This window comes from Chiloscyllium punctatum, chromosome 26, assembly GCF_047496795.1.
Source record: "Chiloscyllium punctatum isolate Juve2018m chromosome 26, sChiPun1.3, whole genome shotgun sequence".
In the NCBI taxonomy this organism is placed as follows: Eukaryota; Metazoa; Chordata; class Chondrichthyes; order Orectolobiformes; family Hemiscylliidae; genus Chiloscyllium; species Chiloscyllium punctatum.
In genome coordinates, this window is record NC_092764.1 from 26,212,068 (window position 1) to 26,284,156 (window position 72,089).

A 72,089-nucleotide genomic window follows, 5' to 3' on the forward strand; every position below is an offset into this window, starting at 1 on the left:
TTATTTTTCAATAGTTCTTTGGGTAACCAAGATGAGATTCTTCTTTGCAAATGCTGGGATAAAATGTTTGCATGTTTGAAACACATAGACTTGAAATTGCTCATATTTTCCACAAAGTTAAAAATCACACAGCGTCAAAAATCACTGTCATACAGCTGTCTGATGAAGGAGCAGTGGTCCAAAAGCTAGTACTTCTAATTAAATCTTTTGGACTATAACCTGGTGTTGTGTGATTTTTAACTTTGTGCAGCCCAGTCCAACACTGGCACCTCCACATCATATCTTCCACAACAGTGCTGGACTCCTTCATGCTTCTGAACACTGAACACAGACTTTTCTTGAATGCCTGTCAATCCATCAAACATTTCTGTGTACATACCCATCAGCAATTTTCTCTATGCCACTCTGAGTCTTCATCTACAAGGATGCAATAAGAACTCACGTGGAACCTCGCTCTCTGGCAAACTGACATCTGCACTCTGCTTTCCTTCTGCCCTGGCTGTGGACACATAAATCCAGAATTCCACCAAGCAGAGATCTCACCTCTCAGCTATTCTCTATTACATGTGCAGTGTCAGTGCCTGAGACGATGGTCGGGAGATTCAGAGTGAGTGATATCAATTGTTTGCCACTGATCTGTTTTTCTTCTCTACTTCTCTTGCTCTTGAGCCAGGGCCTGGTCAGGTTGCCATCTTGGCTATTGGAAAAGAGGAAAGCACAAGGATGAGATTGTGGTAATAGCAAGAGGTTCGTTTTTCAACTGTCAGTAGCTTGTACACCAGAAGAGATTTTGGAGTGAATGAGGAGTGAGATGTGAGAAGGAGGATCAGATGTGATCATGCCATCAGCTCTGCAACTGCCCTCAGCCTCAGCCTCCCTCATGGGTCACTCTAAAGCTGTTAGGCTCATCTTCTCCAACAGGATGAGAACATACTACTGACCCCATGTTGGAAAGGTTCAGCTGCCAATGGTTGTGCACCACCTTATCCTTCAGATGTGAAGGAAGTGTATCAGTGAGTGTGGCGTGACCTGTTCAGATGATGCTTCAGCTATTGCTGAATGGTTTGCAATGCTTTGCACCCTGTGAGATGTGGGCATGAGGCTTGCAATACATGCTGAATGTGTGATGGCGAGCTGAAATTATGAATGTCAGATTTGAGTGGTGGTTTATAGAGACTGTTGGGAGGTGAGTGAAAGGAGTGTGGTGAGTTGAGCAATGAATATGGCTGGTGGTTCATTTTTGGCACTTGAAAATGCATCCATAAACCCTGCCCATTCTCTAAATTTAATTTCTTCTTCCTAAATTTTATCCAGCTCTTTGGATGAGGGTGGGGTCTGGGGGGAATGGCTCCAGCTCCCTCTCTCCTCCAGCCCTGTCCATGCACCCACTGTTCCCCAATCACTTCCAGCTCCTGCACCAGCCCAGAATTGAACCCCTCAGGATGTCTTTAAGTCCTGCAGACTTGCTTTGTGAAAGCAAAGTTATGCAGATGCTGGGCACTGAAACAAAAACAGAAAACGCTGGAGAAACTCAGCAGGTTTGGCAATATCTCTGAAGAGCTGAAAATGTGTTGCTGGAAAAGCGCAGCAGGTCAGGCAGCATCCAAGTAGCAGGAGAATCGACGTTTCGGGCATGACCCCTTCTTCAGGAAGCTGCCTGACCTGCTGCGTTTTTCCAGCAACACATTTTCAGCTCTGATCTCCAGCATCTGCATCAAAGATGTGCAGGTCAGGTGAATTGGCCATGCTAAATTGCCCATAGTGTTAGGTAAGGGGTAGATGTAGATGTAGGGGTATGGGTGGGTTACGCTTCGGCGGGGCGGTGTGGACTTGTTGGGCTGAAGGGCCTGTTTCCACACTGTAAGTAATCTAATCTAATCTAATCATCTGCAGTCCTCACTTTCTCCTAGAATATCTCTGAAGAGACAAACAGAAATAATAATTTGATTTCAATATGACTCTTTAAAGCTCTGTGTAGTGTGTACCTTTATGGGGCATGCAGCCATTGAACAGTGCTTTGAACGCTGGGTTTCACTGTGATTTGCAGGCAATGCAAATGTTTGTCGGTGCTTGTATTGGAAGCAACGCATGCATTATCATAATCATCATCCCATAGCCTGTTGTGGAGGCTACTCGACTTCGCTCCCAGGGTATTCCTACAGAGTTTTGTAATCCCAGCAAAATTCAGCAGAACTTGATTAAATATTTTACACTGCATTCTACAGTGCAAGACCTCGCCTGGGTTGCTACGAGTGGGTTTGAAGATCAATAGGAATCAAATAATCACGGTGAGGAGGTAAGGCTTTAGCTTTGAGGACAGCAGTTGATTCAAGAGTCAGAAGTCATACGCCACCAGGTTATAGTCCAACACGTTTATCTGAAGCAACAAGTTTCGGAGCGCAGCTAATTGTCAGGTTTTTACTCCAGTCAAACACATCATGTTTGCTGAGTGGCACGTATATATTTCTCAAAGCGCCTTTTCCCACTCAGTCTGAAGAAGTCGCCCTGTATTTCTCTGTCCGAGCGAACGGTTACTCTGATTTACAGCACCCACAGTTTTGTTTTTCGTTTTTTAAAAAACAATCTTTTTACTCAGGTCTGATCTGGCAATCGAGGTTCGGGAGGAGAATGCTGACTCGCTCCCACCACTGCTCACATATTCTGGCTCAGTCACAGTCAGAAACGCTCCATGTGATAATCCCACTGTCAGCAGTTTCGAATCGGGACATTTCACCAAACATCCTGCTGGCAGTCATTCCAACATTTGACCATGTAACATTTATACCTGCTGTGCTTTTCCAGCACCACACTGTTCAACAACTACCCATTCTCAGGGGCACCCATAAACTACTGGTGCGTGTGTCTCACCCCTACCCGGCTCTGTCAGGGGAAGGGGCTTGAGAGCTCGCTGGAGTGCTGGCGTTGACTTGTGTTCTGAGATGTTGGCTGTGATATGGAAGGGAGGAGCGTTGTGTCCATGTGGGGGAGGGCGGAACACACCCCTCCCAGTCCCCTATAAGAAAGGACACCGTCTCCTTACTCGCGGCTGTGTTCATTTCACTCCCAGAAACTTCCAACATTGTCAGCTTTGCCCAGAATGAGCCCTCCTGGAGACCGCACCGTGCTTGTGCTGGGGGGAGCCGGAACGGTGGGCTCGGGAACTGTGAAGGTATTGCTGGAGAGAGGTAGGTGCCCCAATGTCCGGGTGCTGAGGCGTAGCAGCATTTTAACTTAGACACGTATCTCACCGGCCACCCATCTGCAGTCTTTCCATTCGCACACTATCGCTACCCTCTGTCAGAGCTGCTTATAGTGGCAGGATCAAGGTGAACTGCAGCTGACTTTTCCCGAGAGCAGCGCAACGTGAGAATGACACTCCCTCGCGTAACTGGACAGCGGAGAAGGGAGCCACTCGGCCCATCGCGAAGTTGCCAGCTTTCTGAAAGAGCTGTCCAATGATTGTATTGCTGTTCGTGTTAAACCGGGGGGCCTTTCTTACGGGTGGTTTTAAGGAGCAAGAGAAGTTGTTGATATCCTGGCCCCTCAATCAGCATCACCAAAACAGGGCACCATATCACTGTAGGATCCTGCTCACTTTGGTTTGCCCGACTCCGATATTGCAACAGTGACTAATAGTGACTAACTACAACAGTGACTAACATCAAGTCCTTGTTTGGCTGTACCTTTCCGTTTGCCAGGAAATGGAAGCGAAAGGTGACGAATGCAACTTTTTCTTTCCCCTGTGGGTTTCCAACTCACATCGGAAAGAGTCTGACTCCACCAGCACTCTCAGAAAGTGTATTCAGATAACCGAGTAAAACAAGGTTCATTTCAGTTCTGAAGTAAGGCCACTGGACTGGAAACGATATCTCTGTTTCTCTCTCCACAGACACTTCCAGACCTGCTCAGTCTCTCCAGCACTCTCTGTCCCTATATCCTCAGGTTCTTTCTCCAATTGCCGTACATCTGGGTCTCCCGGCCAATCCTCCTGTCAATGTCGATTGCTTTTTATCCCTATATTTAATCGATCCTTCATAATGTCAAACGTTTTATTATCAAACCCCTTAACCTTTCCTCTTCTAAGGGTACAAAGCCAGTGTGTTCGGTCCCTCCGCTCTTGGTATCAGGATTAAATTTCTTCCACATGGTCTCTAAGGTTTTGATATCCCTCCGTTGTTGGAATGCCGCTTCAGGTTGTTTCAGTGTTTTTATTGACCTCGAAGGCAATTTATATTCAACACTGAAAGAGAGAGGCAGGATTTTAGTTAGCGCAGGCCAACCTGTGCTCGAAGAGGACTAAAGAAAACAGTAAACGCTGCCTGGTAACAGTGGTCTTTTTTTTTCAAAAAGGGCAAATTCCCAACGCTTTTTAAAGATTAGATTAGATTACTTACAGATTAGATTAGATTACTTACAGTGTGGAAACAGGCCCTTCGGCCCAACAAGTCCACACCGCCCCGCCGAAGCGCAACCCACCCATATCCCTACATTTACCCCTTACCTAACACTACGGGCAATTTAGCATGGCCAATTCACCTGACCTGCACATCTTTAGACTGTGGGAGGAAACCGGAGCACCCGGAGGAAACCCACGTAGACACGGGGAGAACGTGCAAACTCCACACAGTCAGTCGCCTGAGGCGGGAATTGAACCCAAGTCTCTGGCGCTATATTTTCTTTTTGCTCTACATGTGCAGCTGAATCCTGTTGTGATCCTGAATCACCGCACACAGCGCTCCGAGGCAATGGTTCCAGCACTTTGTTTAATAATCTCCTTTTCAGGTGTTAACCTGAAGTTTCAGTTTGATGGGATGAGCAAATCAACTAAAGAGGCCACACATCTAATTGGAGGAATGTAAGAGTAATAACTTTACGTGGAAGAAAGTAACGGGGAAATCTAATTTATTTGGGCCATTCAAATATCTCTTACTATTACTTGGCCAGTTCCGCTCCTTCGTTGTTTTGTGCAGCTTTTCACGAACAATCGTTGTTTAATAGATGAAAGGTATTTTGCTATAGTCTTCAGTTCAGTTCCAGTCGTTACAAAGTCAAGTCTGCCGCAGTTTGTGAAACCAGTTACTCAGGTGAAGGTGAATACCCCTTCGTGAACGACCAATTCCTGTACTTTCCTTAAGAAGGGCTTTTGTCGAAACGACGATTTTCCTGCTCCCCGGGTGCTGTCTGACCTGCAGTGCTTTTCCAGCACCACTCTAATCCCAATTCCTGTACTGTCAGGCAATCCACAAAAAACGTCTTTCAACCTATAAACCAGAAACCGAAACGGAGATTCCGAAGAAGGGTGATATTAGGGTCGAAACTTAACTGTTTCTATCCCCACTGATGCTGCCAGATTTGCTGGGTTTATCCATGCTTTGGACTTTTCGCTCTTTATTGTTTATTACTTGTGGGTTGGTGTGAGGTAAGTGAGTTGGCTAGTTTGTGATTACAGAGCAGAACCAACAGCATAGGTTCAAATCCTGCACTAGCTGAGGAAGAACTCTCCTTCTCAACCTCTCTCCTAACTTCAGGTGTGATGGCCCTTAGGTTAAAGCACCACCATTTGTCCCTGAGAGAGCAGCCCTCGGGGACTATGGCAGCTTTACAACTATATGTTGAATAAAATATTAGGGGCACCAAATTAAAGGAAATCAGTAACAGGTCACAGTCAATTAGATGTGTAAAACTTGATATCCATTATAGGTGGATTCCAAAAGGCAATGTCTTTGAGAGGGATGAAGACATTAAGAGATTATAACTGTTCCTTTATTAAACTCCTGTGCATTATTTTTTAAATACAGATTTATTTGTTTGGGCCTGTGCCACATTCTTTCATTGGTCCGTTAGTTACTCATAGTACGACAATTTAACCATTTGTTCCTTTACGAACCAATAGTAATCCAGACTGATGTAAAATCTAAAATACTGGAACTGAGGGGCAGCACACTGGAAATGTGGTGAAGCCATTCATTGCAGGCAACTTTGAAACCCAGCCTGTAGTAAGGCCTGCAATACCTTCAGGCAGTGAGTCATTAATGCCAGCTGAAGTGTCTGATATATCATAAGAGATGAAAGAGAGGTTTACCTGACCAATCAGAAAATTGCATTCTATGAGATAGACCATGGAAACTTCATTGGGAATCAGCCTTCAATTCCCTACATTATGTTCAGATCAGAGTGGTGCTTGAAAAGCACAGCAGGTCAGGCAGCATCTGAGGTGCAGGAAAATCGACATTTCGGGCAAAATCCCTTCATCAGGAGCCCTTCATCATTCCTGATGAAGGGCTTTTGCCCAAAACGTCGATTTTCCTGCTCCTCGGATGCTGCCTGACCTGCTGTGCTTTTCCAGCACCACTGATCTAAACTCTGGTTTCCAGCATCTGCAGTCCTCACTTTTGCTCTAAATTGTGTGCCAAGTGCCTTTCCAATGCTTCCTCTTAATAAAAGGTTAAAAGTCAGTTTACATTAACATTTTCCTGGTTATTCTTATATCAGCCATTTAATCTACATCAGTTGTTGATGAGATAGTTGTATGACTGATTGGCAATCTTGAACCTGACATTATGGGGAGAGATTATAATAATTGACATTAATTATTTTTAAAAAATCAGTTCTGCATGCAGTCAGCTTTCACCCCTTCAAGATTATTTACATAACCAACTGGATTTCCTGGTGAGATCATTATACCAGCTTCATTTTGGGAATAGCAAAGTTAATGTCTGTACACACAACACTGAGTTCCTGCCACTGTCTTTACAACCACTGTTATCACACAGCTCTCATTCCTCACCCACTATCATTGACATCTGTTGCTGTATGAGCAATTTTGAGCTTGGTGTCGAGTACTAACTGAGATTCAATTTCCTCCAGCATGATACCAGCAACACCACAATCACACTGCACAGCCAGTGCTCATCCTCATTTATCAGCTTTTCTGGCTGCCCAATTGAACTCAATTCAGTGATGTAACTGGTTCAACCCTGAACTGGAATTTTTATCACAATCCATTCATTTCATCAATCAGACTTGCCACTTCTACCAATGGAAAGTTGATTATATGTCTTCACTCCTGCCAGATTGACAACATTCCCCATCCTTTCATTTCATAAGTTGATTTTTCACATACACTACTGATCTCATGATATCTCCTCCCTTATAATATTTAACTATTCTAGAAATCTGAAATCCAGTTCTGTCCTGCAAAAGGCCATAATTCCATCATCTCTAATTAATGGAATACTCCAATGTCTCACTGTTAAGATTGACAACATTGATTAAATGTATTCTTGGAGGGTCAATGACATGACGATCCAATTACTTGACACTTGCCCTCAGATTGCAAATGTTACATTTCCTCTCTAACAATTGGGCCCTCAATTGTTCAGGGCTTTTGCTTGTGGTTTTGCGCCAGAGGTCACGAGGTCAGAAGGTCTGAGAATTGAAGGTGAATGGGATGCAAAGAACGGAAATGTAGCTCCATCTTCCAGTGTGGCTATTGCTGGACAATCCTATGCTCTGAATGTATTGAATTTATTTTGTAAATTTGTTCCTGCTGTTGGATCTGTTAAGCATTGCTCCTTACTTGCACAAGTAAACTCAAACTTCAGAGAGAAAGCCAGTTAGTATTTTGCAAACTCCCTTGTGCACATTAGTTTTCAGCTCTGTTCACACACAGACTAAATACTCATTTCATTTCAAATATCCCCCACTTTCAGCAGAGTGTTAACATCCATAAAGAACTCTGTTTCTCAGATTTCTACATACCAGCAATTGGGCGGTAGCAGAAAATAAAAGGGGAAATGCAATTGGGGATTTGTTAAAGCTCCCAAAGGCAAGCCTGAAAGTGGCAGTAGCTGTTGTAGAATGGACAATGTTTTGTCCAGCAGTTGTAGTGACAGAAAATCTGCTGTATCCTTGAGATCAAATGTTGCAGATGTGTTCGGAAATGGAGCAGGATCTGTGCTGCTATTGATGCTGGGAAAATAACTCCATTCCACAAAGGCCACTACTTTTACAAAGCTGCAATATACTGAAATAAAAGTGACTGCCTCAGTAGAAGTTGTGAACAGCAAGGCACCAGAGTAAATAAACTGTTGATGATCTAACCTGCGTAAGTTCTAAATGCAGCAGTGGTAATTGCCAGGTGAGTTCTCTTGACATTGCAAAGATGTGTCTCCCAAGTCACTTGCAGTAGCAACTGAGCTGTCAATCCCCATTTCTGGGAGACTTTCAGACAAGGCAGGAATTTGGAAACCCTGTGCTGCACAGACACAAAGCTGCATTTTGAGAATCTGTTTTAGGATGAGTTGGAAGGCAGGGTAGATATCGACCATAGAATGACAGGGTTTGGAGTGCCTGTCACTTTCTCATTATCATGTCATTTCACCAGCGGTGAAGCAGGTACAGAACAGCCTTGTCATCCAGAAGCTAATTAAGGGCCTCTTCCCATCACTGCTGATTCTTTACCTGCAGTGGCAGGTTATTCTCTGCACATGAAGACTGACAGGTTAGCCCTGGCAGTGGTGAAGTGGTACTTCTATTAGGGCAATTTTTTGGAACATGGAGGGCCAATCCAGCAGCAATGGCTCACCAAACTTCACCAGAGCCTGCCTGTCTGCCTCCAGCACTCCCAAAGCTTAATTACCTGTTTGCAAATGTGCCTTACTTCCATGGTGTGCTCTTGATTCTGGTGCAGTCCCAGCAGTGGCCACCCTTGGTGGCACTACTCAAAAACTGATGATTTTCTGAAATTTTATTGAAATTGCTGAGCAGCTGACTCTCCTGATTTCGGGCAGTTTCTTGTTGGGGGTGGGGGTGGGAGGCGGTGTTATTACATGTTCTTTCAAAGAATATAAGTTTCTGTGGAAAACTGTTGGAGCCTTATAGGATATGTCTGGGCATCCTGCAAATGTCTGTGTTAGTGAATCCCGCAGCTTATGGGTCAATTGCTGGGGTTCCTGCAGCAACGAAAAGCTTGATTTAATAAGTATCTTAAAGGAAGAAAATAGAATTCCAAAACTTGGGGCCTCAGCAACTGAAAACATGTCTGCCAGTTGTAGAGAAATTATGACTGGGAATGCACAAAACGCCAAAATGAGAGAAGTGCAGATATCTTGGAAGGTTGTGGGTTTGGAGGGAGAGGTAAGGCCTCAAAGTGAGTTGAAAGTAAGGGTCCAAATTTTGAAATTGAGACATCACTTGACCAAAGGTCAGTGAGCAGAGGGTGATCAGGAAATGGCACTTAATGTCAGTTAAGATACATACAGCAGTCATTTGAATGATATCTGATTCATTGAAAGTAGAATTTGGGAGTACAGCCAGGACTGCATTGTTTCCCCAGGATTTTAGGTTTGGAAAGGCACAGATAAGGATTTCTGATGCAGAGACAGGGACAGGCTTGTAAAAGACAGGCTTAATGATAATGTGAACATGAGGTTTGAATTTCATCTTGGGATCAAATATGATAACAAGGTGTCGGTTTCAGTTTCCAAAATTGTTAAACTTTGGACCTCTCTGATTTGAAATTTCTGAACTACTGAAGTTTGTCAAATTGTGTCAAATTGAAATTATACCAACTAGTAGTCAAGAAGATAAACTAGTCTTTACATTGGCCTTACAATGATACTGATAAATTGCTTTGTATCGAATTCTGTGAGGCCCACCCAATGTGAGTGATACTTTTTTAGTCTAAAGTTACAGATGGCTTTCACACAGAACCTTAGGATTGTCTATTTTGAGTTCTGATCTCCTATTTCTTAAATACATTACTTTTTGTCAAAAGAATTTCCCTCTGGGTTTACACCAATGCTAAACTTTGAAGGAGTGCTGTGAAGCAGACAATTTAGTAATATCAGAATTGTGAACATATCTTCATCACACAGACAGTAGTAGTTCTGAAAGAAGGACCTTCACCTTATTTTAAGGGGCAAAAAAGATTAGGCAATAAAGCCTAGTCTTATTAGTGACATGAATATCTTAGGAATGAATTAGACTAAAGCTGTATGTCTTGAGTTATCTAATCCAAGTGGTTACTGTTTCTTTGTCAGAATATCTTAACACAATTCACCTACATAGACACTCTAGAGTTAGACAGTTACCTTTCTGTCAAAAAAGTGGTAGATTAACTGTGGTCCATTTTGGAAAAATGAATGTTTACAATCCAAATAACATTCCCAGTCATCATCCGCTTTAAATAATTTAAAACAGAGCTTAAGTGGTATTATCAACTAACGCGCCGGCACCTAACCTCTCTCCAGTCAGCCCTGCCTCAGCTTGAGGGCCACACTCTTTCAGAATTGCAAAGACCCACTCTGTACTACATCCTCAGGAGAATTCATACTCTCAACAAACAGTATTTCAATTCCATCTCAAACATCAAAAACTGTAAGTACAACAAACTTTTATCCACCCACCTCCATAACCAGCGCTCCTCAAACATTCCAGAAGATTCCCCTGGCCTCAGAAACGCCATTAGCCATGCGGCTGATGCAGCTACCACCCCCACGCTGAGTGATGATGTCACTACCGCCCCCATCATGACCACTCCCACAGCCACTTCCAGCCCTAACATCATCGCTGATGCCACACGCTCAGTGACTTCCGCCACCCCTATTGCCATGATCACCACCACTTCCGCCCCTACCAGCGCCACTCACCTGCATTCTGCTGACACGCCCCCCACAGACCCCACTGTCACTATCCCCACCCCCCAGAACCCCGAGGGGAACACTACCCCTGCTCGTGCCTCCACCCCCATTCCCCCCACCATCACACCCACTCCAGGTACTGGCTCCGACCCCACTCCCAGCTCCACACCCACACCAGATCCCAGCTCCCGGCCCTGCCGAGTTTTCACCATCCCTCCAGACATCCCACTCACTGAGGACGAACGATCAGTCCTCAGCAAAGGACTCACCTTCATCCCCCTCCGTCCACGCATCAATGAATTTAATACACACCGTGACATCGAACACTTCTTCCGTTGCCTCCGCCTCCGAGCTTACTTTCACAATCAGGACTCCTGCCCACCTTGCGAGGACCCCTTCGCCCACCTCCAACACACTGCATCCACCTGGACACCCCGCGCTGGCCTATTACCTGCCCTCGACCTCTTCATTTCCAACTGTCGACCCCCCCTCCCCCACTCCAACCTCTCACCCTAACAACGCACAGCCCTCCAATCCCTCTGCTCCAATCCCAACCTTACCATTAAGCCAGCGGATAAAGGGGGTGCAGTGGTAGTCTGGCGCACTGACCTGTACACCGCTGAAGCCAAATGCCAACTCGAGTACACCTCTTCCTACTGCCCCCTCGACCATGACCCCACCCCCTATCACCAAACCATCATCTCCCAGACCATACAGAACCTCATCACCTCAGGGGTTCTCCCACCCACAGCTTCCAACCTCATAGTCCGGGACCCCGCACTGCCCGGTTCTACCTCCTTCCCAAGATCCACAAGCCTGACCACCCTGGCCAACCCATTGTCTCAGCATGCTCCTGCCCCACTGAACTCATCTACCTACCTCGACACTGTCCTATCCCCCCAGTCCAGAAACTCCCCACATAAGTTCGAGACACCACCCACGCCCTCCACCTCCTCCAAGACTTCCGTTTCCCCGGCCCCCAACGCCTCATCTTCACCATAGATATCCAATCCCTCTACACCTCCATCCGCCATGACCAGGGCCTCCAAGCCCTCCGTTTTTTCCTCTCCAGACATCCCCAACAGTACCCTTCCACCGACACTCTCATTCGTTTGGCCGAACTGGTCCTCACCCTTAACAATTTCTCCTTTGAATCCTCCCACTTCCTCCAGACCAAAGGGGTAGCCATGGGCACACGTATGGGCCCCAGCTATGCCTGTCTCTTTGTTGGCTATGTAGAACAGTTGATCTTCTGTAATTACACCGGCACCACTCCCACCTCTTCCTCCGCTACATTGATGACTGCATTGGCGCCACCTCGTGCTCCTGCGAGGAGGTTGAGCAATTCATCAACTTCACCAACACATTCCACCCTGACCTTAAATTTACCTGGACCATCTCTGACACCTCGCTCCCCTTCCTGGACCTCTCCATCTCCATTAGTGATGACCGACTTGACACTGACATTTTTTACAAACCCACCGACTCCCACAGCTACCTGGATTACACCTCTTCCCACCCTATCTCTTGCAAAAATGCCATCCCGCATTCCCAATTCCTCCGCCTCCGCCGTATCTGCTCCCAGGAGGACCAGTTCCACCATAGAACACACCAGATGGCCTCCTTCTTTAGAGACCGCAATTTCCCTTCCCACATGGTTAAAGATGCCCTCCAACGCATCTTGTCCATATCCCGCACCTCCGCCCTCAGACCCCACCCCTCCAACCGTAACAAGGACAGAACGCCCCTAGTGCTCACCTTCCACCCTACAAACATTCGCATAAACCAAATCATCTGCCGACATTTCTGCCACCTCCAAAAAGACCAGGGATACATTTCCCTCTCCACCCCTTTCCGCCTTCTGCAAAGACCGTTCCCTCCGTGACTACCTGGTCAGGTCCACGCCCCCCTATGACCCACCCTTCCATTCTGGCACTTTCCCCTGCCACCGCCGGAACTGTAAAACCTGTGCCCACACCTCCTCCCTCACCTCTATCCAAGGCCCTAAAGGAGCCTTCCACATCCATCAAAGTTTTACCTGCACATCCACTAATATCATTTATTGTATCCGTTGCTCCCGATGCGGTCTCCTCTACATTGGGGAGACTGGGTGGCTCCTAGCAGAGTGCTTTAGGGAACATCTCCGGGACACCCACACCAATCAACCAAACCGCCCCGTGGCCCAACATTTCAACTCCCCCTCCCACTCTGCCACGGACATGGAGGTCCTGGGCCTCCTTCACCGCCGCTCCCTCACCACCAGACGCCTGGAGGAAGAACGACTCACCTTCCGCCTCGGAACACTTCAACCCCAGGGCATCAATGTGGACTTCAACAGCTTCCTCATTTCCCCTTCTCCCACCTCATCCTAGTTTCAAACTTCCAGCTCAGCACTGTCCCCTTGACTTGTCCGACCTGCCTAGCTCCTTTTCCACCTATCCACTCCACTCTCTCCTCCCTGACCTATCACCTTCATCTCCTCCCCCACTCACCCATTGTACTCTAATGCTACTCTCTCCCCACCCCCACCCTCCTCTACCTTATCTCTCCATGCTTCAGGCTCACTGCCTTTATTCCTGATGAAGGGCTTTTGCCCGAAACATCGATTTCGCTGCTCGTTGGATGCTACCTGAACTGCTGTGCTCTTCCAGCACGACTAATCCAGAATTTGGTTTCCAGCATCTGCAGTTATTGCTTTTACCTCTGTGAGAAATAGCTGCCATGTTAGAAAAGAGAAACTTAGAAAATATCAGCAGTGGTTCTGTCAGGAAGTGACTCCTCTAACATTAATGTAGATTAAAATTCTTCTCAGTTAGAGAACGTGATCTTAGAGCTATTGTCAATTCTGAAAGTTAATATAAACCAGAATTTTCTGCAATGTTGCCAACACATCCCAATCAGCTTCCAGGCCTAAGCATAATGCTACTCTTTACAAAACCCCTGAGAACCACATCACTTACATTAGCCTTAGAGGCACTTTTTCAGATTGAGACACAATAGATAACTCCTTGTATGCTGTTGGCCAGAGGATTAAAGATGCAATGTTTCTTGGCAACACATTGAATTAAAATCAATTTATTTAAATATTCTTTTCAGGGAATTAAATACTAAGTAAACTTAGTATAACCTTGCACTTCCTCAAGCTAAATGCAGTTGCTAGGGGAACCTGTATTGGTTCCAGCTATTCCTGCCTTTGTGTGGCATACTTAGAACATTCTTTTTTCTAGACTTACCTGGGACCCCTCCAATACTACTTTTTCTGGAACATTACAGATTAAAGTGGTGACTAAACTGGAAAAACCATCAACTTTTCTTCCAATTTTGCCGTACTTTCATGTGGTCCATCTCTGACTCCTCCCTTCCCTTCCTCAATTTTTTTAATGTTGATTTCTGGAGATAGACTGTCAACCAATGTCTTTTATAAAGTCACTGAATTTCTCAGCTGTCATGACTACTCTTCCTTCCATCCTGTTTCCTGTAAGGATGTTATTTCAATCTCTCAGTTTCTCCATTTCCACCACATCTGTCCTGACAATGCCTCCTTGTAGTATTTCTGAAGTAGCTTCATTTTTCCTCATTTGAGGATTCCTTGTTATTATGGTTGACATTGTATTTGAACAGGTCTATCCAATTTTCCAGACTTCTGCTTTGTCTTTTCCCTTCTTCCCAGAATCATACTTGGGTTTCTACAGATTTCAACTTCTACTCCACCATGTTTCACATCAATGGATTATTTTCTGACAAGTCCAGATTGATGCCACCACATGACATACTTTTCCAACCGCTTCCCACATTCTGAAAGGACCATTTCCTATGAGAGACTTGTCTGCTCATCAATCATCTCTAGAACACTGTCCTTTTACACATCTTTCCATGCACGTGCAAGAGATACAAATCCTGTCCTTTTACCGTTTCCTTCCAGGATGAAACAGTGACTTAGAAGTAGTAGCAATGGATCTTCTACTTCCATCTGAGTAAATAAAGAGACTTGATCCAAAAGCCAGAATCTCCAACTGTGTAACATTCTCTTCTTATTAGTGTTACATGTCTCATGTGATAACTAACAGAAGTCTTGGGGTGGAGCTTAAAACACAAGTCTTCTGATTACAATGAAACAGACATTTTACTGAGATAAGCTGAAATATATCCAGATAAGATTTGCCGGTTAATTATCCATTTGAAACTAAAACTTGTGCCAGCTATATCAGAGGATATCAAATATCAATATTGTGCAAGTTTAACATAAAGGGAGTTCCCAATATTTCAGTGAGTAACTGATATAATTGGTGTGATACTGAGTCATTTTAATAGCAATATCTCTAGTCATTTCTCAAACCTGAGTTAATTGATTACAATTATTCTGAGCATTTCTGGATGTGGGAAAGAATAAATTGGTTGGTGTTCTCATATATGACTGCAATTTATTTGCACCCTACATTTGCTACAAGTTCTTAGAAACTGCTGATGTATGGTTGCCATTTTATGGATAGAGTTGAAAAGTGTGGCGCTCGTAAAGCAGAGCAGGTCAGGCAGTATCTGAGGAGCAGGAGAGTTGACATTTCAGGCATAAGCCCTTCATCAGGATTTTGGAGGGAGAAAGGGGCTGAGAGATAAACAGGTGGGTGTAGGTGGGGCTGGGTGGAAGGTAGCAGTGAAAGTGATAGGAAGATGGACAGGTCAAGAGGATGATGTCAAGTTGGAGGGTTGGATCTGGGATGAGGTGTGGGGAGAGGAGATTTGATAACTGGTAAAGTGAATGTTGATGCTGTGTGGTTGAAGGATCCCAAGGCGGAAGATGAGGTGTTCTTCCCCCAGTAGTCGGGTGGCTTGGATTTGGTGGTGGAGGAGGCCCAGGATTTGTATGTCCTTGGGGGAGTGGGATGGTCAGCCACAGGGTGGTGGGGATTTTGGGTAAATGTGTCCCAGAGATGTTCCTTAAAACCTTCCCAATGCAGAGGAGATCACATTGCAAACAACAGACACAGTAGATGAAGTGGGTGGATGTGCGGGCAAGTCTCTGCCGGATGTGAAAAGATCCTTTGGGGCCTTAGATGGAGGTGAGAGGGAAGGTGTGGGCACAGGTTTTACACCTTTTGCGGTGTCAAAGGAAGGTACTGGCAGTGGAAGGTGGGTTGGTGATGGGTGGGGACCGACCGATCATGGAGGGAATGGTCTCTGTGGAATGCAGATAGGGGTGGGGAGGGAAATATATTCCTGGTGGTCAGGTCTGACTGTAGGTGACAGAAATGGCGGAGGATAATGTGCTGTACCTGGAGATCAATGAGGTAGAAGATGAGGACCGGGAGTGGGGGGTTCTATCCCTGTTGCGGCTAGAGGGGTGGGGTTCAAGGGCGGATGTGCGGGAAGTGGAGGAGATGCACTGGAGAGCATTGTTGATCACGTGGGAGGGGAAATTTCAGCCCTTGAAATAGGAGGTGATCTAGGATGTTCAGGAGTGGAATTATTCCTCCTGGGAGCAGATACGACAGAGGTGGAGGAATTGGGAATAAGGGATTGCATTTTTACATGAGGATGTGGGAGGAGGTGTAGTCCTGATAGTTGTGGAAGTCGATGGTTTTGAAATCGATATCTGTGTTGAGTCGGTCGCTGGAGAGGTCCAGGAAGGGGATGAAGGTGTCAGAGATAGTCCATGTGAACTTAAGGTCAGGTTGGAAGGTGCTTGTGAAGTTGATGAACTGTTCAACCTCTTTGTGGGTGCACGTGATGGCGCCAATACAGTCCTAGTTCGACTGGATCTCTGCCTTTTTTTTTGGCAGCTACAGTTCTGGAACAGCACATGAAAACAGATCAACTTATTGTACAGGGAAGTGGTAAATACCAAATTTCTCACAGTTTGAATGAAATCAGGATCTTCACCTGCAACTGTTAGTGGCAGGGAGCTGTTCTGAAATTCCTTGTCTTCAGTGAGGTAGCATCCGGGAAGTGTTGTAAGTGATGTGGAACCGGCATCTTTGTAGTATTTGGGACGGGGCCTCTGCCAGGTCAGCCTGGTGGTTATAAGACCTCTCTAATTGCACATCTACCTCTGCAGCAACATACCATGAATTTTAAGGTTGTGGAATCAGGAAAGGGTGCCGCCTTCCTCCAATGGTTCAATACCTTACGATGATTTTATTTTCTGAACATAACTATTTGTGTACCATACTCTGTTCATGAAAGGCAGTTCATGAATAGAGAGGAAAAATAACTCCACTGAACTTGCCAAATTTCAATCATTTCACTGCTGTATTAGAAAAAGTCAAAAATCAAACCACAGCAGGTAATAGTCCAACAGGTTTATTTGAAACTGCAAAAATTCGGAGTGGCGCTATGGCCCAGTGTTGTGTGATTGTTGACTTTGTCCATCTCAGTCCAACACCGGCATCTTCACATCATCTGTATTAGAAAGGGTCTGGGTGGGTTAATGAATCATCCAATCTTGGATTCTAAGTTTTTAAATACAAAAATCTTAGAACATCATTCACAGACACTTCAAGACTCATTAGTACTTAACGATACATTGTCAAATGTCTGGTGAACTCAAAAGGATTCTGTGGTTATAAATTAGTTTTTAATTTAAAAATAATGAAAATTGAAATGAAAATCCATTGTTTATTCTGATGAAAGAAAGATCGATCTTTTCAATATCTAAATATAGTTCTCCTTAAACCCTGAAGAGTTGCTTGTCATTTTAATGAGATGGAAAATTGGGCGATGTGAGCACTCGAAATATCACTTGCTATATAATTAATAATGGGCCAATGAACAGAACTCAATCTAGTTTGCATCCCCCTTGGATCCATAGTGACAGACAATCCATGCCCTAATGCAGAACTTGGCATGTACATGAAGAAAGCAGATCAACTCAGGATTTGCACATGGGATAACGTCAAGCTGATCAAACTGATGATATCTAAGGTCTGTGTTCTCAGCATATTGCTGTACAGCTGTAAAACAGGGATGACATAACAGCTTTCAAGAAAAGAGACTCAACAAATTTTGATCTTTGCTATTCAAAGTGCTTTGTGGATATATATTCTAGCATGGCAAAATCACAAATATGGCAGCCAAGTTCATAAGCAGAACTATCGATATTGTTAGCACTCAGCAAGTAGAGATGATTTCAATGGCTTGGACATTCTCCTGTTTGGTTTCATATCCAAGGAGTTTTTCAATGGTGAGGTATCTGGAGTCAGATGGCTATTAAGATGCTAAAAGCTCCACTTCATAGAGTCTTACAACTGTGAGAAGTAGCCCAAAACATCAAATATTGCATCTGGGAGTCACTAGCTGACTTCTGTTGTCTGCACTGCATCACCATCGTCATCAGTGGCTTGGCATTAGAAATAAAGATGACAACCCACAACAAGACTTGGTAGCTTGATGTGTGGCATACAAGCATTAGTGTCTTCAGGCATCAGTAAAGTTATTTCATATGAAGACACCCCACATCTGAAATGGATTTCTTTGCTCTGTATTCATCATCCTTCAAAGTTGGAAGGGTGACGAAAGTCATTCCCGTCAACACCTTGAGATTTGGAGATGCCGGTGTTGGAGTGGGGTGTACAAAGTTAAAAATCACACAACATCAGGTGATAGTCCAACAGGTTTAATTGGAAGCACTAGCTTTCAGATCGCTGCTCCAACCACCTGATGAAGGAGAGGTGCTCGGAAAGCTAGTGTGCTTCCAATTAAATCTGTTGGACTATAACCTGGTGTTGTAAGACCTTGAGAACACTCTTTAATTAATAAGATTACATTTCACTTAAATCCATTACCATTGCACAAGAATAATTAGAATAATGTTACAATATTTGAGCTGTTACGTTGATTGGACCCTGTGCCATAAATACGTAATGCAGAATTTTCATGTCTCTATTTGAAAAGTGCTTGTCAATTTGGAATCTTTGAAATAATGCACAGAAGTGTTTGCAGCTGCATTCTGTTTACAAAGTGTTTCACTGACTTAAAGACAAGGTATTTGTACTTTTCAGTGGCTCCCCTTCCCAAGAGTATCATGTAAAATTATTTCACATTGAGACAAAGGTCGCATAATTATCAGTCACATCGGTAAAGTTGTTTAAACTCTGGCTTTCAAGATGCCTTTCTGTTTGAAGTTGAGCCGAAGACTCCCAGGCCAGGTGTTGATTAATGTTTGGTTGTAATTATCAACCGTTTCACTGAAAACATCCAGTCAGTCTAAATCTATTATCAACAGGATCAATCAAGGAATGCAATGTTTATGCAATGTTTTTCAAGAGACTTTGATTACAGGTCATTGTGTGAAGTTTTGAACTTCCATTCTTCCAAACAACATTGATTTATTAGAGGCTTCAAAAAAGAATGGCAAAGTTGATTTCATTACATAAATTCTGAGATTATGACATAATAGGTATGGGCACTCATTTTGTGTGTCTGAAATTTTCTCCATTATTAAGCAGAGGCTTTGATGTATTGAAAATTGCTGGATCACACCTTTGTTAAATAAGTAAATAGAAGAGTTAAGGTAGACATATTCATCATTCATGTTTATTGACATAGGATTATTTCAGGCCAGTGTATCAGACTCATGTGATTATTTATGTCCAAATACTATAAAAGGAAAGTCTTCTGTCACGAATGTTCAACTAAGACCTTTTCTGATCTTTCAGGCAGATAGAAGAGTTCCTAAGGCAGTATTTGAAGAAATTCAATGAGTTCCCCAAGCCAAAATTCCTTCCTCAGCCAAGACCATAAAAGGGCAATCAACATGTCATTGATCTTATTCATGTGCACAGGGCACCGAAACAAGCCTTTTGGCTGATTTTTGCGCTATATTCGAGTCTCTTCTCATCTATCTTCATCTATATCCATCTTCATAAACCTCTACTCCCTTCTCTTTCTTTTACTTTTCTGGGTCCCTAAATGCATACATAATATTCACTTCAACCAGTTCCTGTGGTACTGTCTGTGAAGAAAGGTTTCCGAAAGAATCTAACAGGGAATTCAAATGATAGCCTCAATGTTCTTCTCCACAAGAAGAAACATCCTTTCTGTCTTCACTCTCTCAAAACTTTTCATAAGGTGGTGCATGTATGGAATGAGCTGCCAGAGGAAATGGTGGAGACTGGTACAATTACAACAGTTGAAAGACATTTAGACTGGTGCATGAATAGGAAAGGTTTAGAGGGATATCAGCCAAACACAGGCAAATAGGACTAGTTCAGTTTAGGATAACTGGATGGTAAGGATGAGTTGGACTGAAGGGTCTGTTTCTATCCCGCATGACGCTAACTGAACGAGTCAAATTCCCTTAGGTTAACTAGTAAAGAGTTAGGTTTTATTTCCAAAACCAATTCAAGATGTAAAAAGTATTAACACAATGTTTAAAATGTATAATTATATCAAACTACCCATTATTGCAAAAACAAAACACATAATGACCCCAAGCAAATAAAAACAAAATTCTGCAGCGTGTTAGATCTTAAAACTTTGCCAAGTTCCAAGAAAAGTCAAGAAAGTGAATTATTCATGGTTTGTATAAAGGTTTGTTTTTGGCTGAAGAGATGTTTTCCATATAGTAGCTGATGGTACCGGAGTTTGTTACTGGAGTAGTAATTCTGCAATTGTCGTTGTGGTAATTCTCTCATTCTCTTGGTGAAAGTAGATTTGATTCAGAATTGTCCCTTAAGAAGTCTCAGGTTACAACAATGGAGGTTGTGAGTGCCTTCAAATCAAAAGATCATCTTTGGGAGAAGTTTCAAAAAAAAGAGGAGAATAAAGCTGACTTCCTTCTGTCCTGTGCTAGTCCTTCTCTTCAACAGTTAATGAAAAATCTAGTACCGTCCTGAGAAGTGGGTTACATGACAACTCTTGAAGCTTTGCGGACTCTGCATTTCTGAAAAGTAATTTGTATTCTTCACAAATGCAATATTTTAATGTATCTTGTTTTAAAAACTTTTTAAAAATTCCATGATATATCCAGTACAAATAATAAATTATAAATATTTTAGCCAACATTTCTTCATAACAGTTGACTACATATTCTCTAATCCCATTCAATAGACCATTATGGGGCACCTTACCAAAGGCCTTTTGCAAATCCAGGTAAACCACATTTACGGCATAACCATCAGGTAATCTAGCTGTTACCTCTTTGAGAAAATTAAATAAATTTGGTTGACAAGATTTTCCCTTTTGAAATCCATGCTAATTATTCATCATTATTATATTTTCTTGCCACATTATCTATTCTGTCCTTTGCATGGTTCTGTTATTTGTCTGCTATTGATATTAAGTTGATGGCCTATAATTCCTTGGACATATTCTGTTGTCTTAAAGATCGGAATTTTGTTAACAATCGACAAATCTACTAACACTACAACTATTAGAGTTATTAAATACGTGTAGCAATGTCTTTGTTACTCTGTTCCAAGATTCTTTTGAAATTTATCTGTGCTATCCATCTGGATCAGAGGCTTTATATTCTTTGAGTATGTTTATTCAATGCATCCATTTTAAAATAAAAATAACCATGCTTGTTTTATACACATCTCATCATTCGGTGTCATTCTATTTACAGTACCTCCATACTGACCACTGAATGAAATGATGATTTAACATTTCTGTCATCTCTCTATATTTACCTCTGGCATTATCTTGTCTTTCCTATTCCTCAGTCGTGATAAGACAGCGGTGTGATCATAATGTCGATAAATTAGTAATGCAAAGGGCCAGATTTAATGCTGTGGTCACATGTTCAAATCTCTTAATCACAGTTTGTGGAATTTAAGTAATAACCAAAACAACTGTGCATTCTGTAAATCAGAAACAAAAACAGAAGTTGCTGGGAAAGCTGAGTAGGGCTGGCAGCATCTGTGAAGAGGAATCAAAGTTAACATTTTGGGTCCCAGCCCGGATTCTGAGGAAGGGTCACCAGATCCAAAACTCCTGATTTCTCTTCACAGGTGCTGCCAGACTTGCTGAGGTTTTCCAACAACGTCTGTTTTTGTTGTGGAATTTAAATGCCATTAATAAATCTAGGATTTAAGAAAAGCTAATATCAGTAATGGTGGCCATGAAACTATCATAAATGTTTGCTAAAAATAAATTGGTTTATTAATGCCCTTTTGAGGGAAGGAAATCTGCCAGTCATCCCCAGTCTGGCTTACAAGTGACTCCAAATCCATCACAATATGGTTAACACAATAACACCACAAGACTCTTAACTGTCCTCTGAAATGACTTGGCAAGCTACTCAGTTCAAGGACAGTCAGGGATGGACAATAAATTCTGGCATTGCTAAGGGCACCCACATTCCACAAAAGTGATTTTACAAAGTTCCTAATTTTCCTTTTCTCATCCTTGCCTTCCTAATAAATACCAAGCGATATTCTTGCTCTTCACACTCTCCTCTGTCTGTGTACTGAATGTACATTTAATTAATTTATATTTGTATTAATTTATTTTTCTTGGAGGCTCACCAGTATTTAATTTATTCTTTCACTTAGCTAAATATATTTTTCCTAAAATCTGAACGTGATTAGATTAGACTACTTACAGTGTGGAAACAGGCCCTTCGGCCCAACAAGTCCACACCGCCCTGCCGAAGCGCAACCCACCCATACCCCTAACCTACACTACGGGCAATTTAGGATGGCCAATTCACCTGACCTGCACATCTTTGGACTGTGGGAGGAAACCAGAGCACCCGGAGGAAACCCACGCAGACACGGGGAGAACGTGCAAACTCCACACAGTCAGTCGCCTGAGGCAGGAATTGAACCCGGGTCTCTGGCGCTGTGAGGCAGCAGTGCTAACCACTGTGCCACCGTGCCACCCCACTGATCTGCAGTGTTTCCCAGTGATAGTCTACTTATTGTTTGTCAGGATTGGCACTCATTCTATTTTGGAGTAGAGTGGTGCTGGAAAAGCACAGCAGTTCAGGTAGCGTCCGAAGAGCAGGAAAATCCGACGTTTTAGGCAAAAACCAATTTTGCCTGAAACGTCGGATTTTCCTGCTCCTCGGACGCTGCCTGAACTGCTGTGCTTTTCCAGCACCACTCTACTCCAAAATCTGGTTTCCAGCATCTGCAGTCATTGTTTTTACCCATTCTATTTTATCAGTTTCTATTCTCATTTGCTACTTCAGAGATCTTCTGATTTTTTGATTTCATAATAACAACGTGGACATTGTGTTGTGAAGCTCTTTGAACACCTTGAAGATGTAATAAGGTTCTGTATGAAAGCATGTTCATGTCTCCTGAAAATGGATTTTTTTTAATATGTTGTGCCTAAATGCATGACATAATAAAGTCTTTTGCCTGTGAGGCTTAGAAAAACTTACTCTTGGGATGTAAAATCATGACTAAGTATTCACACTCACTTTATGAGCTTTAATCTTGTATAGCAGATCACTGATTCCTTGTGAAATCCATATAATCAGTGGAAAGGCTTTTAACAGGACAGCGCAGCTGATCACACTTTGTCCAATCAGATTCAGTTACAGGTTTTCAGCAGTAGTTTTGTTGTATATAGGAGTCAAACCATATTCTATGACAATAATAAGCAGTTATGCATGTTCATATATAATTTGTTTATCTGCTAAAAAAATGCTGAAACACAATTATTAAAACAGTTATTCATACAAATACATTAATTCATTTATTACTCATGACACAGATGATCTTGCCTGCTCATGTGCAGTGCTCACATATTTGTTTATAATCATACACAATCATACACAAGAGTATTTTCCTAATTAGTTTAACATGTTTACTAGCAATGTGTATTTAGTGCCTCTTGGTGCCAAAAAGAAAGATATTTATACAACATCTTTCACCATTCTCAACATATCCCAAAGTGCTTCGTATAAAATATTTTCAAAATATGGTTACGTTTGATGAAGTAGATAATGTAGCAACCAACTTATACATGACCAGCACAAAATACCAAAAACATGCAAATGATCAGCTAATTGGTTTTGGAATACATATTGTCCAAGAACCATCAGACTTCTATGGTTTATAAAACTTAATTATGTGAATTCATCACACTTTACCTTTTTAATTTCTTTCATGTGAGCTTCAATCCTTCTGAATGTAAAACAGTCGCAAACAAGCAGAAAAGGATATTTTGCATGAGTATACATCCTAAGACCAGATATGCTGTTTCAAAAGGCTGAAAAGTAAAACACCTTTTACCCTGACTCAACAATTTCTAGCTGAAATTTCCAGTTAACTGCTGAAATTTCTCAGTTACATTTTTCAACTGAGTCCTCCTTGTGCTCTATTTCAATAAGATTGCCATTGTAGTGTCAGATACCCAAATAGTATCTGTTAGGAATTTATTTTGAGACAGAACCAAACTCTTCCATATTTTACAACATTTTCCAATTATACAGCTTGGGCAAGATTCTTTCCTGGTGTCAGTCGGACTGCTGAGCACGAAGCTCACTTGCTCTATCCACTGTTCTTTTCAGTTCTTTTCTTTTTGTTCTTTTGCTTACTCCTTGTTGAGGAGCTTGGTTGTGGTAATGGCTTTGGGGTGGTGAGGGAGCCCAATGCTTCTACATCGACAATATGGTCCTAGCCTTGCTGTGGCGGAGGTGAGTTAAGGTTCCCAGCATGCATTTCTGTCCAGTGCAGAGTCATGGAAGCAGCGATGGAGGCAAGTTTGAGTCCATTGCCAGACCCGGCAGCATTAGTAGTGACTGCATCGGTGAGGTGGACCTGAAGCATTGGCAAGATCCAACGATTACTTATAGTGGTGGGGTGCTGGTGGAGAGGAGATAGCATCAAGTAGTGGCACCACTTTTCCAGCAGCACCAATGCAGCAAAGGGGACTTGTGGCTGGAGACCCAGCCCCTGGCCCATGACGAAGCACTTAACAAGAAGGACTGTAATATTGAACACAATTTCTTTATTCTGCCTTTTGTGTTCTGTGTTTTGGTTTATATTTGCATTTTAAGATGGTGTTAGAGTGGTGACACTTTTCTCTGTATGTTGTAACAAAATACACATGTAAAGAAATAAATAACTAAGCTGTCTGTTGATTTGAGGATGATGTTTAGCCAGGGTCATTAGTTTCTGCTGTGGGTCTTAATGTGACTGAACAGGCCGATTCTTGACCTGCCAACCTTTGGACATATAGCAGGCGGGGTGGGGCGGGGGGTGGCAGGACTTTCCATGATGCCAAGGGATCCAGATTGAAAGCTTTGCTTCCTTTTCTGCCCTTCTCTGCCCCTGCTCCAAATCATCATTAAATCATTTGGACTTCAAGTGCAATGTATTTTGTTGGGTTAGTTGTTACCTGTTTTCTTAACTCTCAAAGAGTCACCTTCCTGGGGAGGATAAAAAGATGCTGTGAAGACATTTTGAAGCTCTCCATGAAGTATGGCAGAATTGACAGTAATGACTGGAAAAAAACTTGCTATCATTCATCCAAAATTCCTTCTCCATTCAAGTTGGTGGAAGGATGTTTATTTGCCTACCCCCATCTGAAAGAGAAGTTTTTGTGTTGGTGTCTAGGGGATATTTTTGTGTTGCTATTGTTAAATTTCCATTTCTTTTTGGATCTCCTAGGCTTCCGTGTGGTAGTCATATCCAGAGATGCAGCCCGGTTGGAAAAACTGAAACACTTTGTCCCAGCTGCTACTCGATCTAGGCTTTTTACGTTGATTGGAGATGTTGGTATAGTATCATTTTTGAACAGTAACTAAAAAAGAACATAAAATTTACTCTTACTCTACTTTTAATGAGGAAAGAATAAAAGAGAAAGGTCAGCATTAAAATTAGAGGTCAAATAATTCAATACAGTCTGAATAAAAAAAATTGGTGCAGTTGAATCTCATTTGTTGCGATGGTGGAGTTAGATAAATACAAGTAGAAAGAGGCTCATGTGGAGCATAAACACTGGCATCTGGGTCAAGTGGCCTGTTGCTGTGCTGTAAATTCTACACAATGTTATTAAATTTCAATTGCCACCCCATTATGTTTACATAGTATTGCCATCAATATAAATTGGCACATACTGTCCTTTCATCAATTTGAATTTTTATTAATAAATAAAAATGTCTGGTTTCAATTGAAGCATGAGTCAAGAGACTATAGGCATAATATCCTCGTTATATATTTCAGTAAAGTCTACAGCTAAGATCAAAAGTTGAGGAATTTTGTGCATGCTTCCCTGTGCATTTGTGACACTTGTTGCACTGCCTCAACTTCAGGTTCCGAAGAGGGTGCAGAAGCAGCTAAAACCGCAGTACTGCAGGCTGTTGGGAAAGTGACAGATATAGTGTCATCTCTGGGGTTCAGTTGGTGGCAGGGTGGTCCTCCACACACTCAAACAGTCGAGGAACTGAATAGGGTAAGTGTCAGAATTATAACTCAAACCCAAGGCTTTTGAAGTGCATTGCAACTGGCAATTATGAACTCTTTTTTTTATTGTGTCTATGATTTATTAACTTTGAAAATCTGTCCAGTAACAGGTCCAAGCAGCATCATGATAAGCCTGGAGAGAAAGATATTACAGTATTGTGTACACCAATTAAAATATATTACCTTCCACCTTTAAGAATCTTAGAATTTTGCAGCCAGCAGCTAATAAGTCTTTTGATATCATGTGGTGAAATGAAGCCAGTTACAAAATATGCATTCTTCTGACATGTAAGACAACAGTGCTGCTTCACTGCACATGGTTTTGTTGTTAAGCCAGACCTCTGGTTACTAGAATATTAATTATTCTGAGCATTAGGTACAAATTGAATGAGGACTCTTGAAAGGTGTAACTGTAATATGGCACATATTCTATTTTCCTTTTCTCTATTGAACTTTGAGCTTGGTATGATGGTAAAACTGTTTATTTTAGATTACTTACAGTGCAGAAACAGGCCCTTCAGCCCAACAAGTCCACACCAACCCACCCCCCTACATTTACCCCTTCACCTAACACCACAGACAATTTAGCACAGCCAATTCACCTAACCTGCACATTTTTGGACTGTGGGAGGAAACCAGAGCAAACAAGGGGAGAACGTGCAAATTCCACACAGATAGTTGCCTGAGGCGGGAATTGAACCCAGTTCTCTGGTGCTGTGAGGCAGCAGTGCTGACCACTGTGCCACCATGTTTGTTAGTGTGGAATTAAATTGAGAACCACATATAGGTATACAAGTTCAGTAATAGTTGAAAATTGAGAAGTTGCTCTCAGTGATTTTCTGCTTCTCCATAGTGTACAATCTTCACAAATATAAACCACATCAATGCAATGGATCTGTGTTAACATCAACGCTATACACACTCCCTTTCACTATAAAAACAACCAAAAATGTTAAAAACCTTGTTGAATGAGATTTACTGAATGTTTAACAGCATAGTAAACATTACTCCTCGTGAACAGTCTCTCCAGTGCTGAAAAACGTTTGTCAGAGTGGAGTCTCATTTCCTTAGAAGAAAACTTGACAAATGCTACACTTTTTAAAGCAATAATCTGGCCAAATCTTTACTTTTGTTTCCTGTAAGATGATGGAAATGTGTAGAAAAATCTATGCCTTTCATTTCTGAGTGATGTTTGAAAAGTTTTGTAGCTCAGTTTGAGGTACTAGATGTGAGTTTGCTTGATGAGCTGGAAGGCTCAATTTCAGACGTTTCGTTACCATTCTGGGTAACATCATCAGTGAGCCTCTGGTGAAGTGCTAGTGTTATGTCCCTCTTTCTATTTATGTGTTTAGGTTTCTTTGGGTTTTTGATGATGTCATTTTCAGTTCTTTTTCTCAAAGGGTGGTAGACGGGGTCCAAATTGATGTGTTTGTTGTTAGAGTTCCAATTGGAATGACAACAGCAAATGGTTTATGTGGCTGTTCCTGAAACATGTGAATCAGCTACGGGCTGCATTTAAAAATCTAACTTTGGTCAGAATGTTTACATGAAACCTTGTTTCTCATTAACCTTTTATCACCCACAAAGCATTTTTCATTTTGTAACTAAATACCAATGAAAATTTAAGTAACATGAAATACTGAGAGTAAGTATACGATCAGATGGCTGCCAATATACTGGTGGGGAGGTGATGGCTTAGTAGCGTTATCATGGGACTATTAATCCAGGCATCCAGGTAACACCCTGGGGACCTGGGTACAAATTCAACAAAAGACTGGAATTCGATTGTCAAATGATGTCAATGAAACCATTGGTGATTGTTATAAAAATCCATCTGGTTCACTAATGTCCTTTAGGGAAGGAAACTGGTGTCATCACCTGGTCTGGCCTACATGTAAGTCAAGATGCATAGCAATGTAGTTGACTCTTAGCTATTAGGGATGGGCAATAAATGGTGGCTGACCTAGCCAGCAACAGAATCATCCCATGTTCCAAAAAAACAGCAGCGTCAAAACTGAAGTTTGACAATTCTGAACAGTTATGGCTTCAAACTGATTTTTTAGTTGAGTTTAGTTTAGTTTTTAATGTTATACTATTGACAAAAAATATTTGGGACGTGCTATTTTTAAATGTTGAACAATTTATTCCTTCACTCATAAACCTTTCATACTTAAAAGTTGTATATCCTTGTTACTGCCTAACAACTGCAAGAAAGAATTCTGATCAAACTTATTGGTGGAAAGCACTGTACAGCTTTTAAAACCAAGTGTCAAACCACAACAACTAGGAATACAGGCTCACAGTGTCTAGTGCAAGCTAAGTGCTTTGTGAACAGAATCCTGATGGAGGGAGAAAACCTGGTGCAACTGGGAGCCATAATGTTGTCATGTAGAAAAATGCAGCAGTCCCACGCCTTTTGGTCCATGAGAAGATTTTAAAAGATGAAAACACTCACCTTGCAGTGTTTCCTCCACCTTTGTCTCCTGTTCCCTGCATGCTTGGTCTAGAGAGAATTCCACCATTGCATCTCCACTCAGAGGTTGTGTTAAATTAGGAGATTACATTTTATTGGTTCAATTTTGGGCGAATAAAGCAAGTTAGCTGACATTATTAGAGTATGATTTGTATACTTGCAGGTTCTCGTGATTTAGAAGAGGTGTTCATTTGCCACTTGTGATTTAAAATTGCACCCCCGAAGCCATTTTCACTCCTCTCGTTCAGTTTGCAGATGGGCATGAAAGTTAAATTCCTTTGATTCATTTTAATAATTTGCAATCATAATGGATTTTTAAAATCATGGATAATTTCTACACAGTCAAAGCAGCTTTTTTTCCTTTAGAACTTGTGTAAGAGCAAAAGGTTCCCAAAGGCTGTGGCCAGCACGGTGGCAGTGGTTAGCACTGCTGCCTCACAGCGTCAGAGACGCAAGGGTTCAACTCCCGCCTCAGGCAACTATCTGTGTGGAGTTTACATATTCTCCCTGTGTCTGCGTGGGTTTCCTCTAGGTGCTCCAGTTTCCTCCCACAGTTAGGTGAATTGGCCATGCTAAGTTACCCATCGTGTTAGGTGTAGGGGAATGGATCTGGGTAGGTTGCTCTTCGGAGGGTTGGTGTGGATTTGTTGGACCAAAGGGCCTGTTTCCACACTGTAAGTAATCTAATCAGTTAGGATGAGAAAGCTAGAGGATCAGTCATTGCTTTGTAGATTTTTGTTTGAGTGCCTTACCTTGTGCATGTTTTGTGTGAGGGCATCAAATATTGGAATGTCCACTTGCCTCTAATGTAAATTTCATGACAGTCTCCATCAGAAGGAATGGATGTTGTGAATAATAATGGAAGATTATTGGAAAATTGCACTGTGCAATAAACTCAGGCTTAAATTTGCACATATTTTATACTTCAGGTTCTGAACACACTGCTGATAAGTACTTTCACATCTTGGAAGGCATTCTTTCCTTTGGTTAAAGATGACCACAATGGATCATACACATTTATAACTGGTGAGTACATTTACTCCTATCTCCAGGAACTGGCAACATTTTTTTGAATTTTTGGAATCCCCACTTTGTCATCTTATGAACATAGAACATAGAACATAGAACATTACAGCGCAGTACAGGCCCTTCGGCCCTCGATGTTGCGCCGATCAAAGCACCCCTAACCTACACTAAGCCACTATCCTGCATATACCTATCCAATGCCCGCTTAAATACCCATAAAGAGGGAGAGTCCACTACTGCTACTGGCAGGGCATTCCATGAACTTACGACTCGCTGAGTGAAGAACCTACCCCTAACATCAGTCCTATATTTACCCCCCCTTAATTTAAAGCTATGCCCCCTTGTAATAGCTGACTCCATACGTGGAAAAAGGTTCTCACTGTCAACCCGATCTAACCCCCTAATCATCTTGTACACCTCTATCAAATCACCCCTAAACCTTCTTTTCTCCAATGAAAACAACCCCAAGTGCCTCAGCCTTTCCTCATAGGATTTTCCTACCATACCAGGCAACATCCTGGTAAACTTCCTCTGCACCCGTTCCAGTGCCTCCACATCCTTCCTATAGTATGGCGACCAAAACTGCACACAATATTCCAGATGCGGCCGCACCAAAGTCTTATACAACTGCAGCATGACCTCAGGACTCCGGAACTCAATTCCTCTACCAATAAAAGCCAGTACGCCATATGCCTTCTTCACTGCACTATTTACCTGGGTGGTAACTTTCAGAGATCTGTGTACATGGACACCAAGATCCCTCTGCTCTTCCACACTACCAAGTAGTCTACCATTAGCCCAGTAATCCATCTTTTTATTACTCTTACCAAAGTGAATCACTTCACACTTAGCTACATTGAACTCCATTTGCCACCTTTCTGCCCAGCTCTGCAGCTTCTCTATATCCCGCTGTAACCTGCCATATCCTTCCTCACTGTCTACAACTCCTCCGACTTTCGTATCATCCGCAAACTTGCTCACCCAACCTTCTAACCCTTCCTCCAGGTCATTTATAAAAATGACAAACAGCAATGGTCCCAAAACAGATCCTTGCGGAACACCGCTAGTGACGGCACTCCAAGATGAACCTTTGCCATCAACTACTACCCTCTGTCTTCTTCCAGAGAGCCAATTCCTAATCCAAACCTCCAACTCACCTTCAATGCCATATCTCTGTATTTTCTGCAGTAGCCTACCATGGGGGACCTTATCAAACGCCTTACTAAAATCCATATATACCACATCTACCGCTTTCCCCTCATCTACCTCCTTAGTCACCTTCTCAAAGAATTCAATAAGGTTTGTGAGGCACGACCTGCCCTTCACAAAACCATGCTGACTATCCTTGATCACATCACTCTTATCCAGATGTGCATAAATCCTATCCCTTACAATTCTCTCTAAGACTTTGCCCACAACAGAAGTGAGACTCACTGGCCTATAGTTACTAGGATTATCCCTACTCCCCTTCTTGAACAAGGGAACCACGTTTGCTAGCCTCCAGTCCTCTGGCACTACTCCTGTCGACAAAGAGGACACAAAAATCAAGGCCAATGGCTCTGCAATCTCCTCCCTTGCTTCCCAGAGAATCCTAGGATAAATACCATCAGGCCCAGGGGACTTATCTATTTTCACCCTTGCCAGAATTTCCAACACCTCTTCTCTACATATCTCAAAGCCATCCATTCTACTTATTCGTGCCTCAGTATTTATATCGACAACAATGTCCTGTTCCTGAGTGAATACTGACGAAAAGTATTCATTCAGCGCCTCCCCAATCTCTTCAGCCTCCACACGCAACTTCCCATTACTATCCTTGATTGGACCTATTCCTTCCCTAGTCATTCTTTTATTCCTAACATACCTATAGAAAGCCTTAGGGTTTTCCCTAATCCTACCAACTAAGGACCTTTCATGTCCCCTCCTTGCTGCTCTTAGCTCTCTCTTCAGGTCCTTCCGGGCTACCTTATAACTCTCAATTGCCCCTATTGAACCTTCATGCCTCATCTTTACAAAGGCCGCCCTCTTCCGTTTAACAAGGGATTCCAACTCCTTATTAAACCACGGCTCCCTCACACGACCCTTTCCTCCCTGCCTGATAGGTACGTACTTATCAAGGACACTCAATAGTTGCTCCTTGAACAAGTTCCACATATCAATTACGCTCTTGCCTTGGAATCTACTTTTCCAATCCACACATCCTAAGTCATGCCTCAACGCATCATAATTTCCCTGCCCCCAGCTATAACTCTTGCCCTGTAGTACACACTTATCCCTCTCCATCACGAGAGTAAAAATCACCGAATTGTGGTCACTGTCCCCAAAGTGCTCACCTACCTCTAGTTCTAATACCTGGCCTGGTTCGTTACCCAGAACCAAATCCAGTATGGCCTCACCTCTTGTAGGCTTATCTACATATTGTGTCAGGAAACTCTCCTGCACACATTGCACAAACACTGACCCATCTAACGAACTTGAGCTATAGCTTTCCCAATCAATATCAGGAAAGTTAAAGTCTCCCATAACAATCACCCTATTACTGTCGCTCTTCTCCTGAATCATCTTCACAATCCTTTCTTCAACGATTCTAGGACTATTAGGAGGCCTGTAAAAGACTCCTAACAGGGTGACCTCACCTCTCCTATTCCTAACCTCCACCCAAACTACCTCAGATGGCAAATCTTCGTCCATCTTCCTTTCCACCGCTGTAATACTATCTTTGACAAGCAAAGCCACACCCCCCCCCCTCTTTTGCCCCCACCTCTGACCCTACTAAAACATTTAAACCCTGGAACCTGCAACAGCCAATCCTGTCCCTGATCTAGCCATGTCTCCGTAATAGCCACAACATCGAAGTCCCAGGTACCAACCCACGCTGCGAGTTCACCTACCTTATTTCGTATACTTCTGGCATTAAAGTACACACACTTCAAGCCACTCTTCTGTTTACAGGCACCCTCCTTTAAGATTGATGCCATATTCCTAACCTCCCTACACTCCAGGTCCTGCACCCTAAAGCTACAGTCTGGGTTCCCATGCCCCTGCAGAGTTAGTTTAAACCCCCCCCAAGAGCACTAGCAAACCTCCCCCCAAGGATACTGGTGCCCCTCAGGTTCAGGTGCAGACCATCCTGTTTATAGAGGTCCCACCTTCCCCAGAAAGAACCCCAGTTATCCAAGTACCGAAATCCCTCCCTCCTGCACCATCCCTGTAGCCACGCATTTAACTGTTCTCTCTCCCTATTCCTCGACTCTCTATCACGTGGCACGGGTAACAAACCAGAGACAACAACTCTGTTCGTTCTAACTCTGAGCTTCCAACCTAGCTCCCTAAAAGCCTGTCTAACATCCTCAGCACTCCTCCTACCTATGTCATTGGTGCCAATATGGACCACGACTTCAGGCTGCTCCCCCTCCCCCTTAAGGACCCGGAAAACACGATCAGAGACATCACGTACCCTTGCACCTGGGAGGCAACATACCAAACGTGAGTCTCTCTCGTTCCCACAAAACCGCCTATCTGTGCCCCGAACTATCGAGTCCCCAATTATTATTGCTCTGCTCTTCTCCACCCTTCCCTTCTGAGTAACGGGGACAGGCTCCGTGCCAGAGGCCTGAGCCCCGTTACTTACCCCTGGTAAGTCGCCCCCCCCACAAGTATCCAAAACGGTATACTTGTTCTTGAGGGGAACGACCACAGGGGGTCCCTGCACTGGCTGCTTCCTCCCAGTCCCCCTCACTGTCACCCATCTATCTGCCATCTTTGGAGTTACTACTTCCCTATAGCTCCGATCTATGACCCCCTCTGCCTCCCGAATGATCCGAAGTTCATCCAACTCCAGCTCCAGTTCCCTAACACGGTCTTGGAGGAGCTGGAGATGGGTGCACTTCCTGCAAGTGTAATCAGCAGGGACGTCCATGGCATCCCTCACCTCATACATGTTGCAGGAGGAACATTGCACTGCCTTCACTGCCATCCCTCTAAAGCTAACCTTTATTTTAAACAAAAAACTGGGTCGAAAGAATACAACAATCAAAATTCGGCACTTACCTCCTTACCACAACGGATCTTATTATTAGGTTAGAGGAGGAGGGCGGGTGGGAGGCACCTCATGCTGAAATTCCAAGTTTATATCCCAGTTACAAAATAAAATGTTTTTTAAATGGTAGAACCATTGAGTCTGCTATAGTTTCCTCATGGTTGCAGTTCCACTGTTCTAAAGAACTTTAGAGTGTGTTTGCATGACTAGTTTTCTTTTAAAGAAATCCAGCAAATGTGCTCATCAAGGTGAAAGGGAGATGAACTATAGAAGGGACACTCCACAATTTAGACACCTAACATTAGTATCGAGCACCACAATATGATAATGTAGTGGATTGAGGAAAGATGGTGGTATGATGATTATACCATTGGATCTATAAACAAGAAGCCTACATATCAGGGAAATAGGTCAAATATCACAGCGGCCGGGGGCACTTAAATTCATTGAATAAATGCTGGAATTGGAAGCTAATCTCAGAAATAGTGACCATGATAATTATTAGTGATTGTGATAAAAGCCGATCTGGTTCACTAATGTTCATTGAGGAAGTATATCAACCAGTCTGGCCAACATGTGACTCCAGATTCACAAGACAATAGTTGCCTTTTAACTGCCCTCCGAAATGGCATAGCAAGCTACTCACATTCAAAGGCAAATCGGGTTAGGCAATAAAACTGGCAGCAAAATTGACATTCCACAGACGAACTAATTTAAAAAAAATCATTTTGGGATTACCTGTATCCTTCTGAGTTACCTTACTGATTTCTACGTAATAATTTAAAAGGGTCAAGTAAAGCAGACCTTATACATGGGTTTCTGGGAGAAATTTAGATTTTTAAACATTACCCTGTGCACCTTTTTGTAAAGGGATGAAAATCAAAACCTGGCTTTGTACCTACACTTTCTCTTCTATCTCATTCACGGCCAATGATGGTATTAGCAGCATGCCTGAGGAAAGGGTGTAAACCAATTCGCAGTGTGGTTAGTTTGAAGCTTTCAGCAGAATTCCCAATTTTCCAAGTGCATAGACAATCAAAACCAATAATGAAAAAGCATCTCAATCAACCAATTTATTTCATAAATATTATGCATTAAACATCTGACAGGTATACTTTCTCATTGTTACTAATGTGCCAGTATGATTTACTTTAATAGCAGCAACTAGAATAAAAACAAAACATTTTGGAATGACTTAGCAGGTCTACCACCTGCTAATGAAAGAGAAACAGAGTTAATGTTTCCTGTCTAAGATCTTCCATCAGAATAGACACAGGCTTCAAATGTCTCTCTCTTTCCTTCTCCTCAGATTCTGCTTGAGCATTTTCCCAGTATTCTAGCATCTACTGTACTTTGCCCTTGTTGTAAAAGCTTCTAAATGTGTTTCTTGCAGACTGAGTACAAATGCTGTATCATTGTAGTGTGACAAGCAAAACACATTAATTTTCTTTTGTACAATAATGAATAGGGAAAATTACATATTGCACCAAAAAGTTATTTTCAACCTAATTACAGCACATATCATACAAGGATTGGAAATGGTAAGAAAGCAGTTTCATTGGACTGAACTTTTCTGGCCCTGTGGTGATGATCAAGATGGAGCTCAGCTAGATCCAGGCAGGAGTCACACTGATGAAGCATTCCGGCTGCCGGGAGACATTCCCAGGACAAACTGCCAGGAGATGTTCCCAGGCAACCAGTTAGCTTAACAAAGAAGCCACTTCAGGGCCATTTTTCAGTAGTGCTGAATTTTACCAATGTTAGAACAGATCTGGCCATGTGTGGAGGCCACCAGCTCATTTGATTTTGCTTCCTCAGCTGGTAGTCCAGTGGGCTCCATGCTTAGTGGTGGAACCCCTGAGAAAAAAGGCCACAGACCCTTCCCGTAATTGGACTATTGGATGGCTTCACCTCAACTCTAATTGCCCTACCAACTTAGGGCCTTTTGAATTTATTAATTTTAATGCAAGCAACTAAGAGCATCTGCATCAAAATGCCCTTGTCTTTGCCTGCTACCAAGGCTATGCGCATCTTTTTCAGACAGATTCCAGCCTGATATTGTTGAAGGCCTTCTGATTGGTCTTGCAGCATCAGGTGGAAGGTGAGTGCAGAGGTGGGAAGTTAAGAGATTCCTTCTATTTAGTTGAGCCACGGGGCACACTACCAAGCCTATAGGCTCAATATTGGGGCCCAAAATCTGACCCATTGTTTCACTGAATGTGCTGTTCAAGAAATACGATCTGAATTCACTGACCTTCAAATGGAACTATATTGTCTAATTCAACACGAGTGACTGCAATATCCTGCCTAGGGAAATTAATTGTGGAAACTTGTAGAAAACTCAGCAATTTAAACAATTTACTGAAACCAGGATGATATTTCTCATAGTTCATGCAAAACATATTGTCAACAACTTCTCAGGTGCGTCATATAATTTACTTGATCAGCTAAGCTTTTATTTCTTGTAATTATGCTAATTACTGAGTTTTGTAGACATGTGTTGACAATCAGAGTGAACAATGACTCATGTGTAGTCTGAATTCATTTTACCCTCAAGCTTTAAGAAGACTGTTTTGATACAAAAGAAATTGAATATTTGCTTTGTATAAATAACCATTGTTGAAATCAGAACATAGTACTGCGCCATAACCAACAAGGCATTGCATTTGCTTACTCATTTTATTCAGGGAGATATCAACCACAGTTCCAACAGCCCTAATTAGAGTTACCCTGGAATTATTGGGTTTTATTTGAATAAGAAAGTTAATTACTATTCATCACACCACAAGACATTTGTTAAGAATGCAAAAGGACTGTTGAAAAGACAGAATACAATGAATTTCCAGCACACTGTACGTTCCATGTGGTGATGGGCCATGTTGTATTTGCAGTCACAAGTGTGGCTTTTGAACTTTCACAGAAATTCTCATGATCGTTCAATGAATCTCTGATGGGAGACTGGCAGAACTCCCAGAAAAATCATGTTAATGAATTTGCCATAGGATCTTGAGGATTCCACCAGCTCAGAGCAACACCCCCTCCATTCCCCATGAACACTAGAGGGTAAGAATAGAGGGTCATGAGAACCATGTGGAATCCCAGAGGTGATGTAATACTGACCACAGCCATCCAATTTAGAAGTGAAGTGAAGTATTTCCTCACAAACAAGGATGGATGGAAGCTGAATGGTCAACCCAAGGAATTCTGGATAAGAGAAGACCCAATGAAGACTTCAATCTTTTATATTTATCTAAAAATATGAATATTAATGAAATCAGTTTGCTTCCCTACATTGTTTGCACATTGTTGCGAGGAAAAGGAGCTTAAGTATGAGATGGTGACGAATACATCAGGTTGAGAATTTGGGAGAAATTGCTTCATGCAAACAGAGGTGAAAATGACATTGTGGAACTCAGTGCAACATGGAATGGTTGAAGCAAATGAGACTGAAGTAGTTAAGAGGAAGATTAATGCACACACATTTAGAAAGAGAATAATAGGATATAGGAACAGGGTGAGAAGAGAAAATTAAAACAATTAAATGGAGTTTTTGTCCTGAACGGTTTTCTTTCTGTGATCTACATTGAGATATGCTTGCATATAAGACAGCTTCTGTATATATACCTATCAAAGAAACCATATAAGATGACGCCTACCCATCAAAACTTTGACTTAAAAGAAATTTCCCCAAAGATCCATCAACATTACTAAGTTTCTAATATTCAAAGACTTCACCTATCCACACCAATACTTTCACATTTCTCATCCTCATTTAACTCCTTTTGATTTGCTGACCTATTGTCCTGATGCTATAATATTTAAAAGCAAAACTTTTCACCACATCCTGTTTTCTCCAATGCCAGTCCTATATTTTACCACTGACTCTAAATTCTCTTTTTTTTAGTATGTCTACTGCAGGGGCCAACTTGAGGTTTCAGTCAGTAGGGGCAAATTGAACATGTTTTGGAGGTGGAGGGAAAGATGAGGACTGGAATGGAGCAATTGGTGATAGGAAACTATGAGTCATCGTGCCATTGTGGAGTCCATTGTGTTTGTTAGCTTTGTTAATAGCAGTACCAGTTAGAAGAGAAGAGAATATGACATAGTTAAAAGATGCATGACCACTAGACGTGCCTCCCAAAAGTATGTGTGCATATATATTTGATCTGACAATTTTTGCTATTTTTGATTATTGAGACAGGTCCATCATGGGCCTTTTTTAATTCTCTTTATTTTGGTAATTGACCTTTTAATTATGTGTTACCAACTCTTTCTCCAGTTTCCAGTCCATGTAATGTACAGCCTTTTTTTGCTCTTCCGACATTGCGTGATGTCCGTGACATTAATATGTTTGGATTGCAGCCATAGATGCAATTTTGATTGGTTGTCATGCACATCTCAGGAAATCATCTAAAACATTTATGATAGGGGAAAAGATTATTCAAATGCAAATGACCAAGATCTGGCATTTATATCAACAATTTAAGTATCCCTTTTTCAAAATCTACACTCCAGTTATAGAATTAAGATAACATTTTAAATATTTATTAATATGATTAAAAAAAAGAGGTCAGTTAAAGCTTAGGGCGTGAATAAACATCAGAAAGAGATTTTGTCAAGATTTGCAAATGGAATCTACCTACGTCTTGTATAATTTGTGGTTTGTTCAAATGCTGTTGCTTGAGGCTGAATGTGGCAGGTTTGCTAATGTTATTCCAAAGATATAATCTTAGTCTACAGCTTCTGATGTTTTATAGAATGCTTTGATTTTGACTCTTCTACTCAGCATCAGCAACGCTGGTGGAGACAGCAAACTTTCATACGAGAAACATGAGCTTTCAAAGGTAAACTGTATTTAAAGAAGACTCAGTTTACTTTCTACCCCATTCTACTATTGAGATATCTAAAGATTATCTGAACCTAACAGGGTGGAACAGAATTTCTTTGTAATTTTGTAGGCTTTTTGCAACATTGCAGTGTGACCCTCAGTGATAGATTTTCAAATATTTTGATTGTTCAGAATAAAAGCATCAATGGACTATATGAGCGAACTCTATTGTGTACAAGACTCCAAGTTTAATCCTTTCCCAAAATCAAGTGTGTCGTGTGATGGTTACATCCACTGCCACTAGGCTACAGAACAGAGCACTTTGTCGTAGTTGAGGTTCCATCTCAGTCATTGTCCATTGCTGGCTGTGTCTATGCATCCACACTGAGAGCAGATTACACTCAGATAACAGATGAATTGCTGTAGTGTTGCACATAAAAGAATACCCATCATATCTTGGTGTCATAAAGTCTTGATTCAAATGTTATCTGGTACTTAATCTGTTGTGCTATGGGTGGAATGTAATCACATATCTGACAGCTAGATTATTGGGCAATATGCATCTAGGTTCCAGTTTTATAGATGAAAAGCCATAATAAACCAGCAGCAAAAGCTCAAGTGCAAATGTCATTGGCTTGAAATGAAATAACGAATGTAGTATTTTTTTTGTAGGTGGTGCAGGGGAGCGTCTGTTGATGCCTGGGACTGGTTTCTTGACTCTGGGAGCTGCAGGAGCTTTGGCATTCTGTCAGGTGGTCAGAGAGGAGTACCCTGATGTTCCGTGTAAACTGAATGAGGTAAAATCTTTAAGAACATGCCATAAACCAAGTGAGGGAATTGAAGAAAAGTATATTCCAACAAGTAACAGTGAAAGCTACATTGAATAGCAACTGCTTTCTGTACAAACTTATAAAGTTCTGAATTTTGACAGAGTACCTTTAGGTTTTCTTCTAGTTAGTTAATTTCTTAGATAATGAATGAGAGCGACATCTGTGTTTCTTACATTTACTAGCTTTGAATATGAACTTTGTTTCTCCCCTTGTGTCATGAAATGTAAGTTAAAATAGTTTCTATTATTTTTAAATTTACTATTCAATTATTTTTGATATTGATTTTGCTGATTGATTTTGAAGCTCAGCTTTTTATTGTGAATGTACAGAGTCTTACATCTGAGGTTGTGATTCCATCAAGTTTTTCAGTGAAAATCATGTTAAAAGTAGTTCTGCATGAAGTATTTTATCTGACTGTAGTTGAATTAAAGCTGCAGAAACTCCTCCCATCTTTCAAATGAATGTTTAAATATGTCAAGATTCCAGACCTTCTTTAAAATAAGTATGTTTTAAAAGTCTTTACAAATCAGTTCATTCTATACATTTTCTGGTCTGGAGTTTGAGCTGGTAATGACAACGAAACTTCTTGAGTCCATACATATGCATAGAAATCTATAAGTGGAAACTTGGCCCCCTCTATGGTGTGTTTGCTTGCAGCTCATAGACTGGCGTTGCGTTCCCTTTTTCAAAGATACCCAGTGCATTATTGAAGGATTTGGCATTGGGAAGGAAAGAGATTGCTGAAGGCCACCCCGAATTCCCGTTGTTGCTGATCTAACTCTCCCAACTTCCCCACAATCCCCAACTGCTACCACTCACCTCTGGCTTGGGTGTCCTCGTGGATCTGTGGCCTTGGTTAGATGTAATGTTGGTAGCAGTCACCAAACCCAGTGGCACTGTTGTATACAGTAGAACTGTTAGCCTCTGTTTGGTCTGTAGCTAATGGTGGACTTGACTTCTGCTCTGCAATTCTTTTCCTAAGAGTAGGCCCATCACTATCTGAGTGTCATAAGATGTGGTGGGGCTTCTCAAAAAAGATAAATTCTGGGCCTTTCATCAGCACCTTTAACATCTCAGGATTCAACCCCAGACATTGCTGTCACTGTTTATGAGTAGATTAGATTACTTACAGTGTGGAAACAGGCCCTTTGGCCCAACAAGTCCACACTGACCCTCCGAAGAGCAACCCACCCTGACCCATTCCCCTACACCTAACACTAGGGGCAATTTAGCATGGCCAATTCACCTAACCTGCACATCTTTTGGACTGTGGGAGGAAACCCACACAGACACAGGGAGAATGTGCAAACTCCACACAGACAGTCGCCCAAGGTGGGAATTGAACCTGGGTCTCTGGTACTGTGAGGCAGCAGTGCTAACCACTGAGCCACCGTGCCACCCACGGTGGTTCTCTATTGAGTACTCTGTTCAAATTCCACAAACTGCAGTCAGTGAACTAAATAAATCCATCCCTTTTCTGCTATGAATCTCACTGTTAAAAATCCTCAAAAATTACATCTTGTAGAGTGAGCTGTGACTGGATTTTTAATTATATGCTAGATTCTTAATTATTGCTGAACCTCATTTCATCTGAAAAACAGTCCCATTTTTATGGAATGACAAATTTCCTCAAAAGATAAAAAAAATTCTAATTTTTCTAAAAAGTTTTGATATTTCAGCTTCTACTGTTATCCCATGTATATGTTCCAATCATTGATTCGCTTTCTGAAAAAAAATTAATTGAACCTGAAAGGAATTAGTGCTAGCGATTTTTGAGAATTAGTGCATTTTACTTGCAGTTTTGCTAGTTGTGAGAATACTTTATTGTGATTGCTTGGTTATTCTGATTATATCACTGTTGCTTGACAGTCCTTTTAACTTGGCGGCAGATTCAAACTGATGTCAGGTAAAGGATGGGATGTCCATGCTTCAGAGATTGCTAGATCACCATAAAGCACCTTTCCTATGCTGCTGATCACAAAATTATAATGTTTATCACTTTTAAATATAGAAATTACAGTAATATGTAATCTTGGTGGATTAATCTCTTTTTTTTTTACTTGTTCGATCTTTACAGGTGAAACTTAACATGGGTGTTGCAACCCCAGACCGAATCGCTCCCGGCTTTGTGAATCACTTGGATGTAGGGGAAGCAATAGCCACTGTTTTGGTAAAGAATTCTGTTTCACATCATGTGTTCTGTGCAAATACCCCAGCTGATCTCAAAACCCTGATTGTGGAAGGGAAAGTCTGAAAGTGAAGATATTACAAGTTGGCATGCCAAGTCATCATTCCATTTTGCATGTATAGTTTATTTTGAAGCCCTATAACACTACAGTAGTGTGCACTTTTACAATAGAACCAGTGATATATCAATCAATGTATCTGCCTGTTCATAGCACTGTGAGCTAAATTAAGCTAAATATTGTGTTTATCTTGGTAGTTTGATTTTTTTTATGTCATTATGACATTTAGAAACCCCTATGAAAACTTAAATTAGAATGAAGTAAAGTCATCTGTTGTGTTGTGCTAAGTAGCTTGAGAAGCTGTACCACCTCAGCAAATTAATCCTCAGAGTATTCAAGTTCCAAACTAATGTAGTGTTATGGACCAGGCCAAAACTCCTCAAAACATTTCAAGAAAGTAGCCCAGACTCTACCTTTGCAAGTTGTTTTAAGCAGTTGTACAGTGGATATTCCAGGAGACATGCAGCTGGTCAAACCACTTAGTTTTAAACAAAACAGAATTTATTTACAAGATTGCCAAATGAAACGAAAACAAAAGGGAACAGAATACCGAATAACTTAACCTATCCAAACCCCAACAGATTATCCTAACTTAATGATTCTGCTCCCAATATTTGCAGTAATCTCCATAAACATCCCTTGGCACAAAAGGTAAAATCAGGATCTTACAGGAGACAAGCCAGAAAGAGAGAGGAGGATAAGCCTAGATCTGCTTCTTTGCTTAGCAGCTTCACAACTCAATCATGCTAAAAACAAACCAAACCCGAGTGAAGCTGAGCCGGGAGAACTGGCCACTCCCCTTTCATTGCACAAGTGTTTTTATTAAACTTAAAGGCCTTTTTCCTGAGGCAGTATCTGTTAACTATAATCAAAATCCCTGCAACTTAGACTGTTTGGAGTCTGTGTCTTTTATGACCTCTCTGGAAATAAAAACCAAGGACAACATAACCTTGGAGCAGCATCATCACAGTAGGATAGAAGATTAAATTCACATTTCCCAATTACAGCAATTAGCAGAGGCAAGTAGAATGTCAACATTTAAAAAGCATTTGGACAGGTAGATGGATAGGAAAGATTGAGAGGGATATGGGCCAAATGCAGAGAAATGGGGCAAGTTCAATTTAGAAAATCTGCTTGGCATGAATGAGTTGGGCAAAAGGGTCTGTTTCCTTGCCGAATGACTCAATGGTTCATTCTTTTGCTGTTAGTATTAATAACAATGCCTACCAATGTTGGATCAGTTTTATTTACACATCAAATAACTCACTGCTGGAGGTAAAGATGAAACTGAGCTCTGCAGTGATTAGGCGGTGGAAGATTGACATATATTGTTGGCAAAAAGGATCTATAATTAAAGGAGAGAATTATGAAGATTTCCTTTTTCTCTTCTAAAGCAGCAGATGGAGTATTCACAACTTTGATCTGTTTCAAACCCAGTCATAACAAAGTGGTCCAGGTTTGAACAGTTGTGAGCTGCAGTTCATTTAATTACAGTAATTTTCACTGGGGTGTCAGGAATGTTGTTGATTTCTCTTGTTGATTTGTATTCATCTGCTGAATGTGAACAGCTAATGTACAGTAAAATCATGTTTAATTCCTCCAGTTTTTAAAATCCCAATCTCAAAGAGGTTTGAAGAAATCAGTGTTGTCTAATAAATAAACAATCATTGTTAATTACTAATATTGGGCTTTGTTCAAGAGTTTTCAGTAATAAAATATCTATTGCACTTAACAGGAAACTTTGCCAAAAGTTAGAGATCTATGGACAGCTAGCTTAATTACTATTGAATGCGAATCAATAGTCTGGCCAACATGCTTAAACTGATTTTGAATTATTTGCCCTTTTCGCGGTTTTCAGGAAAATAAGAAACTGACTATGAACAATTGAATGATCCATTTGTGTCCTTTCAAGTTTATATCAGAGACTAGGCAAAAAAAACTGTGTCCCGCACATCACTTCATACAGCTTACTTAATCATGTTAGTGTTACATAAATGTAATTTAGAATATGGCTTGAAGAATTTCTATTAGCTTAAAACAATGCAAATTTGCAACAAACTAATAATCTCTTTGGACAATCCAATGGCTAGCATTATTTTGTATTTCTTAGGTCCTGAAAGAGCTAAGGAAGAGTAAAATCAAGGAATCCAGAATTGGTATATGTCTGCCATTTCTAAAGCTATATTATGTCAGAAATTATTTAGAATTATAGAATCTCTACAATGTGGAAGCAGGCCATTCAGCCCATCGTGTCCACACTGACCCTCAGAGTATGCCACCCAGACCCACCCTATCCCTGCAATTCCCATGGCTAACCCACCTCGCCTACACACCTCTGGAGACTATGGGCAATTTAGCATGGTCAATCCGCTTAACCTGCACATTGTTGGACTGTGGGAAGAAACCGGAGCACCCAGAGGAAACCCACACAGACACAGGGAGAATGTGCAAACTACACACAGACAGTCACCCAAAGGTGGAATTAAACCTAGGTCCTGAGCACTTTGAGGTAGCTATACTAACTACTGAGCCATTGTGCCCCCCAAACTGAACATGTAATCACACTTTGAATAATCCAAAACATAAATACAATAAAGAGCATGCATGTTAACAAATAGATTAATCGTTACTTCTGAACAGGAAGGCACATTTGCTTTTATTGTTCAAAAAATGTAGTTTGGTTTAATTTAATAAGGTTCAATTTTTGAAAGGCATATCATTCCTTTCAGTATTTTGTTGTTTTAGTATCAAAGTAAGATTTTCCCTACTTCAGTTAACCTGTAGGGCTTTGGCTATTTACCTTTCTTAATATGAGCTGTGTTTAGCCAACATCACAACAGATGAGGAATGAATTAACTATTGTTTGGTCACTTTTAAAAATAATATTTCTTCTACAAACTGTAGCTAATGTTCTCCATTGTTGATGTAAATTGCTATTTGTCAATTTTGTTGCATGTTTTAATAAATATAATTTATAAAGTTTAATGTGTTTGTTTTAAAAAATTAGATTGATGATTATTGGATTACCACTGAATCCTCCCTCAGAGTAAATGTGATAAATTTAATGTACTAATTATCCAATTTCCCATTACCATTAAATCAATTATTTTATTAAATGTTACACCTTAAACCAATATCTCAGAACAAAATTACATCTTAGTCAGCAGTCTGTTACAAAGACCATGTAAAAACCAAAAGAACTATGAATGCTGTAAATCAGAAACAAAAACAGAAGTTGCGTGAATAGCTCAGCAGGTCTGACAGCATCTGTGAAGAGAAATCAAAGTGGATGTTTCAGGTCCAGTGACCCTTCTTAACAAGTTCTCATTACCCCACATACATTTACTTCATTGATAGATTTCCAATTACCAATCTCTAAACATACTGAACAAATGAGCTTCAAGGGGCCTCTTGGGTTGGGGGAGATGGCTAGTAATAAATGTAATTATATTAAAAAATGCACAATATTAATAAGAAACATGCTTGGAGAGAGAAGTTGCATAGATCTGAAAGGGCTAATATTGAGGTGTCATTAGTCCCACCCACTATAATGATGTTATATGAGCTTGTGGACAGAATTGTTTAGGATCTTGAAGGAATAAAGCCAAATGTTTTGGTCTTCCTCATAATCTCTGTGAATTAACTCCACAGTGGCTGGTATTCTGTCACCAAGTCACCCTTTATTTATACATGGAGAGTCCTTAACACTGATCCAGCTTCCTCAGAGACAGCTCTCAGAGTGCACAGAACCTCTGACACTTATGTTTATAGCTGTCAGCCAGGACTCCCTGACTGAACCATATTAACCACCCCAGTCCGGGAATTCATTTTCTATTAGGTCCACCTGGCTGTCTTTGTTAGAATAACTACACTCTGTAACAACATTTATCAGAGTGTAACACTTCTTCGTTGCTAACATGCAATAAACAACATCTTATTTAAGACAAGAGTCTCTACCCTAAAAAAAAGGTGCAGCAAATCTATCCCATAATGAGCAATAGTGCATATAACATGACAATCAGTCACAAGGATTGCTTTATAAGCAAAGGTCACTGGATCTGAAACATTAACTCTGCTTTCTCTCCACAGATTCTGCCTGACCTGCTGAGTTTTTCCAACAATTGCTGATTTTGTCTGCCAAACATAATCTGACTAATTCCGTTGACTCAATAATTCTCTGACAACCCCTTCAAATCTGACCTGATTATCTTCTCTGATCTGCTTTCAATGTAATTGAAATCCAATTAGAAAACCAATATAACAATGGGATAAGTTTTCCATTGGGCAGCTGAACCATCAGATCAGTTTCATGTCCCAGTAACTGGTTAGGAACCTACTAACATGTGTTTATGATGATTTGATTTGGCCTAATGTGTTGCAGCCTGTTCCACACGTTGTTTTCATTTTTGAGACAGTGATGTGTGAACTATAAACAGATCTAACTCTATTCAAAGTAAACACATTCCACTTTCTTATTGCCAACTATTGGAATATTACATAACAATTAGACTGGGAATATTTGTCTTTTGAGGAAAAGGCAAACCCAGAAATAATTAACATAAAAGCACAGTGGATGAGGAATTGTTCCATGTTTTGGGGGTTAACAATGCCCCTTGGGTTCCAAAATAGTTTCTGTGACACATGCACACACTGTTAAAGTGACACATAGCAGACACAATCTTGTTAAAGGGTGAATGGATATGCACTTAATGTTCACAGGTAACTTGCATATTGAGAGCTGCCATTCTGGAGCTCTTCACACCAGTCAGCAGCCGCTCTTAAACTCATTCAGCTAAACATGCATGAAGTAGCAAGAAGGACAACACACTAGTGTGATTTGGATAAACCATACCAATATATAAATTGGAAGGAGGAGTATGACACTCAGTCAGTCATTGGTTAGGCCACTTTCGGAATCCTATAGGAAGGATGTTGTGAAACTTGAAAGAGTTCAGAAAAGATTTACAAGGATGTTGCCAGGGTTGGAGGATTTGAGCTACAGGGAGAGACTGAATAGGCTGGGGCTGTTTTCCCTGGAGCATCAGAGGCTGAGGGGTGACCTTATAGATGTTTATAATATCGTGAGGGGCATGGATAGGATAAATAGACAAGGTTTTTTCCCTGGTGTGGGGGAGTCCAGAACTCAAGGGCATAGGTTTAGAGTGAGAGGGGAAAGACATAAAAGGGACCGAAAGGACAACCTTTTCACGCAGAATGTGGTGCGTGTATGGAATGAGCTGCCAGAGGAAGTGGTGGAGGCTGGTACAATTTAAAAGGTATCTGGATGGGTAAATGAATAGTAAGTGTTTAGAGCCAAGTGCTGATGAATGGGACAAGGTTAGGTTAGAATATCTGATCGGCATGGACAAGTTGGACTGAAGGGTCTGTTTCTGTACTGTACATCTCTATGACTCTATAAGTCCATCCTGCCATTCAATTAGATCATAATTTCTCCTCCACATTAACATATATTTTCCAGTCTTCCCTATTTCACCCCCCTGTTCATCAAGGACCTATCTGCCTCTGCTGAAAAATATTCCAACAGTCTGTTTTGACTGCCTTTGAGGACGAGAGTATCAAAGACTCATGACTCTGTGAGGAAAAAAAACTCTCCTCACCTCTGTTGTCAGTGGGTGACCCCTTATTTTTAAAGGGTGACCTCTAGATTCTCTCACAAGAGGAAACATCCTTTCTTCCGTCTTGAGCCTACGAGGTCCTTTATGGTTTAATCAAGTCCCCACTTATTCTTCTAAGCCTACCCTCTCCTCCCTTTCCCAATCAGTCAACCTGCTCATTTGAGCTCTTATTATAATCAATCTTCTTTGAACTGTCTCCAAAGTATTTATACATTTCCTTAAATAAACATTGTAATCATCCCAGCTGATGTTTCTGCTGGACAAGGCAGATTCCAAGTTGATGATTTGTCTGAAAGATCATATTTTGTTTATTTTCATATTTAACATGGTGGCCTTTTACTTAAACACAGCATAGAGCACTGTAAACTTGGTTTTAACAATAAAAGAGAAAGAAGAAGATAAATTAGAAAACAAGCAATTTTCATAAAACACAATTTGAAAGATTTGACACACAGTAAAAACATAATCGCATCTATCGCAATACCTTCACTTGGTTTTCAAGCAACAGAAAGAGATTGATTGCCAATCAGATCCATAGGTTTAACCGAGCTGTTTCTTCCAATTCCTAGATATGAGAACTTGATAGCCTTTTCCTTGATTAGTCACATAACTGAGCTTAGAACCTTTTTTTGGATTCTAACCAAACACATCTGGCCTGGAACTTTCAGTTAAAAACTTTACACTGAGAAAATTTAGGTCCTAACATTTCTGAGTGAACTTCTTTGGCTGTGAGAAACTGTTTCTTTGCCTGAGTTTCAATTGCAACTTTCGCAAGTTGGAAAACGAAAGCTTTCCAAGCTTATGGGATGTTCCCCATAGTAAACAAAAACAATTTTTGACCCTACCAAACAGCAAGCAAGCTAATGCTCCTCAAGCTTAACCTCTGTTCATTTGTAAAAAAAATAGAAACTTAGAAAATATGACAAGGAGCAGGCCATTCTACCCATTGAGCCCTCTCTATCATTTATTATGAAGGTGTAGAGGTGTACTATACCTTTAAGAGAGTTTAAAAAGCTAGCAAGGACTTAGAGAAGCACAGAGAGCCCAAAACAAGGTAACAATGTAACATTTGGTCGAAACAGCTAAGACCTGTATTGCTAGGATACAAAAACAAATTTGAATTTGGCCAATCAGCTTAAATTATGCCCCAATATACCAAACTCCAATCAAGTTTGAATTTAGCACTTTGACAATAATAAAACCAATGAAATGATCTGATGCTTTGAGGTATTAAGCTCAGACATTTTGAACAGTTAACCAGAGCGACAAAGAGAACAGCCAGAAGACCAACAGATGTAGACTGCTAGTCAGACCTCTCTGAGAGGCACCTGTCTGGAGAAGGAGTTTGCACAGAAAAAACATTGAAACTGACCTGGAGAGAGAATCTACAGAGGAAAATCTGCAGAGGAAACTCGGAAAAGCTGACTGGTTTTGAAACATGATTATTTTTCTGTAAATCGCAATCAGGATTTTTTTAATGGACTAGTCTTGTAGAGGGGGAGGTAAGAAATAGGTTTAAGAGAAATAAGTTGTAAATAGTTGTTAGTTAATATTCTCTGTTAGACTTTTAAAAAAGTTGTTAATTTTTACTTTAAATAGTGACTTTTGGGATATTTTTTTACCTCTTGAATTTTAACAGGTTACAGCATGGGGTGAATCTTTTCTGTGCTGTTGGTTTAAATTAGTACGGGATTTTACCCCATGTCATAACACATTCAACAAGACCATGTTGGATCATCTATCTCAATGCAATTCTCCTGATCTCTCACCATGACCCATTGCACTTTTAGCTTCTTGAAATAATTGTTTTTCTTAAGCATATCAAGTGAATTGGCCTTCACTGCTTTCTGTGGTAGAGAACGCTACAGGTTCACCAGTCTCTGAATTAAGAAAATTCCCTTCAACTCAGTGCAAAGTTGTAGAGCTACTACATACCCTAAGATCACAATCCTTTGTTCTGAATTCCCCAATTAGGTTTCAAAGCTACAGTAAAAAGCAGTTATTCTCAGATGTACAGGCATCAACAGTTCTTCCTCTTGGAATCATACATGACTGAGCCAATAAGTAGAGGCCACGTACAGCAGGAGAAACAACGATGAGGGGGAGGAGAGTGCTCTGCAGGAAGTCACGTCCTCGCAAGGTGTTCCAGGAGTAATTCTTCTATCTGAATCCTCATGATATCTGAGATATTGTGCTTCAAAAAGATGTTTGTCACTGACTCTGTCAAATGCTGCAGCTGTAAGTGCAACTTCAGAGCAAGTCAAGGACCACATTGTAAGTGACAGTGATGGTGACTGGAGTTATGATAATGCATCTAGCCATTCCAAGATGGCACTGGAGATATCTGCAGCGTTTTGCAGTTTAATTTCCACTGTTACATAGGGGAGGTCACCTAGGCTGTCTTTTCAAGGAGAAGTAATTCCACTTAATTTCCTCTTTTCATAGAAAGGCAGGTGGAGTGAATATGAGACTGTTCAAGATTTGCAGGTTTCCCCATGGTGCCATTGACTATGGAAGAGGAGGAGGAGGAAAAGGGAGGAGAGGTTACTGAATGGAGAAGGTAATCCAGAGAACTGCTTCACTCAGTGAAGAAAGCATCTGAGTGTGGTGTCCATAATGACAACCCCAATTCCTAACAGTTTCACAACCTCCCTTCCATTTATCATTGATCTGCTCAGTCAGAATTAATCATAAAAGCCACCACAAAATAAACATTTCAAACCAAACTTGAAAACAAGGTTGCGCTATATTGTGTGCAATTGGCAACTAATCTCACTTGCATGTTCCAACATTTTTCATGAACTCTTATCACCCTCTGTGCTCTTTTACAGAGATACCACAATAGCTGCTCAGTGGCCGCAGGATAATCTTGAAGGACAGGAGAAGGTGGGGACTGCAGATGCTGGAAATCAGAGTCGAGAGTGTGGTGCTGGAAAGCACAGCAGGTCAGGTAGCATCTGAAGAGCAGGAGAGTCGCTGCTTTTTTTTAGATTAGATTACCTACAGTGTGGAAACAGGCCCTTCAGCCCAACAAGTCCACACCGACCCTCCAAAGAGTAACCCACCCAGTGCCATTTCCCTCTGACTAATGCACCTAACACGATGGGCAATTTAGCATGGCCAATTCACCTAATCTGCACATCATTGGACTGTGGGAGGAAACTGGAGTACCCGGAGGAGACTCATGCAGACATGGGGAGAATGTGTAAACTCCACACAAACAGTCGCCCGAGGCCAGAATCGAACCTGGGACCCTGGTGCTGTGCATAAACCCTTCGTCAGAAAGGGTAACCTTGTGCACGCAGCATCTTGTTTCAGATTGCATCTCCTGAGTAGGGAGACCACAGCTTGACTGGCTGCCTGCCAAGTGACAGTAAAGGCACAGTCCAAGTGCCAGGAGTAGGATCACAAATGCCGGCATCCTGAGAGAGGATGTAAATAATCCCATCACACTTTCCAAAGGCATGCAGAGGAAATTTTTCAAATCTCAACCATGCCCATAATCAAACAGATTATCTGGGTAGTTATCCCATTGTGATTTTGTGGGATCGAACTGCAAGCAGTTTGGTTGCCGCATTTCCTATATTGCAGCAGTTTTTCCACATTACAAAAAAATTCCATTAGCTGGAAGGTTGTTTGCAAAATCCTGAGATTGCAAAAGGTGCTATATAACTCTAATTCTTTTGATAATAATAATGAGAAAATTTAGAAATGATTAAACTGTCGGAACAATTGCCCCCAACAAAATGATTCAGTGTTAAAATTACTGACATAGTGGTGTAACAGAAAGAAATGAGTACAGCAAACTTTGTTTTAACTAGTACCTGATCGACTAGCACTCTTGATAAAGCGGCAAGTTATATAATTCAAGTACTGTGTCCGAGTATGCTGTATTGCATTTCTATTACTTACTACGTGTTTTTACATGGATTTTAGCAGGTGTATTGATGTTATTACATTGATTTTTTTTGAGGGATGTTGATGTCTTGAAATTTTGTTTGGTCAGGATTACACATGCCTCTTAGTCATCCAGAACATTGGAGCAATCAGCACAGATCTGATTCCATAGGTGCTGGTTAATAAAAACTTTGCTGTATTAGCTAATGTGGAATCCATTTACAATGAGTAACATTTGGAAACTATATTAAAATAGACAATTTCTTTTGAATAGTTAATGAGAATAGAGGACATTTTTACTAACAAACCACAGGTGCAGAATAACTATGGATGGCCCAGGCCACTTAAATGATGAACATTCATATAAAAAGATTCTACACACATTCACATTGAAGTAACTTATTATTTCTTTCATCTCCATTGTACTATACTGAAATTCATTCAATTCCGAAAGAAGAACAACTTGATATTTGTCTTAAATATAGATTTTATTCTTTGAATCTGTATTTCCTTCTGCTACTAAAACCATTTGATTGAAAATGACAATCTCATACCTATCTCTATTAGATCAGATTTCAAATATCTTTGGGATATCAGGTTTCAAACATCTCTCCCATTAACTCAGATCCTTACCATTCATAAATCATCTTTGTAGGAGCTTAAACCCACCAGCCCACTCCCGGCTCCAGTGCAGCACATTTTTCTGCTGGTCTCACTTCAGTACTAATAGTGGCTATTCTGTACTGGCATTCAGACTCTGGAGCAAACCTGTGATGATGTCATGGAGTTGCATATCACTGTGTATAAATACCACAATGTGGGTGGAGTTAGAACACCGGAAGAAGCACACTACAAGACACAGTAGAAAGTGAGACTCTCCAGAAGGTAGATAGAGAGCATGTGAGTGCACAAAGAAGATGGATTAATCATGACCAAATACATGTCATACAGATGTGTCAGAGCCTAGTATGTAATTACCAAGTAGAGTATAGTCATGTTAAGTATGAAAGTATATTACTTTGAAGTAAAATTTGAAGATGGTCTTGACTTTGCCTTCATCTTGACAGACCTGTTTTGAATTCAAGCTTGTTATGTGGCATAAAATCACATGACAAATATTGACCAACTCTCCCAGCAGTGCTGTTGCTGCTTTAGAGATACTAGCCTCTTATTGGTTGGCAGCCCTCTGAGGCAGGACTTGCTGTTACTGAGGGGTGGAAGTTCTGCTTCCAGCTAATAAACAACTAATCAACCTTGAAATGGCTGTGGGCTGAGCCTGGTCACCAGAAGGGAATTCACTCCCAGCTTTTATATGGAAAGGCAGATCCATCATTTTGAACAGCCTGATAGTCCTAAATCAGAGGGAAAAGTTTGAAATGTAATTTCAAAATCCTGTCAAGAGTTAGCATTTCTGGATACTTTATCAGTTATTTGTTTGTTTTGAACATTAGAGCTGAAGTAAGATATATCAAAAAATGTACTTATTTTAACTTTTGAGCCAACAGACCTTAAGAATGTTGAAAAAAATCCAAAATTAACTCTGATATATATTCTTCTGGATACCATCCTGTTATGTGATCACTCCCTTAATTTTGCTGTACCTCTGGGAAACAAAGACATTGACTAGTTTCAGGATAAAAGACAGTAACACACTTAATCAAACTTAAACTGCATATCTTTTACAAGTGCATTCCTCCCTATCTGAATCATTCTAAGTTTGCTAGTATCATCCTGTAATTCAATCAAGTACATGAACATCAGCTACTCAGTTGATATGAATAAACTTTAATCAAATAGATTATATGTTTGCAAAGGTACCTATTTAGTTGAAAAAAAATCAGAATTCACATTGTTTGGAAAGCTTCGATTAATTTCCATTTAATGACACTGTCTACAAAAACAGGTGAAATTGGTATAACTGCTAAACTAGCAATGATGCTTTGATATTCTATGTGCAATGATAGCTACACAATTCAATCCATGAATTTATTGCAAATAAATATGATTAACATTCTCCCAAAAGAATGGTGGGGGTTAGCTAGCTCAGTTGTTTGCTTGGTTGGCTGGTTTGTGATGCAGAGGCATGCCAACAGTATTGGTTCAATTCTTGTACAGGTTGAGGTCACATGGAAGTCCCACCTTCTCAACATTACTCTTTGCCTGAGATGTGCTGACCCTCTAGTTAAACCACCACCAGTTGTCCCTCTTTATTGAGTAAACAACCCTACTGTTTTCTGCGGTTAAGATGACATTACCTTTCTACAATCTACAATTTGCACTGCAGAAATTTGTCAAAGATCCGTAGGCAGTACCTTCCAAACCCACGAACAATTCATTTAGAAGGACAAGGGCAGCAGATACATGGGAACACCACTATCTGCAGGTTCTCCTCCAAGCTAGTCACCATTCTGACTTGGAAATATATCACCATTCATTTATTGTCACAGGATCACAATCCTGGCTTTCACTCCCAAATGGCACTGTGCGTCTACCTACAGGACACAGACTGCTCCACCTCCTTCTCATGGGCAACTAGGTACATGCAACACATACTAGCTCAGCAAGCAATGCCCAGTGAAGAAAAAGATATTTCAACAACTGGAAGAAATAAAATGAAAGATTTTGAACACCATATATTAAGTGTTTTTGCATTTATGGGAGGCAATGGCACAATGGTAATTCATTTTATTCTCTCACAGGACATGGGTGTCGATGGCTGTGCCGGTATTTATTGAAATTTGAGTCATTGATATTGACTGCTTTGGAAGAGCAGAAACTTAATTGTAGAGTGATATGCATGAAGTTGAGAAATATGTGCATGGACCTGGGGGCAGATAAAACATTCAAATACTTTCTAGTGCCTCATATAATTCTGTTTGTTGGGAGTTGTTATGGAATCTATTGTCTGCATTCCAAATATTTTAAGAAGCCAGGATGTTAATCACTTCTTCAGAAAATCTGCCAGGTCACATCCAAAGTGTGGTTTTTTGCATAACAGCATTTTTGCAACAATTTCTGTATTTTCTTTGATTTACAAATATGTTTTGGTTTAAAGAATTGGGTGTAAACCTGACATTGCACTGGATTCTCTTTTCCCTTATTGTGTGCTTAAATAAGAATGATCATATGTTTATAAATTCTTATTTAGTAGAAATATTCATTTACTAATCATATTTATGTTGTAAAGCTTTGAACATTCCTATGCTTGAAGCTTTCTCATAATAATTATTGTAAATCTTTGCTAGAGATAAATTAGTTTTTGTTCTCTGTCTTCTAAAAGAACCTTATTTTAAAAATTTGCATTGATGCAGATAGGAGTAAATTTATGAAAAACAATTTTTTTTGTTTCTTCCAAATTCTTCACTTGGCCCAAATATTTGGGATAAACATGAAGATGATGGGACTAAAGATGCCTGGCAAGAGACAATAGAAAAAGAAAAGGTCAGCAAAGTTAAGTTGATCCTGGCTCTTCATTTCACTCATGCGACACTGGCACACAGAAAGAGGGCAATAGCCTGATAACTTCTTTATAAACATGGCAGCCAGGTAGTGCTCAGATAAATGGGGAGGAGCTGGTGTAGTGGGATTGTCATGGGGCTAGAAAATGCACAGATCAGGGTTAATGGGTTTGGGGAGATGGGTTTGAATCTTATCAAAGCAGATGGTGAAATTTGAATTAAACCAATAAATGTAGAATTGAATGCTAATCTAATGGCAACCATGAAACTATTATCGATTGTCATGAAATCCTACTGGTTCTCAATGTCTTTTAAGGAAAGAAAGTCTACCATCCTCCCTGTTCTGGCCTACATGTGACCCCAAATCTACCACAATGTGGTTGACTCTTAATTGTTTTCTGGACTAATCGAATAAACCACTTAGTTGTACTGAACTGCTGCAAAATCTGATAAAAGGATTAAAATGGGCCATCTGGATAACAATATCACCTGAATAAATTATGGCATATATAGCCCTGTCATCCAGAAACTCCTCCTTACTAACATCTGGGGACTTAATGCCACAACAGGGAGAGCTGTTGACAGAGTAGTTAATGGGCATCAGTGATGCAGAGTCATACCTTCCAAACTAATGTCTCAGTCACCATCATCACCATCCCTGGAAACACCTTTTCTTACTAACGGGACAGACATACCAGATATAGTGGATAGGTGGAATACACTTAGAAAGGAGTTGCTTTGAAGGTCCTCAGCATTCACCTGGAACCCATAAAGTCTCATTCTATCATGTTAAACATGAGCACGGAAAGCTCCAGCAGAATGTTACTTCAGTTGATGTATCAGTATTCCTCTGAGCTGAACACCACTTAGAGGAAGCATTGAGTTTGGTAAGGGTGCAAAATGTATACCAGGTGTAGGACTGCAATTTCCTTCATCAAAAGTGGCTTAATAGTACCATCACTGACTGAGCCAGTGACAATTAAATAGCATAGAAGCTGGACTGCAACAGCAACACATGGTGAGGGAAGCAATGAGAGTAATAACATACTTGAGATCATTCTCACCTTTTATTCATTTTCACTCACATCAGTTATTCACTCTTATTTCACAGAAGAATTACACTTCAGTGGTCCTCTTTCTTTGTAGTTCTAACAGTTTCTGGAGTACATGTAATTCAATTTTAGTCTGAACCATGCTTAACTAATACCGTTATGTCAGAAGACAGTGTGACCACTTCCAGGAATGCTGCATTTGGGTCATCATAACAATATTCATAGTTGTTATAGCCATAGTACAAGATTAAAAAGCTGCCATGCAAATTCTGTCCGTGAAATCTGACAAGGTAGAAATCTAATCAGGAGAGACAGGAATCCATCTTGGACAGATTGATGGAGGAAATTGGGAAAAGCTTTCATGTTACACCTGCACCATGTACTGCAGACACAATGCATGACCATGTCTCAAACGCTAAAGGAAATAGTGCTCAGTCATGGCAAGAGAGACACTTTTCAGTTATGGGGTCCCAGCACTGCAAGTCAATGGCAGCCTCCAAGATCAGTCCAGGGGATTGGGCATGGTCACACAGCCATTCTGGGCAGTCGGGGTCAGGTTTCTCTCCTCCTACATAGTGAAGAGCTGAATGTCAGGCAGCCCACCATCACTCTTCACTCTTCCTGCCTTATTATGGGCTACTCTCTCATCAACTGGGAAAAAGCAAGGGATTGAGTGAGATGAAGTTGTGTGCAAGAACTCTTAGTTCTGGTGCAGGTGGGGAAAAAGTGATGAGGTGCCCCAGGTGAGTGAGTAGCAGAAATGTGAAGGCCATTGACCTTCTTTCTACACTGCTGAGTGTTCCACTGGATGACTGAGACTGCACTAACCAGGCAGTCAAACTCCTACCAGTTTTGCCAGTTCTGCTGTCTTGGCATGTCATGTTGATCCTGAAGGCAGTGGACAGCCCCCAGGCCTCTACTCCACTCCATCCACCAGGACATCAAGATCCCTGTTGGCAAAGTGGGGTGGCAATTTCCCCTTCCGCGCCATCTCCAGGACAAATATCATCAATCGTGCAGGGCAACTTTGGATTGACAGCGTGTGCAATGGTATGTTAAGTAGGGCACCAGTGCCAGGGATGACAAATATTCAGGGATATCCCTACAGTGGCAAGTTATTCAAGCTACAGTGAGTGGGAGATTCAGATTAGCATCAGATTAGAGATGCACCATTAGGGTGCTACAATGATAAGGTATCTAGTAAATGAGGCAAAGTTGGGTCAAAAGCCTGAGAAAATTTGCTGGACCCCTTGTACAGAAATCCTCCATGAAACTTGACAGTAATGACATTTTGTCAAACTTTGATAAGGTTCAGCCCTGGGACATCCGCAGTAGGAATGTGTCCAGGCATTATCTGTTTGTTGAATTAAACAGAAGTGTGAGGGACAATAATTTCATTGAGAATTCTCCATGGCTACCCCTCCACCAATCAGATTCCACTTATCATTTTCTCAGCATAAATTTTGTACCTTTTAATATTTGAAATGTTTGCTTTGAAAAGGACAAAATGAAAAGCTTTGGCATTATATCTCCTTTCTTCAGCAATAGCTGACTTAAAGTCATAGAGTCATAGAGATGTACAGCACAGAAACAGAACCTTCCGTTCACCTGCCAACCAGTCCCATTTGCCAGCACTTGGCCCATATCCCTCTAAACCCTTCCTATTCATATACCTATCCAGATGCCTTTTTAATGCTGCAATTGTACCAGCCTCCACCACTTCCTCTAGCAACTCATTCCATAGATGTATCACCCTCTGTGGGAAAATGTCACCCATTAGGTCTCTTTCCCCTCTCACCCTGAACCTATGCCCTCTAGTTCTGGACTCCCCCACCCCAGGTAAATGACTTTGCCTCTTTATCCTATCCATGCCCCTCATAATTTTATAAACCTCTATAAGGTCACTCCTCAGCCTCCAAAGCTCCAGGGAAAATAGCCTCAGCCTATTCAGCCTCTCCCTTTGGCTCAAATCTTCACAATAATTAAATTATAAAGAAGCATGTTCAAACAGTTTTAATTTGTATACAGTATTGTCCAAGCATGTTGTTTTCCAGCATTTGAAAGAGTCAGGCAAATGAGATTGATAACCACTTAGTGAGCAATGTCCTAAAATATACCTCTTTTAAGCATGAGAGAACATCAACACTGCTGCAACACTTAAAAACGATATAGATTTAAGTTTGGGGGACTTGCTCTGCTAATGGAGACTGTCATTCATGAACACTGAGATGTTTTTAAAAACTGAATTAATGGGATTGCTGGCTAGGTTCAGCATTTATTGCCCATCCCAGAGGACAGTTAAGAGTCACGTGGGTCTGGAGTCACATGTAGCTCAGACCAGGTAAGGATGGAAATTTCCTTCCCTAACAAGTGTTAATGAACCAGATGGATTCTTTTCCAAGTGAATTCATGGTCATTCTTAGACTTTTTTATTTCAAGACTTTTATTGAATTCACATGTCACCAGCTGTTGTGGTAAGATTTGAACCTGGGTCTCCAAATTAACAATCCAGCAATAACACCATTAGGCCATTGTCTCCCTTTTGTGTCTAAACATCTTGAACTGCAACGTTTTTATGGCTCGCTGATGCTGCAAACACTCGAGTTATCTGGACACATTTAATCTCCCATACTGTGGAAATGTATCGTATACCTGTGAGAGTCTTTTTGTGGTTTAAGAGTTTAGGGAAATTATGTTACTCAAAGTTTTTCCTTTGAGTCCTACAAAGGAAGACCGAACGTGAGCATACTTTCTTGAGGCAAAATATCTGGATGGGATTTGTCCTTTGGGCAGCAATGTTTTGTTTTATTCCTAATATGCAAATACAGACAGGTTGGTACATTAGAATTGCATATGAAGTAAGGAAATGACCCTCAATCAAAGACAATGGAATACATTTCACGTAAGAAATTTTAAATTACTTGAAATAATAATGAAAATGACTTGAAGAGAATGTAGTTATCAGCCTTTCTGTGCCTTACATAATTACCAAGTTATAGACTTTAGCTTTTATCTTCAACAATGCCTGTGAAATTTTAAAGCTAAGCACAATGCTTATGTATGTAAGGACATATTTGTCTCAAAATGTTTTTCTTTTGCCATCATTTTTCACATTCTGAATTCTGACATTCTGTCGGCAAATTGTAATAATGGCATAGCCTAACTGTTGCTTAATTTTCATCAATGTCAGTCTTACAATCAGGATTAATTCAAAGCGTAAATCTCAAGTGGACATAGAAAGCAAGCCTTGATTTTGAAGGAAAAATAGCCTAAGACAGCACAACAAAGCAACAGCAGGGGGTGATGATTTTTGATTTTTGTAGCTTCTAAATTGGTCTGGCGATTTGGGTTGGAAATAGCATTAAGGGGCTTACAATGATGCTCAGAGCTATAGCCTGATTTCAGACACTGTCTGACTGTATGCACTCAATCCATTGACATTTCACCCTTGGCTTAGCATTTAAATACCCTGCTGTTTAACACCATTAGATTGTCAGCTCCAGATTAGTCAGTTTAGTGAAGCTGTCGAATTGAAAGGACACACTGGAAAGCAGTCCTTACATAATTAATATCGCCCAAACCTCTATAATCTTCTCTTCTCTACATCTTTGCATGTAGGAAATGTGACAGGCACTCAACAAACAAATGCAAGTTCCTTGCAAACCACAAACTATTTTGACTTATGACTATATTGTGTTCTTTCACTGTCACTGGGTTAAAATCTTGGATTTCTCTTCCTAATAGCACTGCAAGAGTAATTATATTAGATAGGTTGCAATGGTTCAAGGAGATAGCTCTCTACCATCCTTTTGAGGGGGCATAGCTTTAAATTGAGGGATGACAGATATAGGACAGATGTCAGAGGTAGTTTCTTTACTCAGAGAGTAGTAGGGGCGTGAAACGCACTGCCTGCAACAGTAGTAGACTCACCAACTTTAAGGGCATTCAAATAGTCATTGGATAAACATATGGATGAAAATGGAATAGTGTAGGATAGATAGGCTTCAGATTGGTTCCATAGGTCAGTGCAACAGCGAGGGCCGAAGGGCCTGTACTGTCCTGTAATTTTCTATGTTCTGTGCTCTAATAGGTAACAGATATTCATTTCCAAGGAAAGTATTTTAAAGAACAATTCTCCAATTTCATAAGTATTTTAAGCAACAACCAATTGATGAGTGAAATGGCTTGTTTTTATCCTGCGTTTTCCTTTATTGAAAAGTGAAGGTCAAAAGTACAAGCCTACATTAACATCATTTAAAAAAATGGAGATATGGCAAACTAGGATAGTTTTATAAATTTAGCCTGAACATATAATTTTGCCAAAATAGGGTTGAGCTCTTGATTCAAATAATCTCATGACTTTGTATTGTGTAAATCACTGCAGGATGGACACCAATGCAATAACAGAATTGATTTTGATCATAAATTTAGCAGAGAATTTTTAGACTCATCCCATTTTCAGCCACTCAAGTCCACTTTCAGGACTGATGGGTAGCCTAAGAAGGCATTAGGTTGATAAAGCGCAATGCATTGTAAGGACAGCCAGCAGTCATTCCTATGTCTGCAGTAAAAGCGCTACTAAGGGGAATGCGCCATTACTGGCAGGGATACAATGGAGACTTGATCAATCCAATGCGAGTGACTGCTCCTCCATTAACCCCTGCGATAAATAGCTGGATCTGGGACTACACCAGCAAACATCTGACATGTTATTCTCTAATGCTGTTCCCCCACCTCATCTCTAAAGCCACAGCTAAAGACCTGGCCATAATGTCTCCCCATTGTTTGTCATTCAGTTCAAGAATAAAAGTCACAAGGAGCTAGAGAGTAATCAATTCATATGACAAAGCTTTCTGAAACAGTAATTTCTTCCTCAAGTTTAACAACATAATTCTCCAGTTTAATGGAATCTTTCTGAATTTTTGTTAGATTTGCTAATCCACCAGTTGATGTGGATGGACTTGAAACTGGACCTGAAATGTTAACTCTGATTTCTCTTCACAGATGCTGCCAGACTTGCTGAGCTTTTCCAGCAATTTCTGTTTTTGCCACCATTTTGTGTGTCCAATTATAATTTCTGCTTCATGTCACTGTCAGTACTTAAGTCTGTAAAATTTGATGACAGCAATTCAAGACACATACTGCTGTTGATTATCTCAATTTATTTATCAGTTACTTGATCTAGGTTCCCAAGTAAAGAATTTTGGCAAAGGGACAAGTCTAATTCCACTGCTACCAAGCTCACAGCTTGGATTTTGCACAAGGGCACGGGAAACCTTTATATCTTATACCTAATACAATTGAACAGTATTTTTACAGACGACAATGTGTGCAGGGCTGTCACTGAGAACTTGGATTAAGCTACTGGTGTATCTCATATTCCTGCCTGGATAGTCACATAGAAGTATAAGGATGACTTAGCAATTTGAAATCTGAATTGGGCAGGTCCAAACTACTCCAGAGTGCTGTTGGTTATTCAGTAATGGGGATGAGAAAAGTACGTACATTTCTTCCCATTTGGTGCCAGATAATGCTGTTTGATTAGTTCCTGCATAGGGAACTGCAACCTACTCAGTTTTCAAAGGTATATCTATAAATCTATTTTAAAATACATGATTCTAACAGCGTAGCATGAAATATATCTATGCAGAATACAATCCATGCTTGGGATTGCATTGTTTATTGTTAAAGTCCATAAAGCATTGAACTCTCAAGTTTATCTAATTATTGTGTACCATATTCTCAGAGCTGCTGATGTGCTGACAAGTGTTTGGGGCCATGCAACACTGGATAAACCGTAATGGCAGTGGAAGATTGCAGTTAATTGTCACCTCAACTGTTTTCCCATCACTGCTGCAGACTCAGTCCTCCCCATTGAGAAATGGTTGGATCTGGGACCACGTCAGGAAACAGGTGGAACCATTATTCTCTAATCCTGCTCCCTCATCTCATCTCCAAAGTCACCTCCAAAGCCACTTTCGAGGTGCCTCTATGTCAGCCCATCCACTTTTTCTGATATTAATTCATGGAATGTGGGCATTGCTGGCTGGGACAGCATTTATTGTCCATCTCTAATTGCCCTTGAGAAGGTGGGAAGAAGCCTCCTTTTGAGCCTCTGCAGTCTTTGTGGTGCAGGTACATCTGTCTTTTTGTCAACCTTCAGACTTAACCATCCTAATATTTGCCCAGTTCCCACCTTCCATAAACGGGAGATGATCAAAATCTTTGCCATTGTAGTCTAAGTCCTACTGTTTACTCATCGCATTGTGCTCATTGATCTACACTGCCTGCATTTCCACTGCCACATTTATGAAACTCTTAAATAAAACATAAAATGCCGGAGATATTTGGTATGTCGATTGAGTCTAAATTCTGGAACTCCCTAACTTCATTGCGGGTTCACCTATGACATGGATTATAGCAGTCCGAGAGGGTGGCTCACCATCATCTTCTCAAGGGCATATTGGGATAGGAAATAGTTGCCAAGCAAATGACACCAATATCCTGTGAAAGACTAGGAAAAAGGTCTGCCAGTATGTGTGGTAAGTAAATCTGAGTTAATATTTCAGCTCTGTGTGATTGCAAAAGGAACTTTTCATTGTGTATCTGTAACCTTCTCCATCTTGTTTCTGTAAAGATTTCAATCTTTACAACTTCTTGAGGACTCCTGTGTTTACTGAGCTCAGGTTTCATGCACGCCTACTCCCATCATTAAAAAATGGAGAGTCATCCTTAAACTGTGCCTTAGACACTACACTCTGAAATTCTTCAAGTAAATCTCTCAACCTCTCTGCCTCTTTCTTCTAAGACTTAGCATTTGACCAGGGTTATCTGTACCCATTCTATTATCTGATTCTTTCATTCAGTATTATTTTTTGTCATTTTTGTGAAATGCCTTGGGATGTTTAACAATATTAAAAATGTTATACATCTGCAATGCATTATATTGTAGTTGTAATTTACCTACAATGGAAAAAGAAGAACCACTCCTCATATAACATAGAACATAGAACATAGAACATAGAAGAATACAGCGCAGTACAGGCCCTTCGGCCCTCGATGTTGTGCCGATCAAAGCCCACCTAACCTACACTATAACCCACTATCCTCCATATACCTATCCAATGCCCGCTTAAATACCCATAAAGAGGGAGAGTCCACTACTGCTACTGACAGGGCATTCCATGAACTTACGACTCGCTGAGTGAAGAACCTACTCCTAACATCAGTCCTATATCTACCCCCCCTTAATTTAAAGCTATGCCCCCTTGTAATAGCTGACTCCATACGTGGAAAAAGGTTCTCACTGTCAACCCTATCTAGCCCCCTAATCATCTTGTACACCTCTATCAAGTCACCCCTAAACCTTCTTTTCTCCAATGAAAACAACCCCAAGTGCCTCAGCCTTTCCTCATAGGATCTTCCTACCATACCAGGCAACATCCTGGTAAACTTCCTCTGCACCCGTTCCAGTGCCTCCACATCCTTCCCATAGTATGGCGACCAAAACTGCACACAATATTCCAGATGCGGCCGCACCAGAGTCTTATACAACTGCAGCATGATCTCAGGACTCCGGAACTCAATTCCTCTACCAATAAAAGCCAGTACGCCATATGCCTTCTTCACTGCACTATTTACCTGGGTGGCAACTTTCAGAGATCTGTGTACATGGACACCAAGATCCCTCTGCTCTTCCACACTACCAAGTATCCGACCATTAGCCCAGTACCCCATCTTTTTGTTACTCTTACCAAAGTGAATCACCTCACACTTAGCTACATTGAACTCCATTTGCCACCTTTCTGCCCAGCTCTGCAGCTTCTCTATATCCCGCTGTAACCTGCCACATCCTTCCTCACTGTCTACAACTTCTCCGACTTTCGTATCATCCGCAAACTTACTCACCCAACCTTCTAACCCTTCCTCCAGGTCATTTATAAAAATGACAAACAGCAATGGTCCCAAAACAGATCCTTGTGGAACACCGCTAGTGACGGCACTCCAAGATGAACCTTTGCCATCAACTACTACCCTCTGTCTTCTTCCAGCCAGCCAATTCCTAATCCAAACCTCCAACTCACCCTCAATGCCATATCTCTGTATTTTCTGCAGTAGCCTACCATGGGGGACCTTATCAAACACCTTACTAAAATCCATATATACCACATCTACCGCTTTCCCCTCATCTACCTCCTTAGTCACCTTCTCAAAGAATTCAATAAGGTTTGTGAGGCACGACCTGCCCTTCACAAAACCATGCTGACTATCCTTGATCACATTATTCTTATCCAGATGTGCATAAATCCTATCCCTTACAATTCTCTCTAAGACTTTGCCCACAATAGAAGTGAGACTCACTGGCCTATAGTTACTAGGATTATCCCTACTCCCCTTCTTGAACAAGGGAACCACGTTTGCTAGCCTCCAGTCCTCTGGCACTACTCCTGTAGACAAAGAGGACACAAAAATCAAGGCCAATGGCTCTGCAATCTCCTCCCTTGCTTCCCAGAGAATCCTAGGATAAATGCCATCAGGCCCAGGGGACTTATCTATTTTCACCCTTGCCAGAATTTCCAACACCTCTTCTCTACATATCTCAAAGCCATCCATTCTACTTATTCGTGCCTCAGTATTCATATCGACAACAATGTCCTGTTCCTGAGTGAATACTGACGAAAAGTATTCATTCAGTGCCTCCCCAATCTCTTCAGCCTCCACACGCAACTTCCCATTACTATCCTTGATTGGACCTATTCCTACCCTAGTCATTCTTTTATTCCTAACATACCTATAGAAAGCCTTAGGGTTTTCCCTAATCCTACCAACTAAGGACCTTTCATGTCCCCTCCTTGCTGCTCTTAGCTCTCTCTTCAGGTCCTTCCGGGCTACCTTATAACTCTCAATCGCCCCTATTGAACCTTCACGCCTCATCTTTACAAAGGTCGCCCTCTTCCATTTAACAAGGGATTCCAATTCCTTATTAAACTACGGCTCCCTCACACGACCCTTTCCTCCCTGCCTGATAGGTACGTACTTATCAAGGACACTCAATAGTTGCTCCTTGAACAAGTTCCACATATCAATTACGCTCTTGCCTTGGAATCTACTTTTCCAATCCACACATCCTAAGTCATGCCTCAACGCATCATAATTTCCCTGCCCCCAGCTATAACTCTTGCCCTGTAGTACACACTTATCCCTCTCCATCACTAGAGTAAAAATCACCGAATTGTGGTCACTGTCCCCAAAGTGCTCACCTACCTCTAGTTCTAATACCTGGCCTGGTTCGTTACCCAGAACCAAATCCAGTATGGCCTCATCTCTTGTTGGCTTATCTACATATTGTGTCAGGAAACTCTCCTGCACACATTGCACAAACACTGACCCATCTAACGAACTTGAGCTATAGCTTTCCCAATCAATATCAGGAAAGTTAAAGTCTCCCATAACAATCACCCTATTACTGTCACTCTTCTCCTGAATCATCTTCACAATCCTTTCTTCAACGATTCTAGGACTATTAGGAGGCCTGTAAAAGACTCCTAACAGGGTGACCTCACCTCTCCTATTCCCAACCTCAACCCAAACTACCTCAGATGGCAAATCTTCGTCCATCTTCCTTTCCACCGCTGAAATACTATCTTTGACAAGCAAAGCCACCCCCCCCCCTCTTTTACCCCCACCTCTGACCCTACTAAAACATTTAAACCCTGGAACCTGCAACAGCCAATCCTGTCCCTGATCTAGCCATGTCTCCGTAATAGCCACAACATCGAAGTCCCAGGTACCAACCCACGCTGCAAGTTCACCTACCTTATTTCGTATACTTCTGGCATTAAAGTATACACACTTCAAGCCACTCTTCTGTTTACAGGCACCCTCCTTTAAGATTGATGCCATATTCCTAACCTCCCTACACTCCAGGTCCTGCACCCTAAAGCTACAGTCTGGGTTCCCATGCCCCTGCAGAGTTAGTTTAAACGCCCCCCAAGAGCACTAGCAAACCTCCCCCCAAGGATACTGGTGCCCCTCAGGTTCAGGTGCAGACCATCCTGTTTATAGAGGTCCCACCTTCCCCAGAAAGAACCCCAGTTATCCAAGTACCGAAATCCCTCCCTCCTGCACCATCCCTGTAGCCACGCATTTAACTGTTCTCTCTCCCTATTCCTCGACTCTCTATCACGTGGCACGGGTAACAAACCAGAGACAACAACTCTGTTCGTTCTAACTCTGAGCTTCCAACCTAGCTCCCTAAAAGCCTGTCTAACATCCTCAGCACTCCTCCTACCTTTGTCATTGGTGCCAATATGGACCACGACTTCAGGCTGCTCCCCCTCCCCCTTAAGGACCCGGAAAACACGATCAGAGACATCACGTACCCTTGCACCTGGGAGGCAACATACCAAACGTGAGTCTCTCTCGTTCCCACAAAACCGCCTATCTGTGCCCCGAACTATCGAGTCCCCAATTATTATTGCTCTGCTCTTCTCCACCCTTCCCTTCTGAGTAGCGGGGACAGGCTCCGTGCCAGAGGCCTGAGCCCCGTCACTTACCCCTGGTAAGTCGTCCCCCCCACAAGTATCCAAAACGGTATACTTGTTCTTGAGGGGAACGACCGCAGGGGGTCCCTGCACTGGCTGCTTCCTCCCAGTCCCCCTCACTGTCACCCATCTATCTGCCATCTTTGGAGTTACTACTTCCCTATAGCTCCGTTCTATGACCCCCTCTGCCTCCCGAATGATCCGAAGTTCATCCAACTCCAGCTCCAGTTCCCTAACACGGTCTTGGAGGAGCTGGAGATGGGTGCACTTCCTGCAAGTGTAATCAGCAGGGACGTCCATGGCATCCCTCACCTCATACATATTGCAGGAGGAACATTGCACTGCCTTCACTGCCATCCCTCTAAAGCTAAACTTTATTTTAAAACAAAACAGGGTCTAAAGAATACAACAAGCAAAATTCAGCACTTACCTACTTACCACAACGGATCTTATTATTAGGTTAGAGGAGGAGGGCGGGTGGGAGGCACTACCTCCGTAATACAACTTTACTATGAACATTCTTACACTATTTTTTCCCATCTGCAAAACAGATCAAATTGTATGGTATCTAAATTTATATTATGTTCATTCAGAAATTACTTCTTATTTTCTACATTGTGTTGTTATTAAGGAGTTGTCATCTCCTAACAGGAATGTCAACACATAACAGTTGTCAAAACAAAACATGATTGATTTAAATAATCAGCAAATGAAATCTGTTACTGTGTTATTCAAGAAATGTAATATTGCATTTTTCTTTTCTTACTTGGTCTTGGGACATGGGTGTCTCTGACTGGCCCAGCATTTATTGTGCACCTTTAATTGCTCAAGAGAAGGTGACAATGAGCTGCTGTTTTAAATTGCTTGAGTGCTCTGAAAGTAGGTACACCCCCTTGATTGTTCAGAACAGAGTTCCAGGTTTGTGATCTAGTGAGAGTTTCTGGTCAATGGTAACCCAGAGGATGTTGATAGCAGGAGATTTAAGTTGATGATACTCAGAGATAGTAGGGGCATGGAATGCATTGCCTGCAACAGTAGACTTGCCATCTTTAAGGGTATTTAAATTGTCATTGGATAGGCATATGGATGAGAATGGAATTGTGTAGGTTAGATGGGCTTCAGATTGGTTCCACAGGTCGGCGCAACATCGAGGGCCGAAGGACCTGTACTGAGCTGTAATGTTCTATGTTCGATGGTAATACCATAGAATGTAACGCGGAGGTGGTTAGATTCTCTCTTGTCAGAGATGGTTATTGAGAAGACAATTGTTAAACATCTAGCTTCACTTTTTTTACTGAGCAACTAATATCCTGAGTTGCTACTGCACTTAACTGTGGCATTCTTGGTATGGGTAATAGAGGAAAAATCATAGGTGGTTTCAGATCTCTACAGATTTGAACACATAAATCCTTATATAATCAAATCACTGAATAATTTAAGTAAATAGATGTGACTGAAGTAGGAAAGCATCCAAGCAGAAAAGCTAAAATGTATCTTCACTTACCTTCACCTGGTGATTTTAGATTAATGATTTCTGGTTGTCAAGTTCAATAATGTTCCACAAATCCTCAGTACTGGTTTATCCAGAAATGGATCAAAGATGTTTAATTCCATCAAATAGTTAATCAGAGCATATTAAAAGAGATCATTGAAAATGAAGGCAGTGATAATTATTGATGCATAGATATCACCTAAAAATCATATGAACGGATAATTGGCCTTAAATCTTAATGGACACCTATTTCAGAAATCACTCGTTGGTTTTAAAACACTTTCACTTTTGTCAGGCAGAGATTAGAAAATAGCTTAGTTTGTCAATAAGAACACAATGCCAATGTTGGTTTTAGTAGGTTCTGATTTCAATGTATGTTTTTCTCATAGATAAGACTTGAAGAATTGTGCATGCCTGAAATCTTATACATTTTCTTTTCATAAATGCTGCTTGTCGCTTCAAAGTTTACAGCACTTAATCATATATTAGCCGTTGCAGTTTGATTTTATATTTTGAAGTTTAAATTTAAAATGGAGTAGACATTATTCACTCTCACTTCGGTAGTGAACACATGAAACCTGTAAGATTAGCATCTTCCAAACCCATGACCACTTCCATCTCAAGGAGCAGGGCAGCAGATCCATGGGAACACGCCATGTGCAAGTTCCCCTCAAAGTCACTCACCATATTGACTTGGAAATATATCACCATTCTGGCATTGCTGCTGGGTCAAAGTCCTGGTATTCCTTCCCTAAGTGTATTGTGGATCAACCTACAGCATGTAGAATGTAGCCATTCAAGAAGGCAGCTCATCACCACCTTCTCAAGAGCAACTAGGGACGGGCATTGCCTCAAGGGAACTCCAAATGGGTTGCAGGGTCAACTCATCTATAAGAATGGCCTCATCCCTGGGTTATGGCATTAAGACAAGTCCTAGATGATAGCAGAATACCATTTGTGCCCCACCACAATGCCCAAGATAAAGCATACCTGCAGTTTTCAAAGAAATCTGAGCGCCCTTCTAGATGCATGAAGTGTTATATTTTGCCTTCAATTTTTAGTTGAGCTGGTTAGCTAGTTTCTTTTTGAGAGTTTTCTGGGCCAAAATCTGAGGTGTATTTGAGACCTGAAGGAAAGAGAGTGAGTAATGGTAAAAAGATGATTTTTTGATTATCGTGATTTTTAATTATTATTGAAATCCTTTACCAAATAAAAAATAATTTTGTAAGTTCTACAAAGCTCTACTGAGACTGGACATCAAACTTCACTACTTTCTGTCTAAGTTACTCAGTGCAACACCAAGCATTATTCCTCTCAAACCTTGAGAGGAATAATGCTTGATTTAGCGAGTTTTGAGAAGGTTTGTAGCTCAGATTGAGGTTCTGAATGTAGGTTTGCTCACTGAGCTGGAAGGTTCATTTTCAGATGTTTCGTCATATTAGGTGACATCATCAGTAAGCCTCTAGATGAAGCAGTGGTGGTATGGCTGACTTTCTATTTATGTGTTTATGTTTCCTTGGGTTGCTGATGTCATTTCCTGTGGTGACATAATTTCTGGTCGTGATGTAATTTCATGTTCTTTTTCTCAGGGAGTGGTAAATGGGATCCAAGTCAATGTGTTTGTTAATAGAGTTCCAGTTGGAATGCCATGCTTCTAGGAATTCTCATGCGTGTCTCTGTTTGGCTTGTCCTAGGATGGATGTGTTGTCCCAGTCGAAGTGGTATCCTTCCTCATCTGTATGTAAGAATACTAGTGAGAGTGGGTCATGTCTTTTTGATACACTCAAGACATGGCCCACTCTCGCTAGTATCCTTACACACATTAGCACTCAGTAAGAAATATTGTTATATCCTAAGAGGTAGTAACTGGGTCTATGCTGCATGATTGTGGATTGTAGAACTTTCTAACAACTATCAATGATGTAAAGCTGATGAGCTCCCACCCAAAAGTAATCCTTAAAACATCAATAGGGAGAGCTATTCCAAAGCTTCTGTAATAACTCTTTAAGTCTTCAACAACACTTAATGTACCTTGATTGATAAATAAACACTTGGTTGAGCATCAATAGTATACAAAAATGACAGTAGATTAGATTAGATTCCCTACAGTGTGGAAACAGGCCCTTTGGCCCAACCAGTCCAATGTTGTGAGTTGGGTGACCCTTCCTCAGAGGAAGAAAACTTGACTCTATTTTCTCTCTACAGATGCTGCCAGACCTGCTGAGCTCTTCCAGCAATTTCTACTTTTGTTTCTGATTTACAGCATCCGCAGTTCTTTCAGTTTTGAACATAGATCAGATCACTAATTGATCTTCTATGTTGCTCATTAATGTTTTAAATATGTCCAAAATAATTTAATCCTCCAAATCCCATTACCATTCTAGTACATCTCCACTGTGGCTTTTTGAAGGCTAATATAACCTTTGTGAGGCAGGGCCCTCAAAATTGAAAATAGTACTCTGGACTAGGTCTGCACAATCTAGATATAAATTTGTATTTGTTTTTAAAATAGCAAATCAACTATTACCTTCTGGGTGCAAGATGTGTAATTTGAATCAGTATCTCAATAATACTTATATAAGCTTAACTCAGTGCCTGTTCAATCCTTTTTGCATGCTTGTGAAATTACAGAAATTCAGCTACAATATCAGAACCAATAGAACATTTCCCAGCTTTGAATCAGATTTCCTCATATTCTTCAGAAGGTGCTGTTTCTATTGGAAGTTGAAAGCCTGACCACAATGACCTTGGGTCAATTTATTTCTTTGTAAAATGCAGCCTTAAGAATACTGTTTTCTTCCTGTTTATGCCATCCTGAAAGTGAAAAAGATTTAATCAATGGCTTTTCAATAAAATCATTTGGGGCCTCTTTCTTGCACTCCCTTAAGTAAGTAAATAGATGAATAAATCTCAGATTATTTAAGCATCCCTGAATAACCAGGTCAATGACAACCTGATGGCTCTGTTCTATCCGTTCAAATGTAAGCAAGTGTTTTCTTATACCTCAGCCACATTCTTCATAGAATCATTGACAGAACAGAATAAAATTACCTCCATTCACCTACATGCCTCTACTTGCTGCTCGATCTAAAATATTTTGATTTTAGAAATAAAACTTTACAAATCATGAAAACAAAAACCTTAGGATAAATCCAGTCAGATCTTTTATTCATCTCCTGCTGTGCACACCGCTGTTGCTGTGACCATTATTATATCCATGGATCATTATGCTTCAATGCATTTGTCTCTGCACAGCTGCTCATCGACACAAAATTCTCCCGAATCTTTATATTTTGCAAATGTGACTGGAATCAATTTTATTTGATTCAATGATCTTGACATGAATGTTTATTCTTCCATATATGTCTTAAGATCCTTGCTACAGTCAGAAATAACAAAGTTGTGATTACTGAGGCATAGACCAATGGATAGGATTCTTTCCTTTGACCTAGAACATTGTCGGTAAAATTCCAGAGCCCTGAGCAGAGAAGTTGCATTTATAGTTTGATGTGCATGTGGTGTTCAGTCTTTCAGATGAGATGTTAAAATCAAAGCCTCTTGGATGAACTACAAGATCCCATTGCATTATTTGAAAAAGTGCAAGGTGATGCGCTATTGTAAAAAAATGAAGCAAAATACTGTGGCCGCTGGAAATCGGAAATTAAAATAGAGAATGCTGGAACCATTTGGTAATTTTGGCAACAGCTTTCTAGACGGAAACAGAGTTAAAGTTTCATGTCTGTGAGCTTTAATTACCGCTGAGTAAAGTTAGAAATGCAATAGATTTTGAACAAATGAAAAAGGGAGAAGATGGGAAGAAGAACAAATTGAAAGATCAATATTAAAGTGTTTCACTAAACAAAAAAGCCAAAGGGAATGGTAATGGGACAAGTTAAGAAACAAAAACCCTACTCTGCTGGAGGACTGCCTAATGTTTATCTCTTGACTAATATTGAAAACAAATAATCTAACAAATAATTTACTTAATTGCTACTTGAGGGAGCTTGCTGTGTGCAAATTCAATGTCATTTTTTCTTATGTTAAAACAGTGACTGCACTTCAAAAGTGATTAATTGGCTGCAAAACATGTTGTGATGTCCTGAGATTATGTAAGATGCTATGTAAACTTTAAGAAGCTTGAGCCACTGGCAGGTTAGGAATTGAAATTCCATTCTCACCTTTGGCACTGCCTGTCTATACTAGGCATGGATGGACCGAGACAGAGGTGCTGTACCCATATTGACTAAGTCTTTCCAATTATCTTGTGTTGCAGGGACAGGAGGCTTATGTTCCTCAGTGGCATAGATCATGCAATAGTCCCATTGGATGTGCACTCATATTTCTCCAGCATTAGCAATGTGTTGTCTATTCTGCAGGAGGCTAGGCATTTAAAAGCTGGGACAAAGCAGATTCTTGCAAGTGTATATATCCCAGATTTCCCTTTGTGCTGCAATTGTGTCAATTCATTTTTGGCTTTCTTTTCTATTGTTTTCTGTTTGTTTATTGATTACTAAGATTGGAATGTACTTTTCTTACTTCCTCTGTTTTGGAAGTTTCAAGCTTTTACTG

General features: G+C 41.0%; 1 protein-coding gene across 1 annotated transcript; it reads left to right on the plus strand.

The window, feature by feature from the left end:
- Positions 1–3,021: 3,021 nt before the first annotated feature.
- Positions 3,022–43,122, plus strand: LOC140496349 (peroxisomal trans-2-enoyl-CoA reductase). Its single transcript, XM_072595972.1, has 6 exons — positions 3,022–3,185; positions 25,205–25,312; positions 25,849–25,988; positions 29,402–29,498; positions 39,038–39,162; positions 41,273–43,122. The coding sequence occupies exons 1-6, from the start codon at positions 3,098–3,100 to the stop codon at positions 41,447–41,449; spliced, it is 735 nt and encodes a 244-aa protein (XP_072452073.1). The 5' UTR covers positions 3,022–3,097; the 3' UTR covers positions 41,450–43,122.
- Positions 43,123–72,089: the final 28,967 nt, after the last annotated feature.

Coding starts and splice junctions, on each gene's coding strand:
- LOC140496349 (XM_072595972.1), top strand. CDS start 3,098: ATGAGCCCTCCTGGAGACCGCACCGTGCTTGTGCTGGGGGGAGCCGGA. Junction 25,313..25,848: donor TACGTTGATTGGAGATGTTG/GTATAGTATCAT, acceptor CCTCAACTTCAG/GTTCCGAAGAGGGTGCAGAA. Junction 29,499..39,037: donor ATCATACACATTTATAACTG/GTGAGTACATTT, acceptor TTTTTTTTGTAG/GTGGTGCAGGGGAGCGTCTG.